General features: G+C 52.0%; 4 protein-coding genes across 4 annotated transcripts in view; 2 read left to right on the top strand and 2 right to left on the bottom strand.

Moving 5' to 3' along the window:
* Window positions 1-11,401, bottom strand: part of LOC128275743 (hormone receptor 4) — a 24,339-nt gene extending 12,938 nt beyond the window's left edge. Inside the window, exons 1-4 of the mRNA XM_053014353.1 lie at window positions 10,894-11,401; window positions 4,027-4,133; window positions 2,228-2,301; window positions 1,959-2,078 (exon numbers count right to left, since the gene is read on the bottom strand). Coding sequence (XP_052870313.1) covers window positions 1,959-2,078; window positions 2,228-2,301; window positions 4,027-4,133; window positions 10,894-11,327 — 735 coding nt within the window. The 5' untranslated portion in view covers window positions 11,328-11,401. The remainder of the gene's footprint in view (window positions 1-1,958; window positions 2,079-2,227; window positions 2,302-4,026; window positions 4,134-10,893) is intronic.
* Window positions 11,402-12,969: 1,568 nt separating this feature from the next.
* On the bottom strand, window positions 12,970-13,877 carry LOC128273561 (RIP-like protein). Its single transcript, XM_053011554.1, has 2 exons — window positions 13,690-13,877; window positions 12,970-13,602 (listed from the first exon to the last, which is right to left on the bottom strand). The coding sequence occupies exons 1-2, from the start codon at window positions 13,810-13,812 to the stop codon at window positions 13,108-13,110; spliced, it is 618 nt and encodes a 205-aa protein (XP_052867514.1). The 5' UTR covers window positions 13,813-13,877; the 3' UTR covers window positions 12,970-13,107.
* A 5,110-nt stretch (window positions 13,878-18,987) lies between these two features.
* On the top strand, window positions 18,988-54,993 carry LOC128270813 (ATP-binding cassette sub-family C member Sur). Its single transcript, XM_053008234.1, has 24 exons — window positions 18,988-19,099; window positions 20,333-20,688; window positions 22,074-22,288; window positions 27,971-28,201; window positions 31,635-32,675; window positions 35,932-36,069; window positions 36,811-36,973; window positions 38,082-38,888; window positions 38,969-39,074; window positions 42,636-42,897; window positions 43,342-43,479; window positions 43,589-43,728; window positions 43,930-44,029; window positions 45,013-45,431; window positions 45,473-45,685; window positions 45,782-45,870; window positions 47,861-48,129; window positions 48,432-48,653; window positions 48,857-49,014; window positions 51,462-51,985; window positions 52,473-52,600; window positions 53,303-53,594; window positions 54,520-54,716; window positions 54,814-54,993. The coding sequence occupies exons 1-24, from the start codon at window positions 19,002-19,004 to the stop codon at window positions 54,991-54,993; spliced, it is 6,486 nt and encodes a 2,161-aa protein (XP_052864194.1). The 5' UTR covers window positions 18,988-19,001.
* Window positions 54,994-62,802: 7,809 nt separating this feature from the next.
* LOC128269983 (cGMP-dependent protein kinase, isozyme 1) lies at window positions 62,803-69,135 on the top strand. The gene is made up of 9 exons (XM_053007387.1): window positions 62,803-62,886; window positions 64,399-65,382; window positions 65,450-66,130; window positions 66,212-66,450; window positions 66,581-66,681; window positions 66,836-67,046; window positions 68,110-68,341; window positions 68,420-68,769; window positions 68,862-69,135. The coding sequence occupies exons 1-9, from the start codon at window positions 62,803-62,805 to the stop codon at window positions 69,022-69,024; spliced, it is 3,045 nt and encodes a 1,014-aa protein (XP_052863347.1). The 3' UTR covers window positions 69,025-69,135.
* Window positions 69,136-70,370: the final 1,235 nt, after the last annotated feature.

Genomic DNA, 70,370 nt, shown 5'->3' with positions numbered 1-70,370 from the left:
GCTTCTGTGTCTCCGTCGAAAAACCGATGTCGCCTTACTTCCGGCGGCACCAGCGTTTTTTTCAGTTCGCTTCCGTGTTGTATCTGGTTCCGTGCAGCTACAACCGACAAACCGACCGTTTCGAGCGGACCGTACTCAACGGAGTGGCGTTCACGGTCTTCACCCTGGCAGCGGTGCCGTTCTGGTTTTACGATATGAAGCTCACGGCCGGTGTGTTTTTGGCAAACGCTTCCCCCATCATGGTGGTGGTCGGTAGCATCGAGATCCTGCTGTACGCATCGATCTTTCTTTGCACGCTGCTAAACGCATTCGTCAAACGACGCCGCATTACGCGCTTGATGAACGTGCTGTTCCGCAGTGACTGGCTGCTGGATCGGTACGACGGGCCGGAGCGCAAGTACGACCACGGCCACAAGGTAGCCATCGCCAGCATTGTGGTGACCGTTCACACGTGCATCAATCTGTACTACAGCTCGCTGAACAGTTCACCCGTGGACAACTCGTACCTGATAGTGGCCGTTAATATAGCGTCGAAGCTACTTGGCATCTGCTATCTAACGTTCATTCACCGGATCTGTGTGAGCGCGATTGCGATGCGCATGGAGCAGCTGAGTGCCCTGTTTGCGGTAGGCCAAGCGTCCTCCTGTCCGCACGATCACGAGCGCATGGTGCGCAATTTTATCGATCGCTTCGAACTCTACGCCGCCCAGATCCGGCAGGTTGACCGATGTTTCTCGTTCCCCACCACAATGATCGTGCAGTTGGTGTGGCTCGAGCTCGTCTACATGCTGTTCGATAACTTTGGCGTCGCGACCGGACGGCCTATGCCGGACGTTGGGTACGCCGACATTGCCCAATGGCTCATGGGCCAAGTCTTGCAGGTGATCCTCGCGGTGATGGCTCTGCTGATGGCCAGTGCCTGCCACCAAACGAGAAGTAAGGTAAGATCACCTCGATCACGTACGTGAACTGTAAGATTCACAGTTGCAACTCGCTTCGAGCAGGTTGAAGAGACGGCTCGCTCCATGAAACGATTCGACGAGCGCAAGCAAACGAGGGCCGCGGCGAGGCACGTCCAAAAGTTTCTTCTACATAACCTCCAGCGATACACGAGTTTTTCGGCGTGTGGATTTTTCGACATCGACTACGCAATGATCCAGATGGTAAACCTGATCGACCCCTATCGAGTCTGGAGATTCATGCTTTGTTTCTTTTTTGCAGATGTGCAACTCGATCGTCACGTACATGATGATTCTGGTACAGTTTCAGCAGCTTCAACAGGAACATCCCATCCATTTGACGGGCCCGACAAACGAATCCCAGCCTTTGGCCACCGTCGGTCCAATGTAATGCCACCCGCCCGTAGGGGACAATGCGATATACTTCGGTAACTCAATGGCCATTGTTGCGGTTGAGGTTCGAATGATGTCATCAGTCATTACCGATAACACCATCCTAGATTCTAGGTTCGTGTAAAGGAAGGTCATGCACCGCGCAGACATATAGTTTTATCGAGTAATCTAAACTAAAAAAGGGAATCGATTCGGAATTCAAGGCCAAGGACCCGTTCCCGTTCGGCTCGACGTGCGTCGCAAAGCTATGCGCGTCCCGAATCCCGTTATCTTGGCATGATGTAACAGTATTTTACGCGCGTGTTGAAGACTTGTCCCTACCGGCCGGCCGGCCCTTATCCATCAGGAGGAGGAACGGAGCACGGGCCGGCACGAGCACTAGTGCGAACCCATTTTTGCCATCTCAGCGGAGTGTCGTAAAAGAACGGTGTTTTAATTAAAGCGAGCGATGTGTAACGTGAGGGAACGTCGCGTTGGACGATAAAAAGTTGGGCATTGATAAATGTATCATCGAGCACGTGAAATCGGATCAAGTGTGGCCCGCAGTGTGCCATTCCCTGGCGGGCTACGGAATGTGAATCGTGGAACCAGACGCGCGGTACTCACCGTATCGACGATGTTAGTTGCACCTAATGCTTTATTTACGTTAAACCGTCGCCATTTCTTGTACTCCGCCTTGATAACGTTGCATTTTCTCTTCCAGTACTTGCCTTCAAGTAAAATGGCCTGCGGTTGTTGAGAATCGAACAAAAAGTGTAACAGAAAGTATGGATTAATGGCGATAAATAGTATGAAAATGTAACAGGAGCCGCCAATCGCAATTACACGCGACGGACGCTGATAAAACGATCTGTGAGGATCGGCCATTCACTCACCTGCGGGGTATTATGTACGTCTACGTCTAAAGGGGAAGCAAACTGACAGACTAGAGTTTTCCGTTTCATGATAACTGAAAAGACAGAAGCGACGGCCACGGTGATTATTGCACTGATTAATGCTTCAAAGGAAAAAAACGCATTCTATTTGCGAATAAAAAGTAATAATAAAATAAACCAACTCAGAACCAACGAAAACAGTTTAAAGAACAGAATCGAAAAAACATATTTACCAAGCGGAAGCGGCGCTTTTGGCTCTTCTTGTACCTCGTGCGTCTAAGGACGCAAAATTCAGGAATTCTTTTCCCCATCTTCAGAACCATGAGGGAACCTCTTTCTCTGTCACTACCTCTCTGCGCCGTCCGAGCGGGGCTGGCCAGCGTCAACCAACGAAACAAAGGGAAAGCAGGAAAAATGTCCGCTCCAAAAGAAGGCCGCAAAACTATCAAAACCGCTAGCAAGTTCCGCGTAACGATGCAAAGATCAACGAGACCCCACTGCCGGATCGCACGTACGCACTCCCCTCCTGCCACACGCAACCGATTACGTCCCGAGGCCCGTCAGCAGCGCTGCCGTTTGTTGCAGAAGGAACCGAAAAGTGTTCTCAATGGCAAAACTCCTTCCTCGAAAGCCGTACGAAAACGTAACCGATTGTCGTCAACAAACGCAAAGTTCTTGCTAGTGCACGGGTAAGAAAACAAAAAAAAGGAAACCTCCAGTAGTTCCTGGTCTAAAGTCTACGCCACTAGACGTTCCCGCCTTCGGTTGAACGCAAACTGAACCGAAGCGTCGCGCACGAGTGTCCGTGTACTCGCCCTGGACAAAGTAGGGGCCTAAACCTATCGCGGAACGGCTTTTTGATAACAAAGATTGCTTTACTATTGCCCGGCGTTCCCGCACACCCTTCTCCGAAGCGGTTTTATGCCCACTCTCCGCGCTCCATCATCGGCCAAAGCCACCAACAATCGCGTCCGGCCATCCATCATGGAAAATCCTCGATCCCGCGTGCGCCTTCGTGCCATCCCCGCCTCGGTAGGGCCATGGCAACGTAGAAGGTGTACAGTACTGTACCGCTGTGCGGCGGCGGTTCCTATCTCGTGGGGTGCGGGCCATTACAACAATGTCTGGCCTATCGGGCGCACCGGGAAGCGACAGGCGCTGCTATCGCGCTACATCAACACCACCACTAAGCAGTCTGGCCAGGGGCCAGTCCACTGTGTAGCGCTCTGTCTGAGTATTTGACTAACGCTTATCAGATATTTAAAGCCTGAGTGTGTCTCAGTCCGGGTCACCGGGTCTGGTCTGTGAGGAAGAGCATCTCTTCGAAATTTTTGGAAAACTTTCAGCGATGAATGACCCGCGCCAAGGAACCGGTCACCGGTCATCATTTCAGAACTTTTCACCGTTCGACCGGGGTTTACTGCAAATCATTTCTCAGTTTCGCAGCCCTCAATTCGGAGAAGCAAGAACCGGCTCGAACCGCATTCCGCCGGCCGGCGCTCTCACGTATCATCGATAAGGCTCGGATACCGGCGGCGGCCGGAGGTTCTTTGTCGTATTGTGGGTCATAGAAAAAGGTGCGGGCACGTGTGTTTCGGTCCATGCAAAGGACATGCTCTCTTTATGGCATCCGGGCAAAGATGGTGGGCATCTTTCAGTTCACGGCACGGCCCGTGGGCAAGAGATTGTACGCGACGTCAACGGAGAAGGTGCGATCTGAGGCTTTGCTAAAAATAGGCAATAGGGACGACGGATGAGAGAGCCGGTAGGAACCGGGGCCCGAAAGCCAGGAAACTTACATTGCATGTGCCAGCAGCGCCAGATAACATTGTTCAGGCGGATCTTCTCCTTCCAGCGCAGGCGGATGCCTTTGAACGGATTCCATTTCGGAGACGTCAGCTTTTGTCTGCAATCAGAAGGAAGCAATAGAAATGTCAGTATTAGCATGCCGAAGAGATAGCGGAAGGTTTGAGGAAGAGTGTTTGGAGGAAGCCGTGATTATCGATGTGATTAGATCCGTCGGAAGCCGTTGTCGTTCGAACGAAGATGGGCGCGTCGGGTGTGTCCGGGAAGCTCTAGGAATGTCAATCATGAATCTTTTCGAGGCAACAGTCGATTCGTTGGACAGACACCTTGACACTGTCTTCCTCCTCAATACAAGCCGTATGTTTCTCCGACTTTTCGACTTCCGCTGCCAGATTCGTAAATCATGCGTGATGGCTAGCGATCGCGACAGACGGTGCGCGCGTGCGATGAATCACCATGGCCAGAAAAAACCAAGATCTTCCACATCCAGCCCACTTTCGTCGTGTCTGATTCCAATCTTATCGTGCCAAACGGTCGAGTAAACAGTGTGTGTCTTTGTTGCCGTTTTTCGGTCACTATTTCACCATATCATGGCAAATACTAGGTGCGAAAGAAGCAAAAAAAAGACAAGCGGATCCGTCGTGACAGCTTGGTTGTGCTCGTCGTCGTCAGGTAAGATAAGCAGATTGGAAGGCGCGAAATTTCAGTTTCGGTCGCCCGAATTGTGACGAAATCTTTGCCACCACCACCAGAAGAGGTCGGCAGTGGTCCCGTCTTGCTCGGAGTAATTAGCGACAGTCGGGCGGCGTCTACTAGCAAGGAGGGAAGCAATGGTGCTGGGTGGGCAATAACGATTTTATTGCCTGGAACGTAGCCCGAGAAGCTGAAGCCTCGAAGCAGAATGATTTATCAAATATGCTAGCAATAAAAACGGAACGGGCAGAAAGCGGAACTCCAGGATTTGTCGAGTGGAGGGGCGCGATCGGTTCAGATATCACGGTTTTGTTGTACTGGAAGATCATCATCGACGAGCGTAGGTCGGTTGAAGAGCAGCACCAGAGACATGCCCTGAGAAGCTTGAAGGCAAAAGCTTCGCCTTGCGGAACCGAATTTCTCGATGGATGGGTTATCTTCAGGGTTGCGTTGCGAAACGCCTAGAGTTATACGCCTTTGCTGATAACCGCATAGTTACCACCAGTGGAGAGGACAGTGTAAGGAAACTGATTCGCTTTGTCCGTTGGATACGTCGGAAGTGAACCAAATAATTGCAATCCGAAATCGAACGATTTTTGAATTTTAATTGCCGAATTATCAATCATCCATGTCCTCTCTAATCTCGCGAAGGGTTGACCGCCGCGAAGAATTCGGCACTGACGGACGTCAACTCACCGAAGTAGTTGGCGCCAAGCACGCGACGTGCGAAACCACACCTCCATCCGGAGGCCGCGGGGATGGCGGCGAACCGCACAGCGTCTCGATCGATCTGTCCCCACCGGCAAGGGTAGCAAAAGTGCCGACGTGCCCTCTGACGGCGATGGAGAGCAATTCACATGCACACAGGTAGCGAGCGGCCGCGACGACGGCATCAAGCGCCGGTCGCGTCGTCCGAGGGGGGTGTGTACATTACGTGGTGGTTGCGCCCACCGACGCGCCCTCTGCCTCACTCACTATGCGCCAACACGTGTTGACTGCCGCTTTGTTTGGTTGTTGGGTGTTTACGGTGCCCATTTTCCGCTGTATGTATGACAACGGCCACTTGTACCGCGGCGAAGTGTACTGAGCCAACCCTTCGCTCGGGCTTCGTGTGTGCATTTATTGTGTCTCGCCGTCTCGAGTTGCACCGAGACACACACACACCCACCGATGGCCACACACTACCGGGTGACAGAGTTGGGCCACCGTTGGGGCCAACAACTGGTGCCGCGAACCAACGCGCGACTGTCAAATGCGTAATAATAGTGGGGTGCAGTTGTCTATGACGCATGTCCTCCGTCTCTCCGGCAGGCGCGTATTGAATGGAACAATTGTGCGCAAATTCCTGTTAATTGGCGAGGCACGCCTAGGCGGGCGCGTCTCCGCGAATCAGCGCGACAGTCCTTGTTTGTGGTTCGCTTCACACAGAGACCGCCGTAGAACGGATGCCCTTCAGCGAAGGCCAAGACCGACAAGAGCAGACGGCAGACAACAACACATCATAGTTTGAGCCAATAGCTTATTTATTAGATTTATTTTTATTTAAAAAAATTAACATATCGCGCCGTCGCGCATAGTTTGAGAACCACAGCGAGGCCGCGCTTATCGACAAACGGTTGTCGGAAATGAAAGCAACCAGAGCACCGGCAAACATGCGCCAATGTTGACCGTTTCGTTAGATACGAGCACTGGATGTTTGCCCCGGGGGCGGCAGGCAGGCATGATAGGCAAGTTTAACGCCTCGCGGCATAACAACGCCGCCGGTCGGTGCAATTGTACTTCTGTTTTCTAAATTTATTCAATAATCAGCTTAGCACGTATCTGACTACCAGAGCAGGATCATGCCCACCGAGAGCGGAACCGTCGCGTTCGCATCAGCATCAGCTGATTTCCTTGTTTCAGTTTCCTTCCCGCCCGAACCGCTTCAAACTGGTACCGGGGCGTAAATAGCAACAAGCGTTCTTTGCGCACCAACTCTGCGTGTGAGGCCTCCCGAAATTCGCGTCCAATGATATGTGTGTGATGACCGCCAGAAACGCGCGGTCAGCCGAAAATCTCGCGCTCCACAACCTACGCACCGCGCGCACCCACCCACACCACCGGAAACGGGACCGGAGAGGCGTTAAAAATAACCGTTGCCGTCAATGTGCCGTTATGTGCGGATATTAACACGCGGATCGACACGTCAAGCCAGCCGACGTCGAAGTAAGTTTTGTGTGGCGATCGAGTGAAAATTGCATCGAACCGGGTGTCGATCCGCAGAATCGGTAGTTTTAAACATTTGGTGAGCTCGCTGCAAAGTACCGGGCTGCTGAAACGGCCGAATTGAGTGACGATGCTGTGCTCCGCACGTATTAGAAGCCGCGTAACACCTGACAGGCAACTCTGGGCGCGGTTAGCACCGGCCAAACATTTCTCGCGAGATCGCGTCTAAAAATACCGCGCATGAACCTGTTTGCCGCGGGGTCTGGGTGCGATTTGCGCGCCAAATGCAACGATGCTGCCGGCTGGAGGTGTGGCGCGAGCGATTTATGACAGGCGTGACGCGCCCCGAACCAGCCGGAGCTTCGAGCGATTTTGATGACTTTCATACTAGTATTGCAGCGCTTGAGACGGCAAAATTAAGACATTAAGAGAACAGCTCCTCAACAACAGGAGCAGCTGTTTCTGCTAATGGCAAATTACATTAGCAGCTTCCTGAAAGACAGGTACTTTAGAGTACTCATTGGACAGGAAAAATCCGACCAAACCCTCCAAGAGAACGGCGTTCCGCAAGGGGCCATTCTCTCCCCTACCCTCTTCATCATCTGCCTACAATCCCTACTTTGCTCGATCCCCACTAATATCAAAACATTCATCTACGCAGACGACATCGTCCTCGTCTCGTCCCACAGATCCTCTGCCATAACCAGGAAAAACCTTCAAATAGCCATCTCAAAACTCCAGCAATGGAACCGATTTACAGGTTATGAAATATCTCCCCAAAAAAGCAAAATCCTAAGCCTTTCCCACACGCCCCGCCGAAAGCCTAAACCCATTCTGTACGACCGGGTTCCCATACCGCAAGTACGAGCAACTAAAATATTAGGAATAGTCATAGACTCCAAATTGAACTTCCTGGCCCACTGTCGCCACCTCAAAGTAGCGACCAAAAGCCACATCAACCTGTTTCGCATGCTCGGATGCGGCAAACACCGCGCGGTCCGCAGCACCCTCATCACAATTCTCAAAAACTGGTTCCTTCCCAAACTTCTCTACGGCGCCGAAATATTCAGCTTAGGCGGCCAGAGAGTCACTGAACTTCTCGCACCCATTTACAACACTGCAGTTAGGAATATCACTGGAGCCTTCTGCACCAGCCCCACCGACTCCACCCTATGTGAGATAGGATTACTACCCTTCCACCTGGTCCTCCTCAAAAAACTAACAGACTCCGCAAGCAGACTCGTAGAAAAAGGCTTCAAACCCAACAACCTCCTCAAAAGAACAAACCAAACACTCTTCGCACTAACAAAACAAAAACTCCCAAAAACAGAAAAACTCTTAAGGCTTGGAACAAGGCCTTGGAACTCAACCCCACCCCAAATAGACTGGACTCTGAAAAACCAAATCCAAAAGAAAAATATAAACATCAAATCCACCCAAACCCTACACAAAGAAATCTGTGTAAAATATCAAAACCACAAACATATCTACACCGACGGTTCCGTAGACACACCCACAGCAGGTTGTGGAATCCACTCAGACACAGTGGATTGCGCAATCCGACTCCCCGATCATACTTCCATCTTTTCAGCCGAAGCAATAGCCCTCACCATTGCAGCCGAGAGATACACGAGCGGGGATCAGTTGAACATTATCTTCACTGACTCCGCAAGCGTCCTACAGGCTCTGGAAAAGGGATCCATAAAAGACCCCTTCATACAACACCTAGAAAACACCCTTCCACAAAACACAACCCTCTGCTGGATCCCAAGCCACGCCGGAATTCAAGGAAATTCAAAAGCCGACAAACTCGCCAACCATGCCAGACTCCTAACCGATCCAAAACAAATAGCTCCCTCTCGAAGGGATGCTTCGAAAATAACCTCCGAAAACATTTCCAATCACTGGCAAAGTGAATGGAATAAAAGCACCCGATTCCTCAGACATATTAAAACCTCCATCCTCCCCTGGACAGACAACACCTCCAGCCAACACCAAAAGATCCTATCTCGGCTTAGGATAGGACACACTAGACTAACACACTCACACATAATAGACAGAACCAGTCAGCCTTTATGTCAGTTCTGTGGAGTTGACATTACAGTAGACCACCTACTAGTGAACTGCTATGGCTACTCCTCAGAAAGATCAATCTGTAAAATAGACCATAATATATCTCAAATCCTCTCCAACCATCCTAACCAAGAACGCAAACTACTAAATTTCCTCAGAAGAACCGGATTATACACCCAAATCTGAATACTTTCAGATAAACCAGCCAGCAACATCTTCAACTGTAGACAACAATAGCCAACAAAGAGACGAATGAAGCCTCGAGCTCAAAGTCTCTATAATATCAACAACAACAACAACAGCTGTTTCTGCTTCTGATCGGGCCCGTTGCTGTCCAGAGAGTTACACCTTTCACCTGTCTTCATCATGCCGACCGGGCAGCAGCTTCCGATTCCGAGGCAATCAGTCGAGCCGTTCTCTGATAGGCCGCGCTTCTCCTCCATCATCGGTTCATCATTTGCAAACAAACCGTCGCGCCGCGGGCCGCGATTCGCAAAGTAAAAGGTTGAAGTGCCTGATAAGCGAACATTCATGTTTTCCGTTTGTTGTAGTTCCCTCCCAAAAAATTGAACCCGGACCCTCCACTGATGATGCAATGGCACGACCCAGCTGGGTGATGCCGCCATCAGCTGTGGGGTTACCGCCGGCGCGCGAAAAAAAAAAGCGACGCCACACATGTGCGCGTGCTTGATACGCGACGGCGACCCGGTTATGGTTATCTGAAAATTCATATTTTTCGCCTCCAACGAGCCTCCAAAAGAATGCTACAAAGCAGGTTGGTTGGGTAAAAATATAATTCCATCGCGATGTGTTGGTGCCTGGACACATTCAAACGACGGAGGGATAACGACGGGGGTGACCGACACCGACGCCGGCATGTTGAAAGGTTATCGAAGAACGCCCTCCCGCGACCGTGTTGCGGTCCTGCGGTCTGATTTGCTCTCAAAACGCGGTCGCCAGCGGTAAGTTATGTTACCAATGCTTCATTTCCCTTAGCGGCGGCCGTTGCTGGTCGACCCCAAAAACCGGACGCTCTCGATGAACCGAGGCGAGTGAAGCACACCCAGCGTAGAGTGCTCTTATCAGTCCCCGCATGTGTGGTTGGTTTGAACTTGGCCCGAGACATACGATTGGCCGGGAATTGTTATTTTCTAACCCAGACTTAGCTTGCCAGACAGCGACATGTGGACTGAAGGTCAGAGCAGCATCTAATTGGATCTTCAGCATAAAATGATGTTGTGTGTCGTGAGCATGTCTGACTGATTGCGTGCCTGGTCTGGGGCCCAATCGAAATCTATGATCGCAAGTGATCGAGAGGTGCTCGAAACGCCAACCGGAAATCCTTTTCACTTGCAACGCAACAACCACTCGTCCTACAGGACGACCTCTAGGTGGCTTTCCCGAGACCCTGGCAATCAAACGACCGATTGAAGGATGATTAGAAGTTAATTGTAATCTCGTTTGGAAAGAAATTTTAATACGCAGCGCACATTATCAACGCACAGAGACGGCATCGAACCCGTTCCGACGCGCCGGACCGCTTGCTTATCAGTTCGGCTCGATCGTGCTTTGTTTTGGGCTCATCAGCGAACCCTACGGCTGCGGACGCGCGCTTCAGCGTTCGAGACGTTCATGCCCATGCGGCCAGATCTGGCCACGTTTTCGTAGCTCTGTTGCCGATATGTTACGGTGCCCTATACGCGCGTTGTTTCAAACACTGATAAGCCTGTGGCCACCGTCGCGACCACCGCCAATGGCTGCCGATTGGCGGAAATTATCAGAGGCTCCTCGAAGCCATGTGCCCTCCGCTGTGCGTGCATCGGGGGGGTTGGCCGGGGTTTGGCAAGTTCGGACAAATCGACCGCTTCTCGAATCGGAGGAAAACTTACGTGTAGGTTACGTTAAGTGTATTGAACACCGTCGACAGGTCCGTATCGATCTCCACTTGCGATACGGTCGATCGTGTGCTGAGATGCAGCGGCCGAGGGACATATCGGGCGAGCTGGTTCTGTTCGGTGATGCTTGCATTGTTACTGGCGCTTCGCAGTGGGCCCAGTGCTCCCGAATTCGATACTCCCTCGGCCGTGGGTACCGGCAGGATCGTCGGATCCGCTGAGATCAGGCTCGGCTTGACGTCCTGATCCACCTGCATGCCCAGATCGTCATCGTCGTCCTCGGCCCCTTCGGTTTCGAAGTGCGACACCATAAACTGGCCCGAATGGATTGTTTCGCCACAGCGCTTTCGCTCTTCCGGTCCGGACATACCACTGCCGCCGCCTGTCGCCATCGTAAGATCGATCTTCGTCGTCGGTCCCGGTGTCATTTTTCACGCACTACGACCACGCCACCACAATCGAACGTGCCAAATTAAACGCACTCGAACCGGCACCATAAACGCTCACGGGCGCCCTTGGATACTGCACCGACGGATACACCGTGACGCGACAAACAGCGCATCAAAACAATTCACTAACACACACAGAGACCGACGAAAATTGTGCGATCCCAAAGCGAAGTAAAAGATCCTGCGATCCTGCGATGCGAGATCCAGCTTTTCATGCAGCCTACTGAGACGTAAACGGGGGGGAAACTGCTACCACTAACTCTTCGCTCACTGCCACTCTTAAACACAAACTCCGCCGCAGGCTTTCGTTTCACGGCGGCGTGTGACTGGTGGAGTCATTAGAATAAGAGACCTCAGGCACCAAACTGCATCGACCGACAAACACCACCGCACTATCACAGACGATTAATCACACTGCACTTTTCCATCGGCAGAAACACTGGGAGACCTTCCATCGCCCGGGCGCAGACAGGTTGCTGCGATGCACAGAGAACGGCAGCGGAACGCTGCGATCATCGGAAGGTACGCAAGAGAAACTCGCACGGGAAGGGACTCCTGTTCCAGCGGCACTAGCGCGTGCACATGCACGCCAGAATGCATGTGATGTACACGAAGGACTTTCTCCAACCGACCATCGTGACGGCGTTGTGCGGGGATATGCGATGTGACAAATGTGGGCTAGCGATGCGCCAGTTGACCAGAGTTTAGCTAGGACCTGAAAGACGAAAGCATTGAACAATCGCACTATCGCAACAACTTCACTTTGCGTAGTTTGCTTAACAGCCTCTCGTTATCGGCGGCGGGAGTGGCGGCTCTTTCGGAGGTTCAGCCCAGGAACGTTTGTCAATGTCGTCCGTCCGCAGAACGGTGACGATGACGAGAGCGGACACTGACAAACGGATAGCGGTCACCAGTGGACACACGGGGGGTGGAACCTTCGATTACGTTCGCTCGACTTCGACGACGAGTCCCGTTCGGATCTGCTGGCGTTGTTGTGATTACTCGGCCATGCTGACGACCAAACAATCGCATTCTCGCACTTTACACCGTACGATAAACGAATTAGATAAAAACAAACCGAATCAAAAGAAACAAACCTTGAAAAGCACACACCGATACGGGAGGGAGGAATCAAACAAAACGCACACACCACCTCTCGCGACACGATCGCGGCAAATGCAGGATCTTGGGGGAAGAAATTCACACCGCCAGGATCGACGGTGCGAGCGCGACAAAAGGGGCCAAAGGGGGTACTCCAAAGTTAACAATGTGCGCCGCTCCTCGTCGTGGCCGACACAGCTGCTGAGATGAATCGGAATAAGCTTCTCAAAACTGCACCGTAACCTTCTCCCGTGTTCGCGGACAGGGCTATCGGAATGAAAATACTAATTCGTACCAACATTGCGTGCGGCGTAGTGTTGGTGCACGCACGCTGCTCGAACGGAAAGTGGTTGGCTGTCAGCGTGACGTTTCAAGGGGGGTACGAATGGTACAAACAAAACTACGAACCGATTGTTTCGCGCCCTTTTTGCGCAGGGAATGAAAACCAGTATTTGAAGTGGTGTCTTTTAAGGAAACGGCGTTACATTTTTATTTCTTGTCATTCAATGTCTTATTGGGAACGGTAAATCTTTTACAACATAGTTTCTAGGGTAACATCACCGCGGTCCGAGGGGCGTCCGAGGTGTCGTTCTGTTATGGGGGGATAAAATATATATACTAAACGATAGTTGTACAAATGAGTAACGAAACAATGTGCTCAGCATGTCAGGGCGCAGCAGTAATCACAGCAGGGACAGAAGGCGTTCAGTTGTACATACGCCTCGTCAACAACTGGTTCCGTGAAGAACTGTACGTTGCTCTCACAGCGGACAGCATGTTGTGCGATCGCCTCTGAAATCGTCCTGCTGAATTCTTCCATCGTTTGATCGTACCGTAACTGTACACCGCAGCAACAGCTGAGTCTCCTGGAAGTTTCGTCCAGCTGAAGCACACTTCGCTCACAAATGGGACAGAACACGGCGTCAGTTTCGTACGCGTCGATGAGATAGTTTTCCGATTGCTCGTAAAACAGCCACTGGTCGGCGTCTTCTATGAGTTCTTGGTAGATCAGCTCTTGCAGCGCAATGTCGTGCTCCAGCTCGGACAATTCCTCCCGTACGATCGATTCGACGAAGGCCTTCTCGTCTTTGGCGATGTTTCGCTTCCGTAGAAACTGATCATTCCGTGATTCTTTGATGCGGATTCGGCATTTCTGCAAGTACAATGGAATCGTTAGCAGGAGAGTGTCGAAATTGATACGATGCGTTCGATGCGATGCGTAAGGACAAAAGCAGGTTACCTCACGCATTAGATCAACCAGCTTCGGTGAGCCGTATTTGTAGCGACGGGCAGCTTCTCGTGAGCGAATTTTATGAGCCACACTTGTTTGGTACGACGAAGGAGCTGGGCTTACTATTTCCATGCTGACGGAACGATTAAATTAGGACAAGAAAGCGTAGCAAAAATGTTAGTTACAAAAGATACACTCGCGGCCAGCGCCTTTTTCGTGGAACGAAGCGACGAACATCTGTTTTTGACAGCTCGCGTTTGAGTAAAATGATTTCGAGCAGTTCGAGCAGCTGTTGGGTACCGCTGTAAACTAAATTGAAAAAGGCTATATATTTTTAGCCGTTGGTAGGAAAACACGATGAACTCTCTCTGGGATTGGGTGAACTCTCTGGAATTGGGTGAACTCTCTCTGGAATGAACTCTCTCGAATGAATGAACCGACGAATAAACCGTTTCGCATTCAAATCATTTTTTTCTAAAACAACCCTTTCAAAATCAACCCTTTCTTAGCGTTGTCAATTTTGCGCCGCTAAGAAATAGTTATACACAGAAACAGATAAATGTTGGTTTCGCCGGTCCGTAATGTTGCACAATCGGGCCTAGCGAGAAATAGACAATGAATGGAAAACACGGTCAACATGTACTAATCTAATTAAAACCGATTTGCGTTCGCTCGTCACTGGGTTCGTGGCTAAATTTCATTTTCACACCGACCACCGTTTGTAGAGACAACGAACAACGAAACGAATGGTTGCCACAGTCTTGTCAACCTGTTGACCGCGCGTGTTTCCGGTCGATTTGGTTGCGTTCCGGTCGCACTAACGATAAGGTGCAAGATTGGCCATAAATTAGTGCAGTGTAGGTGGTGAAGGTTTGTTTAATTGCTGTGGTGGGACTGCTAATCTGATGGGGTCCACGCGATGGCAGCACGCGGATTTGAGGTTAACTTGTGGTGGAAACATAAGACCGAAATCGTGTTCTCGGGAAACACAACCAATCTTTACTCCATGACCAAATATCTGAAGGCGTGTGAAGTTGGGGGAGTGATTGAAGAGACAGATCATTATTGGATGGCCGCGGCCTAAAGTACTGAAATGAATTACGGCAATATTTTTTCAAAATGAAAAGTGATGAGTGAAAAGTGAAACATGTTGCGCCATGCGAAATATTACATAACTGTATTACGCATTAGATAAACATAAGTAATTTCATGTTTTTTGTACACACCTTGCCCTACAAGTGGTGGTGCATTCTATTGTTTTTTGAATGCACCATACTCCCCGTAGGAATGGTTATTACTTTGGATCGTCATAAAACTAGTGACGTCGGGCCGACGTGTCGGGTTGAAAAATGTCGGCCAATACCGGTCGCTTCACGTGGTCAGCAGATTAGTGCGGCGTTTCGAAACAGGTGGAATGCCAGCCCGCAGTGGCCCTGGTTTGCATATGACGGCGAAATATGAGCACGAAAAAGAAATTCTCGCCTCCGGACAAAGGGCAAACGTTTCCACGGTTATTTTTAGTTCCATGACTCCCGTCGGGATCGGCCGAATACGAGGGTATGCGGTGGGCTCGACTCGGGTGAAGTAAGAGTTTTCCGGAGAAAAGCACGCCCCACGTGATCGAGGTGCGGTTCGCTTCGGTTGGCGGCCAGGCAAATATCAGGGCGCAAAATCTCGCCCGTTCTCGATCTGCGATTTGTTGCCCTTTCATTCCAGCACACAATCACCGGGCTATAAATAGCGCAGCCCAAAACGGCCGCGCTGTTGATGCAACAGCAGACTGCATCGCTTTTTTTTTCGCTTCTCCGCCACTACTATTTCCGCATCCGTCGGCGCATTTATCGGAAGACGGATGTCGGTGGGGCACGGCGGGGCAATCCGTTTTCGTATCGTATGTTTTCGGCCGCGGGTTTACTTTGTGCACGATCGATGTCCACCATCGCGGCCAGCACGCGCGATGCACGTTTTTTGGGGTGGTTCTCCGTGCCATTTTCGAACTTCCCGAAGCACGTTAAATACTTAATCAACACGGTAAACAAGTGGTGTGCGCCGTGTTTTGTGCTCCTGCCCGGGGCGGGAAAATCTGTCCGGACCGACCGAACAGCGCGGATTTACGACACACAGACACAGACACAGACGCTTGTTGATATAGAAACGGATCTGCGTACCGTGGCGCGCGGAAGTGGACGAACATAAACACACTACTGCAGGCCAGGCCAGTGCAGCTGACTGGGCAGTTTTTTGGGTGCCATGCGACCGGAAACGATGGCTGTAGGATCCATTCGGCAGGAAAGCTTTATTGCTTTTAAATGTAATCTGATGAATCGGTGTGAGCGGCCGGTGTTGTCCCGAATGGCGTCGCCAGGTACCGGGTGTAAATTTATGCTAATCTAACGCTCTGTCCGCTGCGCGCAACTGGTCTTGAGGTGGTGGCATGCTTACTCAGCTGACCGTACCCATGTTTTTGGGTACGAACTTTATCGATACAACCATCCGGTCAATGGGTATCACTTTCGTTCGAGGTCGGACACGGAAGCTTATCAAGTCGCTTCCTGTGGGTCCTGCTGCAGCAGATAGGCGCATCGCAGGGCTCTTTATACGTGACTCGCTGGCGCTCTGAACATAAGGGAAGGGAGACCGATGACTGTATCCGTGACCAGTATGGGCGTGTTGGGTTGGAAAACTCACCCAGCTGGAGTGTCCCAAATAGCGACACCCCAATCGGGTATGATTGGTATAAGTAAGCACATAATATTTGCGCTTATCGGTTAGTTGCTGAACTAGGCTAATTTTGAAACGGAAAATCTTCCCTTTTTGTTTATTATTCTGTCGCATGGAAGCTAAATTTTTGAATTCGTCCTCACCATCGAAACAAACACAAGTCACACGGTGGGCAAAGACTTCTTCCTTCCGACCACTGGCCGCTAATGGTGCCCATCAACGGTGCGTTAGTTTATCAAACGCAAAGTGACTAACGCAACCTCACAGGCTTTCAATCTCCCCCACCGGAAATGGTCCTTCCGTGAACGGACTGACGTGAGCCACACTTCAAAGTGATTACTACCCTTCACCGAACGGCACAGCGGCGTGGCAGTGCTCCTAACGACTCATCATTTCCGGGCCCCACCAGCGAAGGGGGGTTCGTTTGACGTGACGTGGATTACTCTCGGCGGCCCAGCGCGGAGGGAAGCGATGCGGTTTAGTTTTGACAACCTATTTGAGGAAGGGCCGAGGTTGGCCGAGGTGTGCAAATACAGTCCACATATTTGGTTTTGTTCCATGCTAATGCGTAAACAATCTCCGCCAGCGCAAACGCGTGGCCATCTCACGCGGAGCCAGCGACAAGCTGGGCAAGTTCGGTGTCTTCGGCTCGCTCGAGGGTTGAGCTCTGCCGCGCCAAACTGTTCGCATCCTATGCTAAACACACATTTTAATGTGTACGCCACCCGCCACACCATTACGGCATCATCATCAGCACGGTTCGCGTTCGTCTTTCGGGCGACGACACGTTCGTAAATAATTCGGAAAGCAATACGCTTTATGGACCGGCCGTGCTGCCTTGAATGATTAATGCGTCTCTAAACGGATTGCTGCCTGACGCAAGGTTACGATCATCTTCATGTTGGGATGTTGGGTGAGTTCATAAACACAGTAGCCGTGGCGCTTTATTTTTCAAACATACTTGATACGGCTTAATACTAAATATAGAAACGGGAGTTGTGATTTCTTGTCTATCGGCTACTTTTGTTCGATGTAAGTTATAATGATCAGTAAAATAATCAGGCGTAAAAAGTACATTGAACAGAACCTTAACCTACATTGAAAAGAGATACCCGTAGATACGAAACCCCTTTAAAATATCACTATGCCTCGAGAATTTATGGACTGTGGAAGAAGTAATGAAATGTTGGGTTTCAAAGCACTAGCCCAACTACTTTTTAACTAACCTAGTGTGTGTGTAATGGCGATCGGTGCAGCAGGTTCCGAGCCGATCGGTGCGTTTGGAACCATGGCTGCCACGAATTAGCCAAACGCAAACAAACAACCCCGTTAGCAGCATGTCCAACAAACCCGAAGAATTGCAACTCTGGCGTGCTGGTTTCTGGCGTCTCATAATTTCTCGACTCTCTCGAGCGACCCCGATCGTGTTCACTGGTGGAGGCCACCCAGTGATGGATGTGTGAGCAAAACAGACCGCGCGTCAGACGTTCGGTGATTTGCACTCCGCGAAGCACAACCAGATGGGGCAGTTGTTTATCCTGCGCCCGGACCGTATGTCCCCGTTGGGTGTGTTCGCGGTGCGGTGTATTTCTGGAGCTGTCGAACACCGGCCGGAGCAGGAGCACCCTCTTGGAGCAGCAAGCAACATATGGACACAGTGCATCCAATTTTATTACTCGCCTTCATTTATCACGGTGCGGCGGCAAACACACGAAACACGTCTGGCGCTTCGCTGGCAACCTCGGATTTGAGTGTTTTCCCGAATTTTTCCAGATTTGTTTCGCGCACTCGGGAAAACACTCGCGTGCGCAGGGAGCATGCGTAAACCCGCCTTGATTGGTGGTCATATTTGAGTGTGCATGTGTGTTTGTGAATCAGATCGCCAAATAATCCCCGACGATCATCGGTTTCGGGCTGGGCCGACGCGAAACGAAGATCATGTTTGGCATTCTCCAACCGAGTGGAGCTATTTGTTCTGACCGTGCGTTGTGTGTGAGTGGAGATCGCTAAAATTCCGTCCAGCTCATCAGACACGGCCAGTCTTGATCGTGCGGTCCGTCGTGAACGATCACACATCGAATCACGGGTTGCGGCATACACGGCTTCAGAAGTGGTCTTCCTATTTCCCTAGTCGCGGCACGACTGTCGGTGGTGAGTGGTGCTCCATTCAAAGTGTGTTGTGTAAGAAAATGGAAGAAAAAAACCAATTTTCCTCCTTAGAGTGATCGCTGCGGTCTCGGGCGTACAGTCCTCGAAAAGATTGAGCCCCTTAACGCCGTTTAAATCCAAAACGCAGCCGAATCGAGGTGTTTATAGGTGTCAACAACTACCGCCGTAGTCCGAACGAAGGATCAAGGTTCGGTTCGGGATTCGGTCGGTGTGCAACATGTGGCAGTCATCCGTGCCGATGCGGTGGCAAGTGGTTGTAGCGTCGGAGTGAATTCGTGCGGCTAAAGCTGGCGAGTGCGTGCGTGAGTGCGTGGTGTTAGCGAAGGAGATACACCGGCCAAGAAGAAAGCATACGATTGTGGTGTGGCCGGAGCATGGCTTGCGTGTGGAAAATCGATGCGGGCAAGATGACAACCGTCGATGGGCGGCAGATGTTTCACTTGAACGTGGCGAATTTGACGGTGAACGCGCTAGTGTTTGGTAGCTGCCTCGTGGTTCTCGGCTTCGTTTGGTGGTGGTTCGAGAAAAGGTGATTATTGTTGGTGGGGTGCGATGACGGCGACGGGGTTTCTAAGGATTGTTGTGTATACCCAAGTTACTTGGCATACCCGATACGTGGCCACGATCTAGGATCTAGTGGCAGTTGTAAATAAGAAAATCGGTTCGAGTCTGGTTTGAAGTGGACCGGAGCGAACCATTGAGCGGTGGTTTATGGCAGCATCTTCCGAAACGAGCTCCTAGTGGTCCCTTAAGTAGGTTAGCTAAACAACAGAAGAGATTTTAGGTGCGGGTCGATGTTTGGTATTGAGATTCGATTTCTGTAAAGTGTAAAGTCAATATTATGTTACGCATTCGCATTCGCGATTCGCAATTTTTTCAATCAATCATCAGTCTTGTATTGTCCCCTGATAACGTGAATATTCCTTAGTGTACGGTGCATTAAAATCGAACCGTATCCTGCACCAGGATACGTGCCGTTGAGTGTTGCTTCAACGTAGCGCATTAGAAGCGTGCAGTGCCCCCTGGTGAACACCGGTCTGCCGTGCAAAAGGGATGGCAGAACGGGGCTAATATTCCACGCAGAACAACGAGGAAAAACCAGGAAAAATTTTCAATCAACAACACCAACAACCCCAAGGTTCCCCCGGCAAATTGCCAATCATTAGTCTCGATTGTTTCGCGAAACGGGGTCGAGTGTGGCGAGCGCGAGTTATGATTTTTTGTGCGTAGACATGAATTGAAATAGAATCCTGTGCGGAACGGGTTGTTGTTGCGCGCCACCAACGGAAACAGCCAAGTGTTTAGAATTTGTAATTTTTTTTCTGTTATCCGCGAATTGAATAAAGCTGTTTCATGCTTTCATGCGTTCCGTAAAAACGACAGTGCACGTTTTTATCATGTTGGACGTGTTTTGAACCATTAATAAATGTTGCTTTTAGAGAAATACCAAACAAAATGAGTAGAAAAAAAATAGACGAACGGAAAATGTAACTTGTAAACATATTTAAATATAAAGCATAGCAACTTAAAGCATTTAAATGCATTGTGAATGCATTTTGTCGATATCCTGCACCGCGGGCAGAGAAACGGAGGCCTTAGTAATGGTATGCAAAGATGCTTGGCTTTCGCACCGCGTAATGCCCCCCCACATCCCAGATGGTCCCGCGTGCACTTCCGGTCTGGCGGCGATTCGTAATGTAGTGACGATGGGCAAATAGTGACTGACCCGGAGCTCCCGTCTCACCGTTCGGTCCCTTTTCAGGCGTCATAATCTGCTGGCATTGCATAATTTGCGGTCTGCGGTGCTGCTGGCAGCGATGCTCGTTGGGCTCGCTGAAATTGGCCACCAGTGGCTGACCGTTCATCGGTTGCGGCAGCTTCTGACCGTCTGCGTTGCGGCCCCGGATGTGCCGCACTCACAAGCGGAAGCAGTTCCGCCGATGATCGGTACGTCGGCAACGGCAGCGACTGCTGAGCTGGCCAATGCCGTCGATGCCGGTGCAGGTGCAGTGGCCTGGAACACGGTCGTGATCGGTCTGGCGGCGGCCAGCGTCGGGCTCGGGGCCCAGGTCTGCCTGGCCGTACTGGTACGCGTCATTGAGCGACGCGATAAATGTGGTAAGTGGTCGCAATTTGCCTTTCGCATAGCCTAATGATGCTTGCTACTGTCACGGTTTGCCACATTCTCTGGTAGGGCTCGATTAGGGCTCGGCTCTGCTCAGTTGTTGGCCGTTGCGGGTTATTCATAAGGAATGAATTTATGAAACATTTTGTATCTACAAACTTTTTCGTATAATGCGCAAAGCAAAGGATGCGCATCGCTTCACCTGCATCAGCTGGTGCTCAGGTTCCCCGAGCTAATCTTCGCTTCGCTGTCCTTCGCCGCGTAAGACTTTCTCCGCCATGAATCAATGTAGCGCACCTATCTAATCTAACCCTCGGCCTCGCCTGATACAGGATGCGCTCTGCTCGGCTGAGAAGACTGCATCTGACTGCACAGGAGCAGCTGGGCACGACCGCCGGTCAATGGCCGCTCGAAGACACATCGAACCAAACGGCGGCCCATAAATTGACGCTATAAACAAGATCAGCTCGTCCCTCATCGGAACACGGTTCTGATAGCTTTATTGTGCCGAACCTTCGGTCGGTGTCTCCGTTAGCTGCGTGGCGCTTAGCCACCGTGCGGAGATGGGCAATTCCCACCAGTGTCACTTGAAGCTCCCTGGCTGGTGGCCCTATAATGGGGTGCGTTCCCACCACGCTCCGTTCTTCACACAGCTCCGTCTGGGGCTCCGTAGTCTGGCCGACTCCACCGACCACTACCGAGCAAGTGGCCGTAGTTGACTACAGTAATAAGTTATTTACATCACCAAATAAATTTTCAATCTGAAGCATGCCCATAAATTATGCACCAACGGGTGCCCTCCCCACCGGTCGGTCGGCCACCCGTTCGGGGTCAACATTCTGTTTCAAGTGTTTCAACGGCTGGGTACGTCATGTCGCATAATATTATAGCCTCGGCCTGGACTAGCTGCCTGGCTGGCTGGACTTTGCCCAAAAACCGGCAGTGTCCTTGCAGCTGGTTGCAGGATTAGGGTGTGTGTGTGTGTGCACACGGGTCACGCACCAACCCGAACGAACCGCGGCGGCGATTGTGTGCGAAAACCGTCGTGCCGCTTCTTCAGGGTGTTGAATGTCCATTTTTTATACGCTGTCCCGTGGCTCCACGACTTCCCTTCCCGCTCGCTTCCGTGCATCCCGCCGACCAAGTAACATTGTCTGCTTATCGTTTTGGTGGCCCACAAAAACCCGCTAGTGCTTGCTACACAGTCCAGTCCTTGCGCTTGCGGTCGCCTGCGCCGCCATCGAAACCGTCGCCGGAAACCCGACGGCGACGGATGACTATTCTGAGAGACACTGACACACACGCGCACGCACGCCGACACTCCGCACTCCGGAGCCTGCCCGGTGCCGGTTGTTTCTTTTATTTATTATCCCTGCAGGACTATTATGGATGGCCCTGGCGGCCGAAGGCGCCCAGTCGATAGTGCGGTGGTGCAAATTTAAATATATCAACGACGGTGTCACCGGCACCGTCCCGGGGCGCCCCACGGGTGGCCACGGCATCGTCGGCCGGCCGGAAGTGTGCCTGGCGCTGGCCGCCGCCCTGGCTGCCACCACGCTGGCCGTCGTCGATGGATTTACGCTGTACCTCGAGGTAAGGACCCTTCGCCCGGACACACGAACTAACCTCTTTCTGGTGGGGCACCGGGAAGCAGTTTACGAGCCCGAAGGACGCTTCGACGGATGGTTCGCGGCCGACCGCGAACCGCAACTATTGTGACTCCCACGGTTACCAAAATGGTGGATTTCGGCGAGGGGGTGCTGAGTTTGGCGAACGTTTCGAGGCTTTGTACCATTTTGTGGTTTCGGTTTCGGGCTTTTCTTTTTCCACTTGCAGCCGGCAGCCTGGTGTTTTTACGATCCGCGATCCGTGCAAACGACCCCGCATTTACATGCGTCCTGACGGATGGCAGCGGTTAGTTCCGTTGTGCAACACATGGTTTGCGGTGCCTAAAATGTAAACTGTTCCATCGTCAGCCAGATGTAGCAACAGACATATGGTGGGGTGTCGAAAAAATATGGCGATGTCTTAGAACTTATGCGTTCATTTGTTTTTTTTTTCCTTGAAAAGGTACACGGAAATGCATTCGCGCTAGAGCACCTTCAACACGTGGTTGTTATTAACCCTTTGAGGTTCTTGCGACATTAATCACCTCAATCTTTGAAAATACCTATCTCTTATGGACAAACGAATGACAATCCGATATTGTCAGCAAAAGCATTCTTCATAAGGTCACGAGTCTTCTGTTGTTAGTATAGCTTCGAGGCCTTAATTTGATTTTCCAAACAAATAAACAAATGTTTTCTTATTCGATAAACCAACACTGATGATATGAAATATAAATTTGAAAACAATTTAAACATTTGAAATGATGGTTCGTAGGTGAACTATTATTTGTGATCGAACGACAAAACCGCTTAAACTACTGTTCGATGGACAACTGGCTTTTATAGATATTCCACAAATTCATCTCACCACACTTGTCGGGTTCCTATTTAGTCGGGCATACTAACCCGATTGACCGGTCTATCCGGTTGCGAGTGACTTAGTGCCGACGTCAAGCTGCTTACCGACGGATTAAGGGTAATCTGCTGGCAATGGTCTATTATTTGAATCATTTTGACCCAACTCTCACCATGTGCGGCGTGTGCCATTAAGCTAACATTGCATCAGATGGGGCAAACATTAAACCTGGCTAACTGGGGAGTCAACAGTTAATTCTCGCCCCGCTGAGTGCTTTAAAAGTGAACTACAGTTTCATTACACCACGCCGGCTAGTATCCGGCAGAAATCCGACACTGAGCTCTGAGGGATATAATTAACGGGCAACAATTATCGGAGGGTGTGATGATACCATAGTTTGATTTGCTCACAAGTGACCCTTCACGTGTGCCCCGCAATGATCAATCGTTGAAGCGACCCGCGATCATAATCAACTGCCACTTTGATGTACTTGCAGTCCGGTCGATCAGTCGCGTGATTTGTAGCTTGACTCCTGGAAAGGAAAAGGGCATCGGGTCGAGCCAGGGTTAAAAAAGCGCATCGGGTGCGAGCGACGCGCCAGTGTTTATCTACGGCTGCAGGATTTACATCTCGTGTGCATCGCCGTTAGCATACATTTAGCATAATTTGTTTTTATTGTAAACCCAGCCAGCCAGCCAGCTAGCCGCTGGTGATGCATTGTTCCTCCCCAATCGCCCGGACCATGGCGAGGTTTTCGGTGCCATGGCAAACGATGGCAGGTGAAAAAAAGAATCGCAAAAACCAACACTACAAACACACACACCGAGTGGAACCGAGCGGCGACGGGGAATGTCATAAATTTTATGGAATTTATATCGTTCTGACGGCCGCCGGTGCTGAGCGTTCGTCTTTTTTTGTTGGTTTTGGCTATCACGTCACTCACCTCCCCGGTCCCGCCAGTTTAACGGACCAACGGGAGTGCGGAGTTTTGGTTTGCGTGACTCCGGCCAGCGGGCGCGCGCCCTTGTTTTTGTCCCTTCCTGGGATGGCCGAGGGTTCGTGGGGAGCTGCAACAGTAAACATGAAAAGTGCACAACATTTTCGATGCATCGCTGGCTTTCGCAACCGAGTCCTCTCGACCCGAAGCGCTCCCGTACCGAGTGGTTCGATAACGTACCTGGCCGTCCATGTCGCAGTCGGCCAGAATTTACTTGCACACCAGCGACTAACGGGTCGGCCGGTGGCCGCAGTTCGTGCCGAACGAAATCTAATCTAGCACCGTCGGGTCAGTCCGGGGCGCTGGGCTTGAAAGTCGTCCGGTAGCCCCGGCAAAAGCGCAGCCATCTGATGCGGTCAAAAGCCCGGGTCTGATCTCCGGGAGTCCACTTTGCCGAACAGCGTTGTCCCGAACAGCCCGATTTCGTCGTGTAACTACCTTACGGTCCCAGTGGAAAGCTTAAATTTCACGACTCCGTGCGAACTTCAGTTGCCGACCTCTCGCAGCAGCGGGCCAGACCGGAGTACAGGGACAAATTTAGTTCATAATTATAATTAGATTGGCGGACACAAAAACTTGCACTATTCGCCCGGTAAGGTCCCGGTCCTGGATCCTGGGACCGGGAGCACCCGGGCGTGAGTTGCTGGAAAGTTTTTACACAGTGGCGCGATTTGGAGCAATAGTTTACACAATGTAGCGCAATTAGTTGGTGTAGTCATTTTGGCACGGATTAACTGAATTACGAGGGCACGTTCATTCCCACGACGCCCTGGGTTTGGAACGACGCCCTGGCGATAGTTGTTTTATGGTGACATTTAGAATGTTGGCCGAGTGTTTGAGGAAGAGGATTAGGACCTGGAATGCAATAATGAGTTAACTGTTTACTCGTATTGCTATTATTCTAGGGCGCATCTGAGGCGAGGCTTTTTCTTACGTTCCACGAGTGTGATTGCAATGGAATTGATGAATTGCAGTTTATTCGAACTTTTAGAATTATATTATTAATTGAGAAAAGTAAACGCAAGATACAAGTTTGACCAAAATTGTCTGGCATGTAATGGTTTCACTATGAAAGTATGTCAGCGGCGAAAGGAATGTTGCCTTCTCATTTGATTGTAAATTATGTAGGATTTTAATTGAGGGAACGAGTTCGGTTCAATACGAGCAATATTTATTTGATAAAAGTGGGAGTCCGATCCGAAAGCTGATTGTCCGATTAATTTAACGTGCTTTGCCCACGCAAAAGAGAGTTCTGTCGATTGTTTTATATGTTAGTTTGTTGAAATCAGGACTTTCAAAATTGGAGTCAGCCAGAAACATTAGAAACCATAGACTTAAGATTTGGGTTTACCCAGTTCCTCGGCTCTACAATTCGGCTTACTTGGATTAGTATTCGTAGAATTCGGTCATGAACTCTCGTCCACCACTTCGAAATCGGACCTCGGTTGATTCTTAGTTAACCCTACAATTTTGCTGCATTACTGAAACGGTGGTCCTTATTAGTGAATCCGTCCGACGTTAAAGCGGTACACGCATTGTGCCAAACATTGAGCCCACCATTAAGTGCGCTGTGCTGTGCGATCTTTCGACGGCAACTTTTGGCAAAATAAACAAACTGACAGAAAGCATCCCGCAGCTAATGGCATCAGCGAGATAATGGCTCCGGACGGCGATCGATCGGTCGATCTCGCCGTGTGCCCCGTGTGTCGGTGAAAATTGAACACCAAAATCAATGTTTTCCATGACCGGGTCCCGGTCCCACGTCCGAGGCTGGCAATGGGGTGCGTGCAAACAAAACAAACAACCCACGTTTCGGGTCAGTTTTGATGGGCCCCACAGAAACAATAACACGCGGCTGCCTGGATCCGGCAGGGGATCAGGATCCGTTCAGGACCGACCGCTGTCCGCTGGTGCATTGCGTGGTTTGTGGTGAACCCGTACACACACACACACACACACACACACATGCCAAAGGGCATCCTTCCCGGCTTATGATGCGGTCAGCTGGGAGTTTGATTTTGTGTAACCAAATCGACCCAGTGGACACGTTTCACGGTCGTTTCAATTCAAAAGCACGGCCGCACCCGCAATGCATGTAACGGCAAAGGTTGAGTTATGTCTACTTTTTGTGGTAGCTGCCGACGGGGTTCGCGCACCGTTGCAAATTTCGCCCGTACGGAGCGGCGGCGGAATCGGGAGCAGCAATCGATGTATTAACAGCATAAATCAATGCCGTGTTTTTATCGGACACACCCCGAGCGGCCGGACGGCGATCGGTTCGCGTGCCGAGGTGTTGACAAATGTGCTGCCAGCAGCTCGTGATGAGCATTTTCCGGCGACGGTTGCAGCGCGGTGGTGGGCATACTTTATGCGTGCGATAATCTCGTTGCGGGGCTGTGTTTTGTTGCTCCCCACGGTGTTCCATATCGGTGGCACGTGGGCACACGTGCATAAACACCGGGCTGGGCCGCCATTAGTTAGCGTTAACGGCGGCCAGCGAAGGGTTCAACAGTTGCGCCCGAAAACTGATTGGGGTTCGTGTCCCGATACCATCACGTTATCGGGCCGAAATGAAGGTTCTATTGTCACGGTATCGACGCCCAAACAGCCCCCACAGAAATCAATGCACGACGGTGCGCCCTCGCAAGTAATTGATTCATTCATTGGACAAAGTGTTAAAGAATGTTCTTTTTCATCATTTTTTAAAGTAGTCAACTGGCAGTGCCTTTTTTTTAAAGTATAGACCATCGAGACGAAGCCATCAGAGAAGTGATTAATTTATTGCGTATCGGACGCCGGACACGCGCACCGACAGCATACAATGTGGTACGCATTGTCAAACGCGTCCCAATGCTGTCGAAGCATAAACGAACGTTCGGCTCACGTTCGTGTGAAATTGATGCCATATTTATTAATCATCGAGTTATTTTCTTCCGAACAGCGCGACAGCCCACGCCTACGGAACGCTTTCGGGCGCGATAACCTCACCGACTTCGGGTATCAGCCTTTCTGTTCAGCCGCCCGGACCGCCCGCGACCCGCAGAAGCCCCCCCCGGGGGTTCTCAAGAATGAGCGGGAAACGTCATGAATAAATTATCATCGCTGATTTGATCGAGTGCCGACGGGTTCCTCCGTGGAATCGATCCCGAAAGGGCGCGAAAGAGAGTGGCAAAAGAGACGGGGAAAGAAAAGAAAGAACAACCCCCCCTTGTAACCCTTTAGCTTCGTGGTGGTGTGGCCGGCGACTCGCACCCCCGGGGCTCGAAGGTGAATTTAAATGATCCAAAAATAAACGGAACGTGCCGTTCCGTGGTGCCCACGTGATTGATAGTGGAAGCCTGAACCTGGAGAATTATGGTGAAATAAAGTTTTCATAACGCCACCCCAATGGTGGGCGATGCTTTAACCCATCACCGGGCCGAGTTACGTTGGCCAGCCAGAGATTCAGAGGTTGCAATCGTGTGGGGTGGTGGTGGGCCAATCGGAAAACTGCTCCGGGGACCGGAACAACAGTGAAGTGGCCACAAAAAGGTTGACATGTTGTCGGGCTCCCCGGATCCCCGCTTTTCCGGTGGCCCGGCGGCTTGGCCACATCCATTCACCGATCCGATTTCGCAAGGGATCCTATTAATCATGCTATCGATTTCGGCTTTAATAACTTTATTTTTTCGTCCTCTGTGTCCTTTTTGTTGGGGTTAAACTTTTTTACAAGCTCGTTCCAATGTTCACCGACTGGTCTCTCTATTTTCTTCTCTTTCGTTTCCTTTCTCTCTTTCTTTCTCTCCCTTCAAATTCGATGGACGTGGCCTGACCAGAAAAACTCCGGACGCCGGCACGTTTCATCGATAATGTCGAACGAGAAAAAGCTCGGCTACAAGACGCCCCACTCGCCGTTTCTGTCGAAAATCACTTTCCACTGGATCGTGCCGCTGCTGTGGCTCGGCTACCGGCGGCCGCTCGAGCTCGAGGACCTTGGCGCCCTGCACGAGAAGGACACCAGCCGCTATCACTACGATCAGTTCCTGTTCATTTATCAAAGCTACAAGGTAAGCCAAGCGCCGTGCCCGAGCTCGCTGCTTGGGGAATAGTTCTCGACGACGGACTAGTAAGGGCCGGCATCTAACGTGCGCCCGCGCAAAGGTGTGGATTGAATTTTTAACTCCGGACGTGGCGTTCCGGAGGTCTTTGGAGTTTTGCTTAAAAGCTTTCTTCCATTTCTCAACTGGCCGCGCCGTGGTCGTGCGCCGGGTCGCGCATTAAGAGGTTTATCGGGAACATAAATCAAATATTGTGCGTACCGGACCGGGGTTTCCGGTTTAGTTGTCGGAACGACAACTAAACTTGTCCCTTCTTGGTGGGAATCTGGCGGCCCACACAGAAACTATTCCAAACTTGAAGGAACCAAAAACCCCGGGGGGGAGGATTCTTTTCTGCAGCCAAGGAGGAGCAGTAAACTTGCAAAACCAGAAGGTTACCATTAGTGTCCAACTTTGTCGGACACCGTTGCCGGTGCTGCGGTGTCGGGAGCGAGTTTTCTTCCGTCCATCACGCTCTTCCGGAGGGTCCAACTTTTACCCCGAGCCCGCCCAGCCTTCCGTTAAGCGTGAAATAATGGTATGATTAATTATGCCAAGAGTAGTTTGCCTGTTTGTTCTCGGAGCTTACTTCGCAGCCCATTCTCGGGTTCACGGGCCGGCCTGGTCCGTGCGATGTGTTTTGCATAGTTTTATGCTACGCCAGAGCCAGAGCGTACCCTGGTAAGCCTTCTGCTGCCCATTTCTGTCACCGGGTACCTCAAAGTGCTTGTTTGTGCTTTATAACTATCAAGTTACAAAACAAATAGGGCGACAAATTGTGATACAACAGCGAGTAGTAGATCCGGTCCAACACCGAGATCCGATTCCATTGAGGGCACAAAAAACGGTTTACAATCCCTCGAAACCGTTGGCCATTTGGCTAATTGTGGAAGCCGTTCGGTGGTCTACCGTTATTGGAGCGCTGACCAATTAAGACCGCAATCGGAAGATAAACGTGCGAAATTATGAGATTAGCCGAGAGTGCGCTCTCTTTAATTCCCGGACTCGGTCGGCCTATCCGATTGCAGATCCACCATCTTCGACACGGAACCAGCCGGCCGGGTGGCCTGACGGAAAACACTCACCGGAATTCCGGTGATAATCGTGTGCACGTGGAAGCCTTGAGGGGTGGGGTGGGAGCGACCCGTGTTGGCGAGAACCCTTTTCACTTTCGGTGACAATTTACCGTACAAAGCTTCGCGGTCTCCCTCTGTTGTGTGTGTGTGTCGCACGGTGTGTCGCTGGTTCGTGACAAATTTGAGAGTTACTTTTGGATCCTTTTGTTTTGTAAGGCCGAACCAACCCCACCACCCGTCAGGTCGGGGCTCGGGGACACTCGTCACCGGTGCGGATCCTTTAATGAGTGGATGAAAAAACCGGATTACACGGGTTGATAATTAATTCACTTCACCACCTTGCCGGCCGGCCGGCCGGCTGGCCGGGTGGTGGAAAATTTAATGTCACGCTGATCCTTTCGGGTCCAACCCGGCTCGATCCTGGGCGCTATGTATAGTTGGCGTCAAAAATAGGTCCATCGGAAAGGGGTTTTTTGTGTTATGATTTTTTACACACGCTCCCTTTGGCCGTGCATAGTTGGCGGAAGGTGGCTTTCGGGGCGTTGTGCTGCACCGGAAAAGATGGTGGCCGAAAAAAAAGGATCCATTCCGGGTGTTACTGGGCCAGCTGATAAGCGTCTCAAGCTCAAGGCATTCATGCAAATCAACATACCGGGCCGCGCCGCGTCGGGCGGTTTTGGCGGTCCGTAAGGATCTCGAATGAATGCTTCGCTTCACTCTTTTCCGTCCCTTTCTTATCGCGCCGCTTACACTGGCGTGAGTGCTCGTCCCGAGGCGGGAGCAGCCACCGGAGCTGGGAGTGTCTGCGGGCGCATAGATATACTGGTCGCATTCATTGCGGAACCCTTTTTCGGGCCGACTCGTGCCTTGAGGTCCAATTATTTTTCGCATTTGTGCACGTACGCGCCGATGTTGGCGGCGGCGGCGGTTTTGTTGAGCGTTTTCGCGTGAAAACAGAGATCCTTTATAAGAGAATTTTCACTGACCACGGTGCAGCGTAGGTTTGCTGCCGGCGGTGTTTTTTTTTCTTCTTTCCTTTCAATCCCACCCTATTTTGACCACGACATAAATCATATTCCACTTTCTCGTCTCGTTGATGGTTCCGTCGGCCAGACGTTCGTCGACGCGCGCGGCACACACACACACCGCGATGCCCAGTATCGCCCTTTCACATCTTCTGCGAATCGGACCTCCGTGGTTTTTTTTCCTTCTCGTCCGTCGGCAGCTTGCAGCTTCCGTTGATGCGCCTGATTTAGTACACCGCTTTTTTCTGTTTTTGGTTTCGTTTTTTCATTTCACTATTTAGTGGCCAACCGGGTTTCGAGTTTCTGTTCGGGGCTCTTAGCGTTAAGATGTTTATTCTCGCTGCCCCATGTTTGTGGTTCAAATTTATCTTCCTGCGGACGCCCCGAAAAAGTGGCCGCCAAGCAAAAAGCAAGTGCACGTTTCGGATTATGGACCGCACGTTTTGCTCACAGATTGCACCGAAGTGTTATTGACATTGAAGTGTTCGCAGACCAAACTTTTGCGCACCGAAAGGGCGCCCGCACCGAAAGAAGTCGACCCTCGGCTTCTAAGAATGTTCACGATATACGTATTGGAACAATGGTTTCTGCTTGGTTTACATTTTCTTGCACTCTGTGTCCTCACCAGAACAGCTGCATGATGATGGGTACCATAAATTAATTCAACTTCATAATTCAGTTTTCAGGATGTGGTTTTCAGCCGTGGTCAGGCTGGACCAGTGGCAGGAACAGGCAAAAAGATGGAATAAAATAAATTACGAAACTAATTACCTGTCCGTAGATAATAAATTTCTTTCCTTAGACCTTTGAATAGGGAGAAAAACATTATTTTGAGATGCAACCCTAGCAGGGGCAACAACCTAGTATGACGTAACCCTAAGTAATAGAATGACAGCTCAACGCACACTGAGTGAGGTTGTCAAATATTTATTGTAAATCAATCAATTTCGGGCTCCGATCTAATGAAGAGCGATGGAGGCGCATGGTGGTTGGTAGAAAAGGCGTGCCTGCGAGGTGTTTCCGGTTTCTCAATATTTCAAATTCATTTTCTCAATATTTCAAATATTGTTTTTTCGCACATCCGCAATTTAAAATCCGGAGTGTAAGTCCTTTGCAAAAAAAAACCTCCCCCGGACCCGTATGAACGGGGTAACCGAAAATTCCATCTATCATCGGATTTGAGAGCGGTCGGTCGGGCGGCCGGAAACGCCTAGAACAGACCCGCACAGGCCAGGCCACAGGTACGTGCGTTAATTGTCTTTCTTTCTCTTTTCCTATTTTCCCATCACCCCCCCCGGGAAGACTAAGCGGGCTTCGCTGTGGTGGTGCTACGTTCGCAACAGCTGGCGGATGTTTGTCGTCGGTGGCTTGCTGAAGCTGGCCGGTGACCTGTGTGCCCTCGTCGGCCCACTGTGCATTTCCAATATCGTCGATTACATAGCGGCACAGCAGCGACCCCCGGGCGATCCCGTCCTGGCCGCAGCAGCAGCAGCAGCAGCGATGTCAGCGTCCCTAATTTTGGCCAATGATACGGCACCTATGTTGACGGCAGGCGTCGTCGACAAATCGAATCAATCACCCGCGACAGGTGACGCCGGCGGTCGCGGTGCTGACATCGGAGGCCAACCGGAGGCGGTGAGCGTCCCGGTGTCGTGGTCGGCGCTCTTGGCGAACGGCTGGATCATATGCTGCCTGGTGCTGGTCGCTGCCATTGCGCAGGGTACGCTCTCGCAGGCCAGCACCCACCTGATGGACGCGGAGGGCATCCGGTTGAAAAATGCACTCCAGGGGCTGGTGTACCGGAAGACGCTGCTACTCAGCTCGAGCTGCTTCCACGCCGGCACCGCCAGCACCTCCGCGAACCCACAACAAAGCACGGACAAACCGCGGCAGAGTGCGAGCCACGGACCACCCAGTCGGACCGCGGACGCTAAAGGACCTCCCACCGGCGAGCGGTCGGCAGTGGAGGAAGTGGAGGTGCAGCACACAACACGATGCGCAAACAGCGGCCCGGAACACACGCGGACCGGACCTACTGTCGATGCCAGTCACCAGCGGGAGGACCGGGAAGTGTCGCGAACGAACGGACCTCCCCGGTCAGCGGATCAGAATGGGCCGGAAATTGCAACCTCAGTGGTGAGCTGTCCCGGAAACGCATCACCAGCGCCACCGCCGTTGGCCGACCGGACCGAGTTGGCCAACGGGACGGGGACAACGCGTCAGCAACAGTCGGCCGGCAGCATCACCGACACCGGCACCGTCACGAACCTGATGTCGGACGATGCGTTCAACGTGATGGCGTTCGTGAAGATGGTGCACTACGTGTGGGCCATTCCGCTGAAGGTGAGTTTTTCGGTACAGGCGGTGCCCGATCGGCTGCCGATCCTTGGTGCAGCGCGTTCCGGAAGCGCATCACCAGCAGCAGCTGCAAAATGCTTGTCTACATTTGGGCGTTTGCGTTGCGGATTTCCACGCCAAACCGGTTATGCTCGCACGCAGACAAACGACAGGATCCGCTGCAGAAGCCCTTTTGGGGCCTACCGTGGAGCTCGTTTTGGGCTCGTGTTTATTTTGTTTGCAACTTTGATAGCACGATCAGTTGAGGGGGCCGATGCATGGACCCTATTCTGGGCTCAGTCAACTCAGTTGGTAAATGTTTAACCATTTGAATATGTTTTTATGTTTTCGATGAACATACGCGGCCTATGAAAAGGCTCCCTTCTTCGGCACAAAAACTGGTACCATCGAAAGTGAACAATTTGAAGCTACTTTTCGCTGGTAGAAGGTATTATATCTTTGCTTTAACTTGCGTTCCACTGAAGTTGTTTTAACAAAACATTCCAAACAAATCTTCTACGGCCAACGTCCATTTAACGTCATAATCGAGTTGCAGATAAATTGAACAGAGCACAGCACAAACATCGAAACTTTCGCTAACTCTTCACCCATTCTCGAATGTTTTAAACTCTTCCCGGTCCCGACGCTTGCCAAGGATGAGCTTTAAATTGGCATTTTTGTTATCCTTGCTCCGTGATGCACGGTGCAGCAGCGGTTCGGTTAAACGGGCAATTTTATTAATGCGCTCCAGCCGGGCGCACCGGTCCAGTGACCGTCAGCTGGCTCAGCTGTGATAACAGAGCGATCAGTGAATGCGTAAAGTGCACTCCATCCGAGCTTGTCGTTGATTATATTCAATTACGTCGATTGCGTGCAATTTTTGTGCCACGTTTTTCCGCTTGTTTGCGAAGAGCCGGTGAAAGTTGACCCGTGGCGTGAGGATATTGGCTTCTCAGCGATAAATTTTCTTCGCTCTCGAGTTCGCGAACCGAGTTCCCGAACGATGCGTTAATGTTTTTATGCTGAAAAATGCTGTTTGCGCACCAGGTGGTCGAATGTTTTAAATTGCTTTCGAAAGTAGCATAATCATCGGTCAACAAGCTGTGAACGTTCTGAGTAACTTTCCCAGTGCAATCTGCTCAAATTTGCTCCAACGTACTAGAAATTGCTTTCTTCATTTCAAACCAAACGAAACAGCTTCGGTGACCATTCGCACTATACCAGAAAGTAATAAGTAAATAGTAGATTCAGGACTTTTTTATCATCTACCCACAAACGGTCGGAGTTTTGATAGGAATTCAGGCGAACAGTATCCGTTCTTCACAAATCAGTGTCATGTTCGTTTTCAGAATCTTCTCCCGACCGGTGCAGTGCAGAAGCAAACTTCTGTCGAAAACTTTGGCCACCGATATCTTCCGGGTCTGCCGAAAAGGATTCGTCTTCCGGGTGGCTGCCTCATCAAGTTTTGTCACTGATCGCACGACGGGGGCATCACGAAACAAGTGAGGAAAATTGGCTAAACGTGCGCATTAAGCAATCGGAAAAGTGTTGGCAGACGGACCGAGCCCATCCTGTCTCGCTTTGGTTCGAAAGTGATTCGTGGCATCCGAGGGCCGGTGCCACTCTATTACGGGGTTAGTCGGAAAATGGTCTTCTCCCGCTGGAGGAAGTTTTCCAATGAATGTTTTACCGCTGCCGCTGACGATGACCGGTGCCCGTAACGGTCGTAATGGCATTTAGGGTGCCCATTAACGTTTTGGGTCGGGAGCAGTTTAAGGACATTTGGCTCAGGTACGCCACCCCCCCAACCGCCCTGAAGTGGCCGGTGAATGTCCGTGTAATAATTTGAAGATGTTTGCCCCAGTCGAGTCGGTGGCTGCCTGCTTCAGTCGAATACATCATAAAGAAAATGGCTCTAATGATGTTGCTACCGCTACTGCTGCTACTGCTGATGCTGCTGCTGATGATGATGGGTTTGGGAAATTATTTACCGGTAATAGGAAAAATTACCAATTTTCCATTATTTTTTTTGCATTCCTGTAACACGCAACCTGATCTCGCAGCAAAAAGACAATTTGGGGCAAAAATCGAAGCAAGCGGCGCTGGAAAGCCCGAAACAGTTTCCAAAGTCAATTACTTCGGCTTGTCATGTTTAATAACGATGTTTATCTCGTCACTGACTGAATTTTAAGTCCAGTCGAGTCGGCCGGAATTTTAAGTCGAGAGGATTTCAAGTGAGCCACGCCACAAAAGGTGTAAAGCTGTTTGCTGACTTTAAATGTTCCCCACTTTCGGGTCCGGGTCAAGGAGAATGGCGTCTTTTATGCAGTCATTATGAGGGCTGTCTGCTACCTCTCTCCTTGCTTGCTCCGCGAGTGGCCAAATTCCGGAATGATGGCCCTACCAGGAAGGGTGGCAAAAAGTGTGATAATTTGAAATTACAAATTAGTTGCCGTCCTTCGAACGGCGTGGCGTACTGCGCCAACTTTGGCTGGCCGAAAGTGGGCCATCCACCAGGCGACGGTGACTGCGGCGATGATGCCGAAAGTGTTCCCGATTGCTCCCGGTTTGTGGCGAAGGTGACAAAAAACCTCATTTTCGCGCGGAAGATAGGCGGCAGTCGGTCATTTGCTCAACGGCAGGAGGCGAACCAAAATGACCAACTTTCTCCCGTTGGCCTGGCTGGCCAGGTGGCCTCGGCCCCGCGAGGTGGAGCGAGAGAAAACGTTAAGTACTTAATCCTGGTTATGGTTGCGGGCTCTCTATTGTGTGCTGTTTGGTGCTCTGTTTCGAGAACCAGGCCCGGAGAGGCTGAAGACACTGGTCGCCAAGGACACATTTGCACAAAGTGGCAGGGCGTATCCAGCGCCACGCTCTGGCTCTGGTGTCTGAACTAGTTTTTAGTGCAACGAACAGGACATTTTCCGACGTAGTAACATTAATTCGATCGCGATGATGATGCAGTCGCGAAAGTCACTTGGTGGCCATCGCAAGGGCTGCGTCTTAAGAGAAGTGCTTTCCGTAACGGACCAACGGAACGCTCTCCACAAGCCACTTGCGGGCGTCCGGGAAGACGGTTCAAGTATCCAGGTAACGAAAAGGAATCATTTTCAATTCATTACCTAGGGACTACGGCGGGCGGGCTACGTTCTTCTGCGAGCGGCTGACTGTAAGAAGTCATGATTTATTTTAACCATTTACTCTCCCGGCCGAGTAGTTGCCGAGTGGCGCTTTCGTTAAAATTTAATTACTGCAATTCCAGATCGGCTTCGTGATGTACCTTCTCTATCGGCAGCTGGGGATTAGCACCGTAATTGGATCGGTCGTTTGTATCGTCACGATGACACCGCTGCAGATACTGATCGGCAAGCTGATGGCGGCCAACGCGAAGCAAGCGTCCGTAAGTATGCGTTGCCTGGCCTCCTTAACGAAAGCCAAACCTCCGTCGACTCCACCGTCGGTGGAGAAGTATTAATTAAAAGTTGGTGGCGATCGATGATCGAACTTACCAAACGCTCCTCTTCAGCCAACCAAACGCGCATTTCAGCAACAGGAAAGAAAAGTTGTAGCCCGAGCACAAGATTGATGTTAGGTTTTTACGTCTCCACACGGCAATTTGAAGTTTTATAACGAAGGGTCGAGGTCTGTTTGTTTCACTTCAGCCCTATGGTCCTGTATCTTTCGGGGCGATCCCCGGCGTTTCTTTCGACGATTGACAAAGACGCACCGTTCGTGTATAGCGGCACGTTTAGTGAAAAAACCTAGGAACCAATGAAAGGCGAACAGGTTTACGCTGAATGGCGCTCCTGGGAAGCGTTCGCTTTTCACTCGAGATACAATTTTCCACGGCCCGGCGGAACGGGCTTAACGGGAATGTATCTTCCAGTTGATAGGACCTGAGCCCGTTTCGCTGTAAGAGCCCGCAAAGGTGTACCTACGTGCTGCGGGGGGCCATATCGGAGCATACAATCAGCATGGAAATCAGCATTAACGACGGACTCGAAGCTGGGGTGCACTTTCATTGAATATTTTTCCTCCCACCGGCGGCAATGGCCGCTGGCATAGGTTCTGATTTTTCTCCCCCTCAATTCTGCTTCTCTCTTTCTCTCTCCACCTGTCTGTCCACCCCTCGGCCACACAGGAATGCACCGACGAGCGGTTGCGGCGCATCAACGAGGTACTGTTGGGGATAAAATTAATTAAACTGAACGCATGGGAGGGCGTATTCAGAGATAAAATTTCCCTGGCACGCCGGCAGGAGCTGCGGCATCTGGACCTCGACTCGATCTACTGGACATTAATGAGTAAGTATGCTTCTCGGACCAGTCTCTCTATGTGTGTGTGTGTGTGTGTGTGTGTGTGTGCCGGGGACCGTTTGGGATTGGATGTGTTTTATCAGCGATCGGTCGGCGGGACCGGTCACCCCCGGGAATGCCGGCTGGGTGTCTCTTATAATGAAAATCAGCATTAGGTGCCCAGCAAAAGGGAATCTTTGACGTCGCATCTCGGCACGGGTTTTTTTTTGCCCCGGACCCGGAGCGGAAAGGCCGAGCAAAAAGGCTTACGTTCCGACGTCCGGTCCGGTTCGAGTCCGGAGTGAGGACAATCTTTTTCACCATTTGAAATGGGGACGATTTTTGATAGCGCATCGTCCGGCGCTCGCTTCCGTGCGTTATTTTCTTTTGGTCCCACTTGTTCCGACCGTGTGTTTCATTAGCTGAGTTCAGGGCGATAGATTTTCAACCTGTGTTTGCTCGTCCGTTGGTTGCGGAATGTTGCTTTGCTAGCTGAATTATGTATGCAGCCTTGACGTGGTTCTTGGGTGCAGGATCTCGCACGCCTGGCAAGTAAATAATGAACTTGTTTTACATAGAACGTAGGGCGTGTAGATGGCGCTGGAGTGGCACGTTCAGCATCCGGGAATCGGAGCGGAGCACACAGTTTTCCGACACGCTGCAGCACTGACCCCAAATCGGACCGTCGGGCTGTCTTCCGGTTGACGTTGACGCATGAAATCTTGACGCATAACCGCACTGCTGACTTCTTTGTGGTGCTGGACCTCGGGCCCAGCAGCGAAGCGTGGCATAGCTGCCTTCCAAGATGCTGGGCCGGGATGTTGGATCGTTGAACAATTTCGCAAGGAATGCAGCATTCTCAACTATTGCTCTCTGAGGCAACAAAGTGGCGAAGTAGTTCTGCGCACTGTTGCGCGATAGGACCAACTTGCCTCGGTTCACTGCGCACTTGCTATCCGCGTGGTGTAAGTGGCAGCTACGGCAACCGGAGCCCGGAACTGCCAAAAACACAGAAAACTTTATAATATTTCCGTACCATTTAATAGGGCAGAACGTATCTGCAGGATTTTAACTTTTTGGTAACCGTTTTTTTTTCAACCTCCCCCCCGCCCCACAGTGCTGCTGACACACGTCTACTCGGTGCTGATCACGATCGTGACGATCGCCGTGTTTCTCGGGCTGGAGCACAATCCGATCGAGCTGACGCCGGGCCGACTGTTCGCTTCGTTGGCGCTCTTCAACCAGCTGACGGTGCCACTGTTCATATTCCCCATCACGATTCCGGTCACCCTGTCCGCGGTCGTAAGCACGGCCCGGCTTGAAGCGTTCCTTGGCCAGCCGGAAGTGGAGCGCGGCTCCCTGGAGGGTATCCGCACGATGGCACGGATTCTGAGCCGCAGCAACGCCTCGCTCGACCTGGACGAAACCGACGGAGAGGCCGGTTCCGAGACGGAACCGTTGCGCGGTCGGACCGCACCGGAAGTCGCCGATCGCGGGACTAATCGAGAGGAAACCGTTACCGCGGCCGATAACGGAGAATCGCCGCAGTCGCCAACGGACGGGAAAGCAACGCTGGAGTCCACCCGTTCGCCCAGTCAGCACTCGTCGATGTCGAGCTCGTCCCGGTCGACGCGCTCGAACCCGTGCGAGGACGCGGAACCGGTGCCGCGACGGACCGGTCGGTGTCGGCCCGCCAAGTACCAGAAGACGGTGGCCAGCCCGCGGGTGAAGCTGAAGAAGGGCAGCCAGCTGTCGGTGAGTGCCCGGCTGGAAAAGTGTCGCCAGCGGCAGAAACATCTCGCCCGGGAGATGCGCTTCGGGCTGCCGGATGATGCGGCCGTCTTCCTGCAGGACGCCCGGTTCCGGTGGTCGGACACGAAGAATGGCTGCTCGCTGCACGTCGAGCAGCTCACCGTGCCGAAAGGTGAGCCCCAGGGTCCGCTGGAGGTCCGTCCGCCGGGAGGTTGTAACGTGGTCCGTCTGTTCCGAATGTTCCGCTCGCAGGCAAACTGACCGTCATTGTTGGGCGCAGTGGCAGTGGAAAATCGTCGCTGCTGGCGGCGCTGCTCAAGGAAATAAATCATCTTTCCGGTGAGCTGATCTGGAACAAGTAAGTGAGACACCAGTTCCTTCGTGTGAAGCCTTTCGTCGGATTCGTCGGTGCCCAGGTTGAACCCATAATTCAACAGAATCATTCACCCAAATTCCCAATCGCACTGATTAGGAGCGGTTCGTTGCGTCCGATTAGCCGCCCACATGCCGCAGCGAACCGTCTTCGGAACCGGTTAGGAGGGAAAAGTTTTCGCCTCACGGAACTCTCCGCTTTCCCCCCTCGGCACGGCCGCGACCCCCTTGACGGGGCCTCCAAATTTCGCAAACAAACGGGGGAAATTTCGTCAGACTTCACCGATCCGATTGGAACCCAAAAGTCGCTTCTGGAGAGCACACAAGATATGATTTTGGTCCTTTTTGATTCGCCCGCCGACCCCGCGGATTCAAGAACATAGAACAGACACTGAAACTCACTTATCCACTCCGGCACGGTTTAGGGGACATTTGTGAATTTCCAAATTTGAATTATTTGCCCCAACGATGGGGCTCCATTATTGATTGTCACTCCGTAGTCGGATAAGTGGACACTCCAATGTGCTGCCCGAACGTTTAAAGCGAACGTTTCGGTATGAATGTCCAGGGTCGTCGACCTGTTTCGGGCGAGGTGCCGAAATGTCAATCAATGTTGCGATAATCCGTCAGGATCCGTTTTTCTTCTCATCCCAAGTAACAACCGATCAGCCGATGATTAATAGCTTCACCCTGCCTGCCGTCTGGCCCCCGGTGCCCCGTTGCCGCCATTTGAAGGCGGGTGTAACGCCTTCTGATTCACCGCAAAAGGACACCCAACCCTCAATCGTGATCCGTTCAAAAATTGATGATCGCCGAACCGTTCGACGGCTCGTAGGCTGGTGCTGGTGTTTGATGATGAAGGGCTTTATGGGATTAAGACATTTTCGGTTCAATTTAGGTTGACCGCCGGCAAGAACGACTCATTGTCGGCGTTGAATGTGTACGCCGAGTGTCACGCTGTGTGCAATAAATTAAACAGATTGCGATCGAGAAAGAAAATGTTGTATTTTAACTGAGTTAAATCCACGGCTTGGTGGAAAATCGCGCCACAATAGCGTAAGTGACGTGAAATCTACCAACGAAACCCACTTTTGGTCTCAGTGGAAAAGGTTTTACGGATAACGCAACCGATCGCATCGACCGACTGATAGAGCGATTGGCGCAAAACGGATTCACGCAAGATTTCCGCTACTGTTTGCCAAATCACCAATTTTACTGACCAGCCTCAGGGGTCCACAAGCGGGATCACAAGGTTACAAGAATTAGGACGCTTTTCCGGGGACGTGATTCGCGAACAGACACCGTTGCGCCCCGACATGGGCATAAATAAAAGTGAAACTAATAAATTTTCCGGAAAAATCAATTCAAACGATTTGCAACCCCATCATGGCCGGGCGTCCACCATGGTCCACCTCGCCCCAGGAAAGCAAAAGGCTTAGCAAACATAAATAACGGTGCGCGTGGGCCATCCGCCGGTCGGTCGTTCGGTGGCGTTTTAAAGTATTTATTTCACGACCATTTTATGTTGCGATTTATGTCGCCGTGTTTGCGGAGGAGCATTAAAAGCGTTTCTGTCTCGTATTTTTTTTTGTTGTTGCTCTCGCTCGCTCCGCAATGGGTTTGCGGCAAAAACGACGATTCTCCTCTGATGTTGAAAGTTTTGGAACGGCAAAGTTTTTGGGGCCTTGTAGTTTGTTACAGTTTCTCCTGCCTTCACGATGGTCATCATGAAGGCAAATACACCGGTGAAAGTACTCATCAGGTAAAAGGTATGGTAAATAACCACCAAACAGAGTAGGGTTTCTGTAGATAGTGACCTAGTTATAAAGCAAAACGAAAATTTTGTTAAATCTACCAGAGATGTTGAGCGTTGCTGCAATTTCGTTGCAAAAAGCTGCAGCAAACTGGTGCAGCGTATAGTTCCTCGTTTCAACATTTTCCAAATTGACAACATAGCTCAAAGAAAATGTAAAATAACAGTCCACCGACGGCACTAGCGAAGAAAAAATGCCAAAGTGAACCTATGGAATTGACAGCGTAATTAATTGGAACTTCCGAAGCGTTCCTAATGAAACTTTATTAACGGTACAGCACAACACTACGTTCTCGCCGCTCTCTGGCCGTTGCTGTGTGGGCTTAAAATTAAATTGATTCTGCTGCCATTACAGTCGTGCGATACTCCACACTGAGGATCATTTGGTACTCTTTCCGGTACTGAAAACTGTTTTTATGCACACTACAAAAATCAAAGACCGTTCTCTAACCGTCCGAGCGAAGTATCACTTCCGGAAAAACTGTCGGCAAATCTGTTATGCCGCTTTGTGTGCGTCCTCCATCCATACATCCTTTTGACTCCTTCTCGCATGCACTGTGCACAGCAACGTGTCGGTCGGCCGAAGTGTCACGCTGTCATCGGGGCAAACTAAAAACAATTGTGAAAATAAAAATATTCCAATCAAAGCAAGCGTAAAATGGCGACCGAGCGAACTATCACCGAGCAGCGGGAGTCACTCTTCGCCGACAGTAAACACAGCAATAAACAACAACGGTGCATAAAAGGTGCACAAAGAAACATGTACACGAGCGGCAAGGTAAAGAACAATCACTGATTCCGGCCGACCCACGAGCGATAGTGTGGCGCTGGAACCTTCCACCGCGTATCGAATAGCCCCCGGGGGATGAAAACGGTCGTTAATCGAATCGCTCCCCAGGAGTGTAGCTTTCACGCGGGTTCGTTTGGGGGTGCGAGACTGCATAGAACACGGGTACTAGGAACCGGCCAGTACGACATAGTCGACGAGTTCCCCGCGGGCTAACGAAATTGTTTGTGAACGTAATTCGATTTTTTGCTCTATTCTTTCCACACTGCCCAACAATGAAGGCGGGGCACCTTCGGGTGCTCCCGGGCCGGGTGATCGAAGTGGAAGCGAAACGGTTTCGGAAATGACTGTCGCACCGTGCGGTTAGCGAATTTATGCCACCACCGTTCGACCCGCCCGCCATACGTTGAGAGTCCTTTTCGCTCGGGGCAGTGTCGCGATCCAGGCTGAAAACCAGTCCATATCGATTGTCAGCACGAACTGTCCCAGCCTGGGGAGCTTCCGGCACAGCAGACAGAATTAAATTGAAACGACAATATGTTTCTGTTTTTGTAGGTCTGGTTTACTATATCCCTGCACTTCTTAGTATATGAAGTGTAGTGATGGGTAGTGTACTTTCTTCGCCAATTGGTCTTGGACGAATCCAATGAATTCTACATAAATTTATGTTGTTTTACAATTGTTGATCCTTTTTGACAGTTTTCCGTGCGTGCTTTCAAATACTAATAATAGCTACTAAGGGGTCCATTGCGGGAAGCACTCTTCCGTTCGCTCGGCACAAACAATTAATAAGTCATCTCGCTCGCCTCGTGAAAGTGCCGCTCTTGTATCGGTAGCTTTTGCCAGCTTGGGCCGGACGCTTGAGTTGCGCCATTTAGCACCCTCCCCCCCACCCCCCTCATCATTGATTACTCGATCGTTTACGCGCCGATGCTTGCTGTTCCCAGGTACTCGACGATTGCATACGTGCCGCAGAAACCGTGGCTGCAGAATGCCACCATCCGGGAGAACGTCCTGTTCGGCGAGAGCTACCGGCCGAAGCGCTACGAGCGCGTCCTGCGCGCCTGTGCCCTGCAGCCCGACCTCGACCTGATGCCGGCCGGTGACGGGACGGCGATTGGCGAGCGTGGCCTGAAGCTGTCCGGCGGTCAGCGCCAGCGGATTGCCATCGCCCGGGCCCTCTACTCGTCGGCGAATGCGGTCATTTTGGTGAGGCACTTCTGATTCGATTTCGGTCTGTGGCTTTCGGCATTCCGCCGTTTGCGCAATTCAGTTTAGAGTTTGATTTGGTGCCCTGTTTTTGCGCTCGTCAAATATGATTAAAAGTATCGAGTTCCGTAACGTGAGCAGTGATCCAGCCCACGCCACAGATATTTGGTTCCATTCCTTTTTTTTTGTGGGTTCAGATTTGTTGGTATTTTGGACAACTTTTTCGTGTCGCAATTCAATCTAGTGGTCTTGGATATTCATAAAGCTTACATTTTCCAAATGGACTCCAACATTCCTTTCGCCCTCACACACTGACCTAACGTCGTTCTTTTTTTTTTCTCTCGCTGTGAATCGCTTCGGTGAATCAATCTGCTTCGCTGGCAATCAATTTTCCCACCCACCGACCATCCGCTTCGGGCGAACTTTCCACCCCCGCAAAACAAGGACGATCCACTGTCCGCCCTGGACAACGAGGTTGCGATGTACGTGTTCGAGCACGGCATCCACCGGATGCTGACGCGCCAGAAACGCACCGCAGTGCTGGTCACGCAGAAGCTTCAGCTGGTGCACCGGGCGGACAATGTAAGTCAACGTACGGACGGGGCCATTTTGCCGGAACCGGGAAAATGGTGGAGAGCCTGAAAAAAATGAGACAATAACACACACACACACACACGCAATCATCGGCCAGATCGTGGTGCTGGACGGGGGCGCCATCAGTGCAACAGGTTCGCCGACGGAACTCGAGAACAATTATCCGCACATCCTCCGGGAGTGGAACGCAATTATCGCCAAGGAGCAGCAGCAGCGGTCGAACGAGGCACAGGCGAGGTAATTACGGCCACTATTTGTTACACCGTGACAGGCAGCTCCTCGGCGGGTGAAAGTGCATTCGGAGAGGAAGCTTGCCGCCCACCCGCGGCCCCTTTCGCCGGGTGGTTTATGCTCGCGCCCCTCGCCCCTCGCTGATGATTGTTTGTTTGTTTTCTAACCGCTGGGACACGACGGCGCTGGCACATCAACCTCGGGCAGCCCTGGCCGGACGGCTCGCGAACGGTGGAAGCTGTTCAAGAACGTTTCGCGCATCAGCTTCCAGCGCAACCATCCGCCGGAGGAGAACGACTTCATGGAGGTAAGCCCGAGGCACCCACTGGCCATTCCGTTCGAAACTGTCGCCAATTGTTTTTATTCGTTATTCAAATGAGGGGCCATAATCAGAGGGGCTCTAATTTCGGGATGATCATTTTCTCTTAATGATATTTTTATGATCATTGTGCGCCGTGGGAATTAGTTTGGCAAATGTCCGTGCTAGCTCATCGTGACTGCCGTGGTGAGGCGAAACTTTCTTCCCGAATACCAAACTTGGACTTATAGCCGATATTGCCGAAAATGATGGTTCAGTTTTTGGGGAATGATAATTTGGTTACTCACGGTTCGCCGAGTTCGCCGAGGTGCACCATCTGGAAGGATTTCCAGCGCTAGTCGGTAGTCGATTCGTTCCGGCCCCGGTTCTGGACGGACGAATGCGGGCCGTGGCTAACCAGTGGCGATTGTAGCGAATTTATTCGCTCAACCAAACCGGCACCGGAGATAAAGTGCCCATGGGAACCGGGCGCGTGGCGCAAAGAGTTTGGCCAGAGTTGGCCGGTGGCCCAACAACAACGTTTGCTTTTCTCGGCGGCACAAAACTTGTTCCAGCTCCGTCCATCGAGTGTGGCCAGCCGTCTGACTGATTGACCTTCTTCATTTCCGATTGGTCGATGGCCGTTGTAATCTCCACGGTCGACATGCGAGCCCGATTCGCTTCGGAGAGTCCGTAAAGTTTGTTATCCTGCCCGAGAAAAGCAGAGTGGCCACCAGAAAGTTGGAAACCACAACAAGTGGAAGTGCCGCAGGAAGATCCTGTCGTGGAGGAGCCGTGATTTCCCGGTGAACAGGTAAACGTTCGGAGCTCTCTGTCAGAGACCAGCAACTGGACATTCCGCCGTTTTGGAGTCTTGATTTTTGAGTTCATAAGTGAAGTGAAGCGTCCCACTGGATATTATTAGTATTATTGGCCACCGTCGTAGCATTGGGAGCAGCGGATATTAAAAGACCATTTCGCTACCTTCGCAGCGCACACTCTACAACCCACGGGCCGTGACAACCCGGTCACCGTTTGGATCGCAATTTTCGGCCCACGACTTCCCGCTACCGATCGAAGAGTGCCACGAGCCGAACGTAGCCTTGCGGAGACATTTCTCGAGCCGCCTGCGTATGGAACTGTCACCGTCGGGCGACCTACGCCGCGAAACAGTTGGCTACGGGCCGGTCGACCGGCATCAGAGCGTGTTTCGGACGCACTCGTTACAGGCGGGCACCATCACCACCGGTGTGGCAGATAGCAGACCACAGGACCCCGACCAGAAGCCCAAGGTCGTCGTGCGTCACATCTCGTTCCCGATCACCGGAGTCCCGCTCCATCCGGGTGGTTCGGATGTTTCGGGTGCGCACAGGTATGGAAGGAACGCACGCTCCAGGTGGCATTCTTTCATGTCCGAACCGGTCCGAACCCCACCCACCCGTTTCGTTCCAGAGCCATCGAAGGTGCCGGAAGCGTCGGAACTGACCCGGGCTTTCGGCGGGAAGATAGTTGCGAAGATTTGAAACGAAGCGTAGCCATCGGGTTCCGCATTCCGGAATTTTTGCGGCGCCTCTCGTTCCGGGGCCGCCGCTTCTCGAACCCGACCGAGCTGGGTACGGCCTACGGGGGCACCCGGAAAGGATCACGGAAGACCAGTTCGTTAAAGTTTGTTTGGGTGTCCGGCCCCCCCCCCGGGGAAGAGGTTAAGCGGAGGTCCTTAATGGTCCATTTCTTTTGCGGCGGACGCTGTCTTCGTTTCAGGAACATTCCCGGGGAGCGACACCGGTCCATCAAGCGATTGCTGTCGACGATTTCGCGGCGCAGCGAGGACACCGAGGAGTCATCGGTCGGTAGGTGAACTGGACCAGTGGACGTTGGCAGGCAATCAGGGGTGGCACTGTGGCACTAGGGACCAGACCAGAGACTGGGGGAATTGCACCCTGCATTGTGCCGTTGAACACGGTGCGTTCACTCAGCGTGACAATGAACGAGGCCAATTTGACAAATAGTCAATCATCGAGAAAATCCACTCAACTACCAGACGGCTCCGGCTTCGGCTGCTGACGCCCTCTCGTTCTTAAGGCTCTAATTTCTCAACCAATTTATTCCATTTGACAGCGTTACTGGTTCCTCGCGCCTTTCCGCTTTTTCCAACCCAGCAACGCAACGACGCGAAGACCGCAAAACACGGATCCAATGGCTGGCTTCGGCGGGCACAGTGCATTCGCGTGACTAAGGCCCTCTTACTGCAGAGGAACTTCTGCCACTTGGCAGAAGGATTTTATCGATTATGCATTCCGGGCGCGCGATGCAGCGAGCGATCAGTTTGAAGCTGCCGTTCCGGTTCCGTCCGGAACCGGAACGGCACCGGATTAGTGGGTTCCCACAAACCCCACCACTCCCTCGAGCTCGAGTGCCCCGAACGCGCGCTGCTAACGCTCCATAATCGGATTGGGCGATGTACCGGATTTTGCTTCCGTCGACGATGGCGGCGGAAAAAAATGACGGAAAATCAAAACTAGCTTCTTGGCCCGCTGGCATGTCGCTGGCATGTCGAGTTACTCTCGATCGAGCTGCCGAACCGACAGACTGAAGGAGAGGGAGTGGGAGAGAGGGAGAGAAAGAGAGAAGGAGAGTGCAGTCTGCACATAATTGTACAATATGTCGACGGTTTCCGGTTATTATGGGCCGTCAGACGATGGCGCTGGCTGCCTATAAATGCCGTGGCGTCCTAAATCTAGAATGTCACCGAATGTCGGAAATAGTAGTGGGAAATTTCCTTTTTTTGGTGTGTTCTTTCTATCGTATAAACCCAAAAATGTTTGGAAGAATGGCAAGACAACACAATGCCAAACATATCATTGGAGCTCATATTTCGATATTTATTTAATTTACATTTTCAATTGATGAAACATTGAGGAATTGTCGACAAAACTCATGTGATTTGTGACACAAAAGTCCCGGGTCTAAGAAAGAACTTTTGTAGTTTTTTACAAAGATTTATCCTTTGCCTCGAAATAGACCTCAGTTTCAGCGATAACCTTTTCATTCGAGAACATTTTTTGAACGTCTGCGAACAATCAGTAGTAGTAGGCTGGAAAAGCAATTCAATTCATGGAAGACCATTTCATTCAGTTCAATTCATGTAGCTTTGCCATTCTTTTGATTGACTTCTTTGCAATTTCGGCCTTTCAACGCTCCAATACGCCATGTAATATTCACTGTCGATGGAGTGTCCCTTCACAGGATAGTCAATGAACAACGAAACCATAAACTTTGTAGCCGATTGGTGTACTTTCGGACGCTTTGGATGAGGTTCATCAGTTCCTCCCAGATGATGATCGTGTTGATTCCGGAGCGAAGTGATGGATCCATGTGTAGTACATCCATGTAAACATGGCCAAACACTGCTCAGAATCATCAACACGTTCTTATTTCTGGTCAAGATTGAGCAAACGCGTTAGTCAAATGTTCATGCAGAAATAAAGCCAACACGTTCTTTTGATATCTTTAAAATGTCAGTTAACTCATGCAATTTCACTTTTTGATCGTTCAAAATGATAATGTGGCATTTTTAATGTGGTTCTTTTCGATCCATTTCTTCCGAATGTTAGTACTAACCGGAAATGCGGTGAATGCAATAAGACTAGCTCCATCTATGTGTTAGGCCCGAGACTTTTCATCTTTTTTATGTAAATAACCCCAAATGGTAACTCCAAAGTAACTCCATCTTAAACCGGGGGACCAATAGCGAAATATTCCGATGGAAATGTCTCGCACGTTTGTACGAACTTCCAATCGAATCCGTAATCCGTGTGCCTTTTGTTCCGTCCCCAGCAGACTGCGGCGAAGGCGAGGTCTCGAACCGGTTGATCTACGACGACGAGCGCAAGTATGGCCGCATCCCGACGCGCACCTACTGGCTGTACCTGCAGTCGTGCGGCCTCAAGACGGTGGCCACGTTCTTCCTGAGCGCCCTCGCCCAGCAGGCGCTGAAGGTGTACACCGACTTCTGGCTCCAGGAGTGGACCGAACGGGCGCCTCGGACACCGGGGACCAATAGCTCCGATACCGAGGCTCCGTTGCCAGCGCAACCGATGGCGAGCGATGTAATTTAGATTTCAGATTTATTCATTCCTTTCATCCCGCGTGCCCCTGCGACGGAATGTATCGAAAGGTCCTTCCGGAAATTCCAGGGCCCGGGCCAGGTTTCGGTTGGGTTTTTATCGAAGTTTTTTTTCGGTTTTTTTTTTCTCGGCTGGCTCTCGGGTTCACCGATGACTGCCAATTTACATAACGATTGCGGTCGGCCGGACGAACCCGGGCCGAGGCTTATCGGCCGATGCCGATGCGGGAGTGCTACGAATCGCCCTGATCAACATTCATTCCGTTTCCCGCCCCTCCCGCTCAGGTGCAGCATCACTTCCACATCTACGCGGCCCTGTCGGCGGTGTGCATCGTACTGGCCGCCATCTCGGTGCCGGCCGGGCAGCGGGCGGGCAGCAACGCCCGGCGGCGGCTACACCGGGCCCTGATTGCATCGGTGCTGCAGAACTCGATCCATTTCTTCCAGTCGGTGTCGCTCGGCCGGATCATGAATCGGCTCAGCGTCGACGTGGCCGTGGTCGACAAGGTACGGGACCGGTGGGGGGGTCGCTGACCGGCCAAGGATTCCCTGCGTAGATTTGGCAACGATTGCAAATTGATCCATAAATCAGCCGCCCGGTGTCCTTGCTCGTAGCGCTAACCCGTACCCCCCCGGGGGGACGTCCGATGACCCTCCGTATCTTTCACTCACACACACTCTCTCTCTTCTTCTCTCCGGTTGGATTGCAGAAAATCGCAGCAACAAGTCAGAAGCTGCTACAGTTCATCCTGCTCTGCCTGTGCGCCGTGCTCATAAATAGTGTCGTGACGCCGTATTTCATCCTGTTAACAATCCCAATTTGCGGCATTTACTATGTAGTGCAAAAATTCTACCGCGCCTCGTCCAGGTAAGCCCGTTCGACCGCCCGCCCGCGGACTGTGGAAAGGATATGCGTGAACTCAGAATCCCCCCCAGGGGATCGGCTCTTGGTTTGAAAGTTGAAAATGCCGTTCCCTCGGCGCCGTTTGGTCCCGAAGACACATGACCTACACGTAAGCAACTTTGTCCGAAGGACTCGTGGTGTGACGCTTCGTTGCAGTCGACAGTATGGTCGACGGGGCGCCAAAACAAATGGCGACTAATTTGAAGCCTCGGCACCGAACACCGGGGTCCGCTGGGACGGATCATTGGCTGGGGCCAACGGGCCAATCATATTCTTGCGCTAAGTGAGTGATGAAGTACTTTTCGGGGGTACCCTTTTATTTTGCCCCATGCTAATGCTAGGTGAGTCACATTGTAGTTGTACCTTTCCCCCGGATCCAATCGCCCAACTGTATGCCGATCTCTTATGTAGGAACTGTTGTGGAGAAGTTAACCACAAGGATACGTTTGACTCGTTTGCATCGCCACCGGTTCCGGAGAGCACCGTCAACCGGGTTTCGTGGAAACTTTGCCTTACCCGTTGACATCCAATTTATGTGTACGTGAAGCATTTTCTTACGCTACGCTCTCCGCTCATTCTTAAGTCACTCCGGATGTTGCAACAATGCACCGCCACCGGTCCATTGTTGCGCCGTGTACATTGAAATGCATTCAAGAAACGAATCGGACACGGAGGAACGGGGCACGGAGGGGTCGGTGCGGAAAGTTTGCCGACGAACTTTGCCGTCCCGTTGGGCGCCCCCCTTTGAGGGTACGGCAAAGTTCCGCATTCGTCGGCAAGGTGTATGCATATGCGGCAGTAATCTAATAACCGAAAGTACCGAACGAACGAACCGAGTGTGTGTGTGTGTGTGTGTTGATTCCATTCCCGGGTCGGGATCTTCCACTCCCGGTGAGGTGAGTGCCGTTGATTTATAATTTTGTGGATAAAGCACTCCCCACGCTCATCCGGACCCAGGTCCCGGGAATGGTTGTTGGTTGATGGTGGCTCCAAATTTGGCGGATGAAAACTTATTTAACTTTCACGGAAATTGATTACGTGGAACGACGGAGCAGCATTGACAGCCACAGCGCACGGCAACGGTGCGTTAGTTACGCCCGTAACGTGTACCTCTCGAGGGAGGCGTTCCGACATCTTCGGTGCCGGTTTACAGTTTTGTTTACCGACGCTGACATCCGGCCCGAGCATGATGAGAAGCGCCTCTGCCGATCGGTGGAGTACGTCACGGAGATCTCGTGGGCGACCTTACACGCGGTTACTTCTATCGGAAGAACCGGGTGAAACTTCTGGACAGCTGGCTGGACAGTTCCAAGCAACCCTTTGTGCAAGTGTTCCAGTTTTATGTCAGCGAGAGAGAGAGAGCGAAAAGAAGCCAGCGAGATGGTTAAAGTTTAATCCCTCTGTCTGTGGCGGCCACCGTGACAGTAACGAGTCGTCCTGCCGTGGGTCCTAACGAGCAACGGAATAGAGTTGCTGACGCAGGCTCTCGGATTATCCGTGCCGGGGTGGGTGCAGCCGACTTGCAGGACTCATCCAGCCCGGACAGTGTCCAGACATAAGTGGTATCGTTAGGAGATCACCACATGTTACGGGACATGATCTATGGCAGGTCGGTTGTCGGCTCGGGAACACGTGTTCCCGAGTTCGGGCAAAGTCAACTTCGGAGCTACCCTCCCGGGGAGCTGCAGCCCGGTGGTTCTGGAAGTGGTTTACAGTGGTCCCCCCCGTCCCCTGTGCACCCGACAGCGACACTGGTCGGCGCATCCCGGGTACCGAATCCTCTGTAAGACGACCCCATCCGGACGGCATGCGTGTGTATCTGGGCGTTGGGGCGGAAGTTTCATTTTCCAAGGCCCAGGGATTCTTTCCCCAGTTCGTCGGACCGTCGGACCCATCCCCGAACGGACCCCACTGCTCGGGGTGAGATTTTCCCAGCTGCCAGATGAGCACATGAAATCTCTGGTGAAAGTTTAATTATCAAAAAAGGGACGTGCAGAGTGTAGCGACCCTCAGCGGGTGGGTTGCGTTGCATAACTCCGACGACACCGACACGGACCGGTTCGGATGGTGCTGGCGAACCCTTGGCCTAGTGTCCATTGCCGGCGGGAGGTGTTCCCGTTCCCGTTCGGACCAAGTCCTATCAAAAGAACCCAGAACAGCGCGGCTGGGTGCGCTTTTCGGTAGTGGATTTCGGGACGATACATATACACACACGCACTGACTTCCTTGGAAGTCAAATCCTTCCTTTCCACTGGTGGAAAAATCTGTGGCAGACTGTCCCGGAACGGAACCCAACTGGTCTTGGACTGGACTGGTCTGGGGACGAAAGAGTTGCTCGCATATGGCTTTCCACATGACGGGGAGCACCTATTGCGCCGGATCAAAGGATTCTAACCCCAAACTCACGGTAGGGAGCTACAGCGGATCGAGAGCATCACCTACTCGCCGGTGCTGGCGCACTTCGCCGAAACCATCGACGGCGTGACGACGATCCGGGCGTTCGGGCAGGAGTCCCGCTTCATGGAGGTCCTGTTCCGGCGCATGGAGGCGAACAACGTGGCGCAGGTGGCACTGAACTGCAGCAACCGCTGGCTGGGCATCGCGCTGGACTACCTCGGGGCCGTCATCGTGTTCGTCGCCATCCTGACGGCGCTCATCACGGCCAGCCTGCGGCCGGCCTCGACCAGCTCGTCGCTGATCGGGCTGGCCATCAACTACGCGATGCTGGTGCCGATCTATCTGAACTGGGTGGTGAAGCTGTTCGCCGAGATGGAAATGTACGGCGGTGCGGTCGAGCGTATACAGTCTCTCATTGAACCCGGAGGCCCGGATGCCCGGCATCGGCGGCAGCGGCTGCCGCCAGTCGCAGGAGGCGAGCCGCACGGAGCACGGGTGTCCGACACCGGACACCGGGAGCCCCAGCCGGATACTACGTGTAAGTTGAAGAACTCGATACTCGATTTGTTGTGCACGCCGAGACGGGGCCATTGTTTTTAACCGTCTCCCCGGAACGCCGCCCCGGGAATTGATGTGGAAACGTACCGACAATCAATCTCGGTGATTGGCTCCCGGAAGATTGGCCCCAGAAACACACACACACACAGGCGCAGTCACAGTTGGTCTTACGAGACCGTCATCCAAGCACGGTTCAATCATTCAGTGGCAGAAGAGGCACATGCACCGAGAGCGGATTGGAATCGAGCATATTGCATCCATTATGTAGCCACTTTACATACTGTGCCCTTCCGGAGTGTTGCGATTGACAGAATTGGCGCAGCCGGTCGAGCGAGTGTCACGCAGCGACCCGGAAGCGGTTCGAAACATCACATTCGAGCAATGGGACCGAGCAACTACCGACGACCGATTACCGACCGTGCTTTGTTCTCCGCTCTGTTATCCTTCTTTTTCCGTTTCCGATGCAGATAGAAGCGTCCCGATATCCTGGCCACTGAAGGGCGACATCGTGTACGAGGGCGTAACGCTGCGCTACGAAAATCAAAAGGAGAACATAATTACAAACTTGAGTCTAACCATCCCGGCCGGCCAGCGGGTAAGTGAAAACTCCGTGCTCCGTCCGTGGAGAGAACAAAAACCGGAAGAGGCAGAGAGAGAGAGAGAGAGAGAGAGAGAGAGAGAGAGAGAGAAAAAAAGTGGCCAGTCCAGTGGCTCGTTCCTCCCACGGCCACGAAGCTAAGAGACGAGCGGGTTCCGGTGGGTCGACCGGGCGGTTCCTTTCCGGGTGACCCACCGAACGTAACGTTCTCGCCATCAACAACGTTGTACAATTAATTATTTAAACGACTACTTTTACATCGCCCTGCACCGGCGAAGGACGCCTCCGCGTTCGGGACGCCGGGCGGTGGCCGGGTAGTACGGGTGGTCACAAAACTTATGGAACAGCGGTCCCGGTTTTCCTTCGCCCGGATTTGCCGTGGCCGTTACGGGGCGAACGATAACGGAACGATGGGGCCACAAAGTAGCAAACGTTGAACCGCACCGGGCACCGAATGCCAATATCCTGGCGGATCCTGACCGTTCGCTGTTCGCCTACGGCGCACTGGCTAATGGGTCAGGGACGGAAGGAACCTTTCATTGGCGGCATGACAAATGATCGAAATTAAATGCTACTTTACCACCGAAATGCATGCCCGGAGACATGCCCGTGTCGATGTTGACGTGGAAGCAATTGTTTTGGAATCTGTCCGATTGTTGTGTCCCCCTCAATTTTTGTTTCCGTTTTCTGACTCCACAGCTCGGCATTTGCGGACGAACCGGAAGCGGGAAGTCGTCCCTGGCGCTGGCCCTGTTCGGGGCGCTGGAAGTGACGGCCGGCCGTATCCTGATCGATGACGTCGACATTGTCGGGCTGCACACGGACGAGCTGCGGTCGCGGCTGTCGATCATCCCGCAGGAGGTGATGCTGTTCGGGGGCAGCGTCCGGGAGAATCTGGACCCGCGGGGCCACTTTTCCGACCTCGAGCTGTGGAACTGTTTGGAGCTGGCCCAGCTGAAGGCCATCGTGAAGCAGCTGCCGAACGGGCTGGGTACGTGTACACGGGTGACGGGCGCGCGGGCACGTAGTTCGCATTTATTCAACCTCAAGGCGGCTGACTGAAGGCGAAGAAGGCGCTGATCGAAATTACATTTCGCTCAGCCACCGTTTGACAGGTCGACGGAGGGTTGGCGCAGAGGGCATTGAACTGATAAAGGGCACGGTTTAACGTTTAAGTGTTATTGTCCGTAAGCTAGCTCTTTTAGTTACCGTCCCGTTACACAGTTGACCCGAGGGTGTCCGCTAATAGGAAACTAAATTATTCAAACCTTTTTTCATGTGTAAATGCATTAAGTGTAAAATAGTTGAATTATCAAACGCCAATATTTTTTACTTTTACGCATACTGCGTGATGGAAATAGGCACCTGAATCATGTCAACTTCCCGAATTTTAAACAATTTTTAAATTGCCCACGCCTGACTGGAAAAGGAATTTTATCAGCTTTCTAACAAAATTATGTAGATTATAAATCAATTATTTATAGTATGAGAACCGCAAAGTGTCGCTAGTTGGTGTCTTGTAGAACAATGTTCAAGATTCGTAATACGTATAAAAAGAATAAATTTTCTTGTGTATTATACCAATTTAAACACTTGCCAAATTGGAGAACCTCGAGATAACCTCATGGACCTATTTACACGGCCTACTAAAACATTCAAACCTCGGAGTAAACATTCACTAATTTTGGACACCCATCGAACGGCAGTGCACTGTGCATTGGAAGGCTTCTATAGAGCTATTCAAAGGATGTAACGCTATAAGATGTTACAAACGATTGCAAAGTGCTTGCAATAACTTCACTAAACAGCCCCCGAGCAAAAAAAAAACCAGGACATTCCCTTATTGACAGTCAGTGGACAGTGCGCCCGGCGAACGGCAATTAATTCCATCTGCTTTGCATGCAATCTTCGCGCAGATACCGGCATATCGGAGGAGAGGCACTACTTCAGCAGCGGCCAACGGCAACTGTTCTGCCTGGCCCGGGCGATCCTGCGCGGTTCCGTGTGCCTGGTGCTGGACGAGGCCACCTCCTCGCTCGACACCGACACCGAACAGCTGGTGCTGCGGGCGGCCAAGAAGGCGTTCAAGGGCCGCACGGTCATCACGATAGCGGTAAGCCACGGGGCCCGGTGCTGGCGCCGGCTTCGGGAGCTTCGATTTAATTGCCATCACCTTCCCGATTTCCTTTTCCGTCTCGCGTCCTGTGCAGCACCGGCTGCACTCGCTGTTCGATCACGACCGGGTGCTGGTGCTCGAGCAGGGCCGCATCGTCGAGGACGGGTGTCCCCGGGTGCTGGCCAGCACCGCCGGCAGCAAGTTCGGTGCGATGCTGAAGGCTGCCGCCACCGACGACCGCCAGCAACGCTCGATAGTGGAAGACGATGGCTGAGGAGTGAACTGAGGAGGTGCTTCGATCGACCGAAGGGGGTGCAATAATTGATGGTCTCAACCTCATCGCTACGACCGGTGGCACTTAGTGGCGTAGAATAATGTGAAGGAGTAACTGTATCGTGCTCTAAGAAGGTGAAATAAAACTGCTAAAACAAGCTGCCCGAAGTCTCCAGGGCGATGTTCCGGACCTGCGCGACACATTGGTGGCTTCCAACCAGAAACAGGACACACACTACGACAGGTAATGGCAGCAGCTGGGGCCGTCGTGTTCAGGTCACGATTTGTATCGAATCCGCGACTTCTTTGTCAGACGGAAAGTCGATAACCCGTTTACATAGTTGCTCACCACAGAGACGGAGATAGTTTTCTCTAACGAATTAAATAAATGAACCATCGCGTGATCCGGCTTCATTCGAGTTTTTAAGGTTCGGAAATAGAAGAACCGGAAGCTGCTCGGTGCAGTCTGTCCGTGACACGTGCCGCGCCGGAAGCGCACATCGGTTTCCACCCATGTGCTTAGCGATGCACCTAATGAAATATGCAACTCGACTGCTTCCCGAACCATATGAGGTCGTAGTCGTGGCCGGAAGTTGCTCCCACCCCCCGTGTCTGTGTGTGTGTGGCCCAACTTGCTAACGCTTGGCGCCCGGGCAGAGATTTTTGCACAGATTACCCCGTGCAACCCGGTTTTACATACGCTGCCACTGGGTTGCGGCCCCTTTTTCTTGGGCGGCATCATGAATTATGAAGCATGCACGAACCCGAACCAGTGAATTGTGCGGTTCTTTTATTTCCTTCTCCTCGCGGCCAGCCTGTCCTCCCGGGGAAGCGTGCTCCCGGGGAGGGCTTTCCTGTGGTCCGGTTCCGGCGATAGTCTCGGCTCGGTTGTGGGCCACCGGAAGCCGCCTAAGCCGTTGATGCAGTTGGCTTGCTCAATAATAGATCCGTTGTCGTCGAGGCTTGAATTAATTTGCGAACGTGTTTAGTTGCACCGCGGAGATGGGATAAATTAGGGGGTCGTTAATGCTCGTTACGCTTTTGTTTGCGAGCTGAACGATTCTACGCTGTTTTTGGCGCCCGGTTTTTGGTGAGTGAACCTTTTATTTATTATATGCTAATGTTGTACTCAAGAATATGATAAAAAACGACACAATATAGTAAGTACAAAAATCCACAATAATCTAAGAAACGTTCGCTAATTATGATTTGTAAAGAACGTTTAGAAGGGTTTCGTAGAGTAACACATTTTTCGCTATAGAGTCGCTATATGAAGGACAGCGCTATAAAGAAAGAAAAATTCAAACCATTTTAAAAGCGCATTCAAAACTTTCCAAAACCATCATGAATAAAATTTGCTCCGAAAGACAGGCGGCGTAAGTGGTCCCGGCGGCGTGATCCTGCCCGGAAGCGCGCCACCAACTTTGCTAAGCCAAAGTTGCGGCCAACCGCAAAACCCTCGAAGTGCACTTTAAGTGCCCAGATTTTAGATTCCGAACCAGTGCAGGAAATGATTTGTCTCCGCTGTCCGCTCCTCGTTCTTCGCTCCAATGTTTACGGCGCCGAAAAATTCGTGCGAACAGCTTTTCCGCCGTGCCACCGTTCAGCGCCTAATTCAGCGTCCCGCGTATCTTTTCCGCGCTCATACCAAGCTCCCGGTGGCACAATGGAGCAACGGTTACTGCAGCCTTTGTTTCGGCTGCCTTGCTCCGCGCGTAAGCGATCCTTGGCTTTCATAATCATATTTATGCATGGTAATGACACAATTTCCATGCTCCGCATGAAACCTGTGTCCGCAAGGGCGCTGTGGGGTGCACAGCCTATGCCGGCGGCCAACGGCATCCGCGACGACTGCAGATATCCTGGATCCTCCGCCAGGCTCCCTCCCGTCTGCGGCTGACCTTGGTGTGTGGCGGAACGGCTTAAACTGGGAACTGCCAAATGGCGGCGGTGCGTTCCTTCCCGTCGCCGTCGCAGTTCTTAACTGTCAAATGGCGACACGACAGGATCGACCGTCATTTCCGGTGTCTTCTTCGGGGGGACGGTGGGCCCCGGTGTTGGCGTCCGGAGAGTCCGGCGGATCCGGGAGACGGAGCGAGAAAAAGGGGTGCGCAAAATATGCGGTTGATAATCATGCAGTAACCCTTCCCGGAGATGGGAACCAGGGCATTCCGTTCGTTCGGTTGATGGTTATGCGGAATTTATGCAACGATTACGCCCAAGACATGTGACGGAAACAGTGTGCCAAAAGAGGGTTTCACGGGCACCGGGAGACACGGTGGGCCTGGCAGGATCGGTCGACCCACTTTCGCCATTGTTGACCGAGTCGGTGCGGATGCGTTCGGTGCTGGATTTATAATTCCATTCAAACAGTGTTCTGTAGATGGATTCTGTAAATAAAATAGAGACAAATTCTTGCAACAGTTTTTGTGTAACACAACTATGAATAACGTTGGTCGTGTGTCAAATTAAAAGAGCTTCCGACGGTAATGCATCTGCATCGAGCATCGTCGAGCCTTATGTGCGTTTATGCTATGCGAAAATAAAAACCAGATCGAGATCGGGCGATGCGAAGCAAGGCGGAAGGCGTTTACTCAGCTCGTCCCATTAGGGAAAACACAAAACCTGGAGCCATCTCTGGGAACCATTTTGTATTGACGCGCTTAAATGCTTCACTTTTGGTGAGCTCAATGCTTTCAGAGTGACACCCCGTCCCGGAAAACTTCAATGACTGTGCGCCAAATCTATTCCGTATGGAGGACGAAGCGCATCGCGGAGAGCCGACACGTCCTTGCCGTCACAGGACACGCGAAAGCCGATACCAACGGCAAAGTACTTTGGCGAAGGAACCGCACCGCAAGTTCCGGCACTCGAAAACGGTTTGCCAACGAACCACTATCATCGTTATGATTACGTTTATGATTCGTCGGCAAACCGCTGTCGGTGTGCGTGAGCATAGACATCCGCCAGGCGCCTTATGCTGCGCCAGCGACCGGGGCCGATCATAAACATTCCCCCGGTGTGGAAGTGGGTAGCGTGTGGGTTTATGCACAGCCAGCAGCAAATAATGATGCCGTGCGATACCGGTCGGCGTTATGGCGTGCTGTGGCCAAATAAAAAGGAAAATAATTTCTCTCCTTCCGACGACGACGACGACGGCACGGATATCGTATTAGGTCATCTCTTTTTTATAAATTGCATTCTGATTTACGACCCACAGACGACTGGCGACAGTCGGCGGAAGGAAACCAGCGTATTGCCACCGAAGTAGAGTGTGCGAAGGGCAGTGCGCAAATAAAACCAGGTTCGTTACGTGGTGGTTTCAGCATTCCCCGGGACTCCGGGATGGGCTGGAGCTGTGCCCCGGGAGTCCTGTTAGTTTACCACTCTATTGCTCCGATAAGTGAGTCTGCAAGATGCTGGTGTGCGGTGGAAGCTACCATTTCCAAATTACGACCCGATATGAAGGAAATCCGAAACCCCTGATTGTTGGCGTTCGGTTCGCAGCGAATCGCTTCGATTTTGGCACTTTGGTCGGTTTGAAGAACATAGACCGGGATGCTTCCGGCAAGAATGAACCCGAACAACAAGTAATGGCGGGTGGGCGATGTTAAAGATAGATAGCATAGTTATGACTTTTACGGTCCAATTCCCCACTCAGCCGAGTGGGTGCGATAGGAATAATGGCTGTAGAGCTTGATGATACCTACAGTGGGAAATATGTTCCATCGGCGACGCATCGGAATACTTGCTGATTTGGCCTAAGAAATGCAATAAATTCGGCCGGTTGTGACGAAACAAGTCGAGGCCTCCAACAACTCTTCCGATTCCGAGTTTCGTGCAAAATTCGAAAGAAGCGCACTTTTCCATTTTAAGCGATATCATTTTGAACCTACAATAATCCTAGCCATTACCCGGCTCGGTTGGCCCAGCAAATGGGTTGGGCAATCGTTGGGCCCGATGATCGGAATCGATGATAAGGCGGGTGGCTTCCAAATTCCATCGCGAGCACGTGCGGACGGCACGCTTGCAACATGATGCCATCACCTTATCGCGTAATCGTTCACTTTCATCTGCAATATGTTTCGGCGCATTCGTCCGCGGCGTCGGTTGAATGATTTGTGTGCGCCCCGCGCTTATTTGGGACGATGTAAAAACAAACAAACACAACAAGGTAACGTGACAAAACAGAAAACGGGGGTTAACCTAACGCCCCCGATAAGGGTGCCCTTTTTCTTCGGCCACCGCCGGGTTCCCCTGGCCAGATAACAAATCGGCCGCGGTAGGCCACGCAGATTTGGCATTCGGGTTGCCGACCCACGGCTGCCGAACGCAATTCGCGCCCTCCCGTTGCAACGCGATTATCCGAAATCGGGAACTATAATTATCGTTGCCCATTTGTGGCCTGCACGAGCACGGCCCGCTGTGTGCGGAGCTTAAGATAAATGTGATTCAATTGATAACAATATTCCGGATCGCGGCCAATAAAGATAATGCCGACTTATTGCACGGCAAACAGACACCGGCGACCGGAACACGCGTGAAAGCCGTGTCGCTGCACCAGACCGCCCCAAACCAAACAAAGCGGCCGATCGCGTGAGTTGCGTGCGGGAAAAGCTTAAAATGTACATCTATAATTAGAGAATTTGGGGGAGAAAAATCCATCTGCATTGTGCGATCCCCAAAAGCCCGGTTGTAAAAGTTAACCTTATCATCCTCACGGTGAGGACGCTTCTTCCCGCTCGCATCAGCTCCTGTTCATTTGTTTTCCGATTACCGCAGGAGCTTCTTTTCTGACCTACCTTGGTTGCAACCATAGTTACGCGAACCAAGTAGGTCCTGTTGTGCCACCACGTAACGGGTTGAGCAAATTTTTTTAATTTGTGTGTAGTTTGTAACATCAATTTGTGGAAACTATCGCAGATTAAAGAAATGTTTCCTCCGGTTCGATATGGCCACCTTTTGCTTTGACAGTATCGGAATTCCGACAATCAAAGTACCAGATGAACGCGGCACGAATGCGTAATTGGCGCTTTGCTCTTCTAAACGGACCATGTAGAAAAGCGTTTCGGATTACCATTGCTACTGATTGTCATGCGAACTGCCTCAAAATTGGGCCCAATGCGCGCCCGAGCCCGCCTTTGTGAGTTTACGAACTGGATCATCTTCCCAACAACGCTTACTGCGTTAAAAAAAAAATTTACACTTGGAAGGTTTGACCTAAATTGTAGTTTTCGGCATGCGTGGAATGTTTCGACCGGACATTTTTAGTTGTTTAGGTTCCGATGCACTATTTGTATACATACCGTTAGGTAGGCACCAGCAATATGCATAGCCAGGCATAGGATTTTCCAGATAAGTGTAACGCAAACAGAGGTGCTTGGTGTGACTTGTACTCTGTACAACTTACTGACATTTACTTAAACCATTATCTTCAACGGTTCGATAGATATAAATGTGTGCTCTGCCTTCGTTTGTTAATCTTCCATACTGACAACCTTCGTTGACCAGCAGGTCAATATCAATAGAGTTTCCTTCGGACCCTCAGCTAAGGTTGGTTCCATTTTCACCTTCACAACGGCCGAGCCCGACTCCGTGATCCGGCCCCGCTGCACACCAGTCCACTCGACATCGAGCCGAGCGAATCACTTAATCGAAACTGAAGTACCACCCGCTCTCGAAGCGACCGACATTCCCGGGGCCCCTTAGTAGCCTTCGCCACGCTGCAGTGACAAGCAGTGTCGGTTCCGCAATCGATAGCTCCACAGCGTGCGCCGGTCATGGTTTGTGCCGGGCGCTCTTTAAGCTGTCCGCGATCTTCCGCGCGAATTAGCCGGGGCGCGCGGTGAGGTGTGTCAGACGTGTGTCATCTTATCGTGGCCGATAGCATGCGCGCCGATAGCTGTTGAGATTGTGGCGACGGGGCGCAACAACGCAACACGGTGACTGTTAGGATTGACGGATTGACAGCGCTGACGTCACGGGCGGAATGCAGTCGAAGCGATCCGGTATCGGTCCGGCCCCATCTACTACTACTACTACTACTGCCGGTGCTACTACTACACGCAACCGCGTTTCGCAGAACGGAGCAGCATCAGAACGGAAGTGGTATCGGTGGCTTCGCGATCAGCGCAAACAAGCGGAATACACGGCCAGACTAAAACGAAAAAAAAAACCCAACAGCAACAACCGGCAGCCCCGGCAGGCGGCAACGCAACAACGGCGGCTTTAATTTTCCTAAAACCAAACGATTGTTTACAAGCGTGGCGCGCCGCCTTTTGTGGCCCCCGACGCAGCCCCTCCGGAGGTGGTGCTATTGATAAGAAGCTGGTGGTGCTGGCTCTTCGTTCCGATTCGTTTCGATAAGACCGTGTCTTGTGGCGCTGACGCTGGAAGCCGACAAATTGTAGCACCGTGTAGCAGCACCGGGCACCGGGTCGACCGATGCGCGCTGTAAGACGATACAGAAGACATCAAACGAACAGCGCGCAACGGAACAGTGTGTCAACAACACCTGTAAACTACTGGCACAGTTGTGCACTTCCCGCGGTCGGCCCCCGAGTCTGTCGGATGACTTCAACAGATTGGCGGACCGAGTGGAGCGTAACGTGGAGCATAAAATGCAGTGCCTGGGGATCATGGAATGGAAGACACCTCGAAGAAGTCGTCCGATCGGACTTCGATTGGAACTTTAAGTGTCCACCGAAGAAGAAAGTCATCAAGTCATCATTTTACTGCAATTTTCGCCGTTCAAATAATCAAATCCTGAACTCGATTTAGCTAGACAAGCTCTGGTCTATTTATGGCATTCAGTTAGGGGATGGGTTAAACGCCCGTTGAAGGACACACACTATCGATCATGTGGAAGACAGTGAGAAAAATGGATTGGGTTAGTGAGAGACAATAATAAAGCGCCACCGACAGCGAGAGAGTAAGGAAGACGGAACGAGCTAGAAGGAACACTGATAAAGATATCTTAGGTATGGGACGGGGTGCGTTCGCAAGAAGCCGGGTCTTCTCGGTCGCCGTATGTGTGACACGCAAACCATCGCAAACGGAGGAGGGGGCCAAGGAACGCGGGGCCAGAAGCCTGAAAACACTTGTCGCGGGGCGGCAAGATTCCCAACGCAGGGCTATCTTGCAGACGCAGGAGGCGCTATCAGGCGGGGAGTACGGGGGAATCGGTTTCTAATCATTACCTGCCGGGTTTCTTCTCACCGTGCGGCAGCGGCGGTCAGTACGAGTCGGACGTTGGCAAGGCTCGGTTCGGTCTTGGGATTCGCGTAAAGCGTCGCGGTTTACGGGATTCGTGGTAAGGTGAGATCACCGATATCGATACACACGCAACGTCGGAAAGTGTGCCGGTCGACCGGGTGCGGGGTGTTCGACCCGCCGAAGAATGTCTTCGATTGTCGTCCCCTAGCGAGCCGGAAAGCAGGGGGTCACAGTGGTGTTTACGAAACAATCGAACTGATTGAGAGATGATCGACGGTGCAGTGACGGTGTGACAGTGTTTTTGAGCGCCCGATGACGTTCGTGCAAGAAAAAGGTGTCCCAGCCGTTAGACGTTGTGATCTGGTTGTGAGAATATACCTCTGTGTGGCCTGGCCAAGGAGTGATGGGAACTGACGGACGAGTGGATACCGGAGTGATGTGCCACAGCAGCAGCAGCAGCAACAGTCCCTTGAACGTGTTCAACTAATTTGCTACATTTTCCGAAGCCGAGGACGTACGCAAAGCATAACCAGTCTCCGTTCGCTCGCACCAAACCCGGAAGCTCCCGGGAGTGGAGGGTTTCAAGTGCCACAGGATGGCGTGCTTTGCCAAGTTCTTCGGCCGAAAGCATGGCTCGTTCAATTTGCCCGTCGCCGGCACCGGCGATGGCGAGGTGGTGGTGAGTAGCTCCGCTTATCGCCACCAAAGTGGGGCGCTGTTCTTTCCAGGGATTCCTCACCGACCGGGTGTACTACGTGTCCACTTCTGGTGTCGCTTGAGCTGGAGCAAAGCAGAGGCGTAGGTGAAAGTGTAACGATCCGATACCCATTATCGCTGGCGGTGGTGGTGGCGGCGGCTGTAAGCTGCAATCGGCACTTTACCAACCTGTCGATAAGCGGAACCCTCTGGATGCTCTCCACAAGATTAAGATAAAGTCTTCAAGCAGGGAATGTGGCAACATTCCTGGGAGCGTTTCGTGTGCTCCACCAAGAGGAAAGGTGGGGAGTTACCGGTTGGTGCGCATTTCAGAGCACTTTTGCCCGGGACGGAGCCCCGGCACTGTGGTAGAAAATTCCAAATACGCAAAAGGATTGATCTTCTTTTGATGCCCTGGTGGTCAGCCGGGGGAGGGCAGCGTTTGATCTGCAGCGTTCAAGTTTCGAACATTCTCGGACGCTAAGTAAGTGTGGAGTTGTGGTGCTGCTGGACGACAACGCATCTGACAGGCCACAAGATGAATCCAGTCCACATATTTTCCCCGAACGTATTTTGAGGTCTGGTTTGCTGATGGATAGCGGAGTGGTACTAGTAAAACTAATCGGCCATCTGTAAACCACACCAGAGCCCTCTTAATCAGACCTGCGCATTGTTAATTCTTGGAATACTGTTAATTGGAAATTGTAAGTCAATTTACCAGGTACACCTGAGTCCGGAGATGGGGAAGAAAAAAGCACAGCAAGCTGCTTCTCGGTGCTACCATTGTCCGGTTCGTCCATCGATTGCTTATCGGAAGTCGAATGGCGATCGAAAAATAGACAACCATTTCAATCAATGGCCAACCTATTACTGAGAAACAGGGTGTCCAGCTTGAGCGGCCCTCTGCTTGTCATTGCGCCGGGCCGTCCGGTGAGTCTCCCCAACTGGGTCGTGATTGCGCAAATCTATTTTTGGGCCACCCCGGAGAACTCCCCGGCGAACGTCGATAGTGATTCCCGTCCGAATGAGGTCGACATTATTTTGGCGTTAAATGAATTGAGGGTCTTATCATCAACACACCGGAGAAGAGCACACAATGAGCGGACCATTTTTTGACCACCGTTTTTTGGTTCCGGTCATCTGGTGTTCAAGGCGCGCGCGCGGTAAATGTTTGACGAGTGATTGAAATTACACCGTTTATGGCACTTGCTATAAAACGCCGGTGACGGATGGGAGGAAGCAAACCGTCAACAAGCCCCCCTTTTTTATGGCACTAAACTGCACCATTTGTTTGCAAAACACTTCAACCAATCCCGGGTCCTAATATCTGGCCGTCCGGCTCAAGCTCAAGGGCGTCTTTAAGGAGGTGTACCGAAAGGCCCCCACGATAAGGAATCCCTACAGCATACCGTGGAGTGCATCAACGGGGGGCAAGGCTTATTGCGCTATGGTGAAACACGGGTCCAGAGATTAATCCGATTCAATCCGTTTGCAGGCGACACGTGTAACGCGACGGCTCGACGATGAGGACGGGATCAATCAGGTGCCGTCGGTGTTGCCGCCGCCGTCGAGTCTGGCCAATGGGTACGCCGGAAAGAAAGGCGGTGCTTCGCCAAAAGCGGCCACGAAGGCCCCCGGTGCGGTGTCAGTGCCGATGGAGGCGAAGTCGAACGAACGTGAGTCGGGGCTGGGATCGTTGGACGAACGGTTAAACGTGACCTCCATCAGCACGAGCGGCACTAACCGCGGCTCCGATCGTTTCGGCCCCCCAGAGGAACCGTGGAGTGTCCGGGCGGCCCCGATCGGCTTAGTAACGGCGTCCGTCGGGCCCACCATCGAGCGAAAGGCATCCGGAAAGCGACCCGACGAACAGGTGAAGATCAGTTTGAGCTCGCGCGAACCATCGACAATGGAGAGCCCCGGCGGCCATGGGCTGCTGGTGAAGGATCTGCTGCAGAACAAAATCCTACACATGTTGGCCCTCCAGTCGAAGGGCATCCGGGAGATGAGCAAGAGCGAGCGGGCGACACTGGCCCAGCTCGAGCGGGAAATACCCGAGCTACAGAAACAGGTGCAGGCCGAGGCTAGGGACAATCGGCACCACGCTACGAATCTCCCGGTGGATGGCGCACCAGCGCACACGACGAAAGTGTCCCCGGTTGGCCAATCGGAGGAGCAGCTGCTCGAGCGAGAGCTGTCCGGCTACGACGTGATTGCGATGCGGAAACCGGCGGACGATGCCGTACCGGAAGCTCCCAGTTCGGACGACGAACGTTCGGCGGCCACGCCGCCACCGGATCTGCCACCCCGAGCAAGCCGGGCGGCCCCGGTGGAGGACGCCGATGACACGTCGGCGGACGAAGAACCGACGCCACCGAAACTGCCACCACCGAGAAGCCAGCTGGAGCAGAGCCTCCTGGATGAGGTGATGAGCCGGACGCTGGTCCGGCAAGCGCTGAGCCACCGGGAAGACGAAGAGGTAGGGCTTCGGTCGTAAGAGCAATCGGGTCCATCTAATGATTTCGTCCTTTCCCGTCTCCTTATAGCCACTGCCGCAGCCAACCTCACCGCCACCGTCGAGAGATCCGCCGGCTACACCGTCGATCACACAGACCCTGCCGGAGCTGGTGCGCGAACGGTCACAGATCGAGGAGCTCGACAACACGACCGTGGGCACGCTGAAGAAGGTCCGCAAGCAGGGTGTTGTGTCGGACAAGACGGACCTGAAGGAATCGAAGGACATCGTCATCCCGACGCACCCGAAGGCGGTCGACACGGAGCTGCTGATCAAGGCGGCGATCGTGGCGAACGACTTCCTGAACAACATGATGGACGAGGAGCGCCTGCAGGCGGTGACGGCGGCCATGAGCTCGATGTCCTTCCCGCCGAACAGCTACATCATCAAGGAGGGCGACATCGGGGCCCACTTTTACGTGTCGGAGGACGGCACCTACGAGGTGGTGGTCGACAACAAGGTGATCAAATCGTTCGGCCGGGGCGTCGTGTTTGGCGAGCTGGCCATCCTGTACAAGGCGAAGCGGTTCGCGTCGATCCGCGTCACGACCGGGGCGAAGGTGTGGCTCCTGGAGCGCAAAGTGTTCCAGAAGATCATGATGAAGAGCGGCCGGAAGGAGCGCGAAGAAAACGTCCGGTTCCTCAGCACGGTCTCGGTGCTGAAGGATCTGGAGAATGAGAAGCTGCACAAAATATCGGACCTCCTGAAACGGGTAAGCTGCAGCGTGCCGAGCCTTGCTTCTCCTCCACCAGACCGTAACTGACTAACGCACTTCCGCACGGTTATTGCGCAGGAATTCTACGCCACCGGGTCCACCATCATCCAGCAGGGCGATCCGGGCGACAAGTTCTACATCATCCGGGGCGGTAGCGTGAATGTGATTAAAACGGACAAGAAGGGCAACGACCGGCTGGTGGGGACGCTGCAGCGTGGCGCGTACTTCGGGGAGCAGGCTCTCCTGCACGAGGATCGCCGATTGGCCAGCATCATCGCGAATCCACCCGGCACCGAGTGCCTCACGCTGAACCGGATGTACGTAATCCGTGCGAATGGTTTTTGATTTTCTCCCTCTCTCTCTATGAAACGGCCGGCGGATGACGAGGGGCCAACCTGATGCATATGTTTTGCTGATGTTTTTTTCTGTATGTTTGACGCTTTGCAGTGCCTTCAACGAATTTCTCGGCGGCCTGGATACACTGCGCGAGGTGAAGCTCTCCGACACGATAGTGCCCCGCAGCTCGACGATGACAAATATTGTCTCAGGTGATTGCTCCGGTACCGGCGCGCCGCACCGCACACACCGGGGGCCCCGGCGGTAAACATGATTCGTTGCACTTCGTTTAACACATGTCTTCTCGTTCTTGCTCTCTCTCTCTCTGTTCTTTTTCTGGCCCGTGGCTTACATCGCGCGCCCCAGAGTACGATCATATCCAGTTGCACGATCTGACCTACATCGGGACGCTCGGCATCGGCGGGTTCGGGCGGGTCGAGCTGGTGCAGTACCAAAGCCGGCAAACGTTCGCGCTGAAGTACCTGAAAAAGATCGAAATGGTCCGCCAGCAGCAGCAGGAGCACGCCTACAGCGAGAAGGACATCATGCTGAGCTGCAACAGCGCGTTCATCGTCCGGTAGGTGCTTCGCTATTTCTTCCCTATGACGAACGGGTTAATTGTTGCTTTTAGCGGGGCTGGTGTTGTCGGCCGGGGGAGGTTTGCTTTCGATATGCCGTGTCATCCTCCCGTTTGGGCCCGACCTCGCGGTCCCTGTTCGCGGGAATCGTTTTAAATCAGCGAAATCTGTCGCGGCTACGGTTGCTTTGATCACGCTACACCGAAGGGACGGATTCGGTTACCGTTGCTTGGTTTTTGGAACGGTTGCAAAAAGAAACGTCACTGAACTCCGAGACTGACCGGGGCTCACGTTGATTGAAATCGATACTGCGGGAGCCAGGGGATCGGTTGACTTCCTTTTATTTTCGTATAGAGAGGCCCCCTTCCATTACGCTGGGTCAGGTGTTGGGCGAATTTTCTATGCTTCGCGTCGTTTGATGTGGAGATTTGATTTATGTTTCGATTGGGTTCGCTCGTTTAGCGACAATCGACTGGCGGGATTCGAATAAAACCGATCCTTTTTTCTGTTTGCTCCTGGTGGAAGATATAGTGCGACCAGAATTTAAGCCCAAGGTTCTGTTCGGCAACAGGAAGTTTCCATTTTCTTTTCAGGTCCTTTCTTCTTTCCTTATATTTTTATGTTTAAAAAGAAAGGTTGTGTTCGTTTACGTAGAGATGAGCCATGGAACCGAATCTAGACACGTCAAGCGACTATCATTGGCCTAGCCGTAAATTTCATGAGCAGCACCACATTTAGTATTATTTATTAGTGCTTAATTCTTTGAATAGAATTGAAGAGCTATCATCTTAATCAGACAGTTCCCGGAATTCTTTTGTAAAATGTACGATATATTTATTTATTTAATTATTTAGACTTACTTCGGACTTATTGTGAAGGACTTATTAAGGAAACGAGTTCAAATTTCGGTGGGGATATCAGTGACAGTTGACAGTTGACAGCCGAGTGCTAGGAGCGCCACACGGCGGTCGTTCCTGGAACTTTTTATCAACGAACCGTTAAGTAATTAGTATATTTGAAAACTAATTCGCTTCTGTATTTTTACTGGCCGACCGCTTGCAGGTTGTACAAAACGTACCGAGACAAAAAGTACCTCTACTTCTTGATGGAGGCCTGCCTCGGTGGCGACGTGTGGACGGTGCTGCAGAAGAGTAAGTTCTTCGACGAGCGCACGGCGCGCTTCATCACCGGGTGCGTCGTCGAAGCGTTCGAGTATCTGCACAGCCGGAACATGATCTACCGGGACCTGAAACCGGAAAACCTGATGCTGGACGACAGGGGCTACATCAAGCTGGTGGGTTCCGGAGCAACGTGCAACGGGGCGTGTGCTTTGTCGGAGGTCCTAACAAATGGCACACCGAATTCGTTGCAGGTTGACTTTGGGTTTGCGAAGCGCATCGGCCCGAACCAGAAGACGTGGACGTTCGCGGGCACGCCGGAGTACGTGTCGCCGGAAATCATTCTCAACAAGGGCCACGACCGGGCGGTCGACTACTGGGCGCTCGGTGTGCTGATCCACGAGCTGCTGGTCGGGAAGCCGCCGTTCCGGGGGAAGAACCACATGAAGACGTACAACGCCATCCTGCGGGGCATCGACATCATCGAGCTGCCGTCGCGCGTGCCGAAGAAGGCACAGGTGCTGATCAAGCGCCTCTGCCGGCAGACGGCGGCCGAGCGGCTCGGTTATGGCAAGAACGGCATCACCGACATCAAGACCCACCCGTAAGACCCAGGACTCCTGTCCCTAGCCCCGTATGGAGCGCGATGAATTTGATTTTAATCCTGCGCCTGCCCTTTTCCTCCCTCCTTTGCAGCTGGTTCGGGAGCTTCGAGTGGCAACGGCTGAAGGAGCGCACGATGCCGGCCCCACTCATACGGCCCATCGTGTCCGACATCGATCTGTCCAACTTCGACGAGTACCCGAAGGATAAGGATGAGCCACCGGACGAGATCTCGGGATGGGATATTAATTTTTAATTTCGGGATATTAATTTCCATCAGCGGCGCCTCATCGTACGACGGGGAAAACCAACAACAACAACACCAGCGCGAACAAACCGATAGCATTACACATGGGTAGCCATCGCAGCGGCCAACGCGGTGGCCGGTAAGGGTGGAATTAATTTCCACCGTAAGTGAACTGTAATAAAGTATAATGAGTTGGTTTTTATCCACGTGGCGCCCGTTTCGTTGCGCTGAAACACTGAGTTGGGAACGAATTTTAATTCCCGCGCTTTCGACACCGCTTGCGGCCAGCCAGGGATAGGGATAGCCATCCTATCCCGCGGCCTGAAAAGCGGTGCCTTGGTTCCGTGACCTGCACGATAAAAAACGCGATACTGCACGATTCTTAATTATTTACCGTTTCGGGTTAAAACGGTGTGCGGTGGCAGTAATTTCATTGTGATTGATTTTTCGCATCCGCCATCCGAGCCGAGCAAGCAAATGACACACCTGTTGTCTGGTTAATTTTGGCGCCCATCGAAAAGATAATTACGCGGCGGGCTGTTGTCGTGCAGGACGGGTTAGTCTGCCGTTCTGCGGGCTTAAAAATAACTTTGAATTTAGTGGCCAAGTTCACCGGCGCCGTAACGCGATTAAATTGTCGTTACACCTTCGGGCTACGTGTAGGAATGGGCAAATAACAAGATGCCATGCTTATCGCAAACCCCAACGCTAAACCGGCTCGTACTTGAATTCCGAATCCCGAAGTAGCTTACATGCTTTTGACGGTGAATTTTTAATGTTTCCACGCTGTGGCGCCACCGGTGCTACGGTCGACTCATTAACCGCAAACATAATCTCATTGCTCACCTTCATCCGGACCGACAATCTGATTAGCACCCCTAATTAATCATTATCATGTTAGTCACGAGTCGGCCACGGAACTGCCTGGCCTGGTGCCGGTGCCGTTCTGCACCACTCTCTTATCACGGGCGAGCCGGAACGAAAGAAAGAGGGCTGCTCGGGCTGGTGGCTTTCAATTTGCGGTGCCATCTGCCGTAACGTTCGCACACGCTCGTGCTAATACAGTTGCATCTCATTAGGGGGGCTGCTGAAGCAGTCCTTCATCACTACCGGGCCGTTTGGAGCCCAAAAAGGGTAACGCTATTATCACTCGGCCAGCTTCCCGGTTAGAGATGTCATTTTTAAGCTACTTTTATCATCTTTTGAATTCATGAGTCGTTCGGAGGGGTGATTCCATTTAACGGCGTCACGTGACATCCGGCGGCACTGCAGTACCTCCGGCGTTGGGCTAGCTAAAGGCTGAGGGTTTTGTGATACTGTAGGAAAATGAAACATTTGCTACATGGCCGTCGTAA

This window comes from Anopheles cruzii, chromosome 3 (assembly GCF_943734635.1).
Source record: "Anopheles cruzii chromosome 3, idAnoCruzAS_RS32_06, whole genome shotgun sequence".
NCBI lineage: Eukaryota > Metazoa > Arthropoda > Insecta > Diptera > Culicidae > Anopheles > Anopheles cruzii.
Note: the sequence above shows the minus strand (reverse complement) of the source record. Positions and strands in the feature narration are given on the sequence as shown.

Excerpts from the sequence above, each read along its gene's own strand:
- LOC128273561 (XM_053011554.1), bottom strand. The coding sequence starts at position 13,812 with ATGGAAATAGTAAGCCCAGCTCCTTCGTCGTACCAAACAAGTGTGGCT. Across the intron at positions 13,603-13,689 it reads TGGTTGATCTAATGCGTGAG|AAATGCCGAATCCGCATCAA; the intron begins GTAACCTGCTTT and ends TTGTACTTGCAG.
- LOC128270813 (XM_053008234.1), top strand. The coding sequence starts at position 19,002 with ATGTTTCACTTGAACGTGGCGAATTTGACGGTGAACGCGCTAGTGTTT. Across the intron at positions 45,871-47,860 it reads CACCGAGGAGTCATCGGTCG|ACTGCGGCGAAGGCGAGGTC; the intron begins GTAGGTGAACTG and ends CGTCCCCAGCAG. Across the intron at positions 52,601-53,302 it reads CCATCCCGGCCGGCCAGCGG|CTCGGCATTTGCGGACGAAC; the intron begins GTAAGTGAAAAC and ends CTGACTCCACAG.
- LOC128269983 (XM_053007387.1), top strand. The coding sequence starts at position 62,803 with ATGGCGTGCTTTGCCAAGTTCTTCGGCCGAAAGCATGGCTCGTTCAAT. Across the intron at positions 66,451-66,580 it reads TGCCTCACGCTGAACCGGAT|TGCCTTCAACGAATTTCTCG; the intron begins GTACGTAATCCG and ends GACGCTTTGCAG. Across the intron at positions 68,770-68,861 it reads ACCGACATCAAGACCCACCC|CTGGTTCGGGAGCTTCGAGT; the intron begins GTAAGACCCAGG and ends CCTCCTTTGCAG.